Source organism: Xenopus laevis, chromosome 5L (assembly GCF_017654675.1).
Source record: "Xenopus laevis strain J_2021 chromosome 5L, Xenopus_laevis_v10.1, whole genome shotgun sequence".
In the NCBI taxonomy this organism is placed as follows: Eukaryota; Metazoa; Chordata; class Amphibia; order Anura; family Pipidae; genus Xenopus; species Xenopus laevis.
Window position 1 is genome coordinate 36,535,729 of NC_054379.1, and position 72,089 is coordinate 36,607,817.

Consider the following 72,089-nt stretch of genomic DNA (forward strand, 5'->3'; position numbering starts at 1 on the left):
TTTTTCGCGATTCCCCATAGACGCCAGCGCAAAAGTTTCCCCAGCGATTGCGGCTTAAAAGTCGCGGCGAAAAGTCGCCGCGAGTCAAATCGCGGCGCTATCGCCTAGTGTGGCCTTAGCCTAAACCAGGGGTCCCCAATCTTTTTTACCCATGAGCCACATTAAAATGTAAAAAGCGGTGGGGAACAACTCAAGCATGACAAAAGTTCATAGGGATGCCAAATAAGGGCTCTGATTGACTATTTAGTAGCCCCTATGTGGACTTTCCTACAGGAGACTCTGTTTGGCAGTACACCTGGTTTTATGCAATCAAACCCTGTTAAAGGAACAGTAACATCATAATGGTGTTATCCGCTATTCACTATTTAACCTGTGCCATGTAGCCTTTTTCCATTTCCACCATTGTTACACACCAGCTTGTTTATATGAACTATAGTAGTGTTTCTGAAGCAGACAGATCAGTTTTACCAGTGCAGGGCAACAGTACATGATATTTTTAATTACTTTAAACACTTTAATTTTTTGGTGTTACTGTTCCTTCATGGAGTTAATTGGGCTGGATAGTTTTGTATTATCTGCAAACACTGATACATTACTTACAATACCCTCCCCTAAGTCATTAATGAACAAGTTAAATAAAAGTGGACCCAATACCGAGCCCTGGGGGATCCCACTAAGAACCTTACTCCAAGTAGAGAATGTCCCATTAACAACCACCCTCTGTACCCGATCCTGTAGCCAGTTTCCTATCCACGTGCAAACGATTTCATTAAGCCCAACAGACCTTACTTTAGAAAGCAGTCGTTTGTGGGGCACAGTATCAAACGCTTTGGCAAAATCCAAATAGATCACATCTACTGCCCCCCACTGTCCAGCATCTTACTTACCTCATCATAAAAAGCAATCACATTTGTCTGACATGACCTATCCTTCATAAAGCCATGCTGATCATAATGTCATTAACTAGGACAACATTTTGAATGTGATCCCTTAGCAAGCCTTCATATAATTTGCCCACCACAGATGTCAAGCTTACTGGCCTATAATTGCCAGGCTGTACATGAATAATTGTCAGAATTGTTAGGCCACCATACATGTAAGAGATATTGTACGTTCTATTAACAGGGATGTATAGTTTATTTCTCTTGGTACATACACCAGTGTGGCTTATCTGGATTTGATGCAAAACTCCAAGTTAGAAATATCCCTGTTATCCCCACCAACATGCCTATCCATGCCTATTTTGGTTTTCCAGTGTAAACTCAGGATTTGTGACCTCTAAATGACTGGCAGAAGTTTTATGATGGCTCTGAATAAACAGTTTTCTCAAATATTTTTACAGGCTGCAAATTATTGACGTGTTAGCTAGATTTTAATTTAAATGGCTCTGCAAATTTCCACAAATACAACAGGAAAAAAATTAAAGACAGGGCAATAAGTGAAAAAACTGAGTTGGAACCATTCTTTTTCACACTGATAGCTTCGCATTAATCACAGAGAACCATCCCAGAGATTTCCAAATAAGTTGCTCTTTTTAAATAAGGCTTACAAACACTGCACTGGAATGTTTCCATCTCAGTTCTTCTACCTATTGATCCTTGTATAATGCATATAGTAAAGGTTATTACAGTGCAGTTTAATGAATACAATCCGTGTAGCAAGTGATATTTAATTCAAAGTTGTCTGTGCAGTAGTTTGGATTCAAGCTGCCTCACAGTTACTCTCTGAAAGAGACATCTCATTTCTCCATGACACCACATAAACTTTAAATGTGCAGATCTGAGCCTGTAATAGATAACAAAACAAAAGATTGTTAGTATAATGATTTGTACATACAATGTATAATCATTATAAAATCAAAGTATAATCTTTATAAAATCAGTCTGATTGCGCACACTGATAACGCATATGGAACCCTTGCACTGACTAGGACACAAAACGGCCCTATGGTTCGAATATTATTTCCAGATTTGTAACATGAAAATCAGGTCAGCTAAACTGCATTTAATTTACATTAAAATTATATTGGAAATAAAAATAATAAAGAGAATGAAGTTCAGTAGTTAATGTACAGTTGTACAGAGATTGTGACCGTATGGGTGCTTAATGGGTCGGAAGATAAGTACCCCTTTGTACTGATTTGCTCCGTGCCCTCACTCCATACAACTAAACCCCCTTCCACTTATGTGTAGGTTACTGCAGCGGAGCAGAGGTCGGCTGAAAATGTCTGTTTTTATATTTTTAGACCAACCTCTGCTGCATGTGCCTGCACGCAAGCAGCTTAGGTGAATGGAGCTGGGGCAGAGTGTGACTGCATCGCTCAGCCTGACAAAATACAAAGGCTGAGGGGCAGTACAGCCAACATTCTGGAGGTTAATTTACTAAACTCAGAATTTATCTCATTATTTTGTTTAAAAAACCACGACCAAACTCCCATTCCCGATTTGACATTATTTATTATTTATAAACTCAAGTAAATCTGATTTTTTTTTCCCCCCGAAACACTTGATTTCTTTGGGCTTTTGCTCGAAAAGCCAAATTTTGGGGATTTTCGGGCTAAACATAGTAAACCATGATATCTTCAAATTGAGATTTGTGCCTCTCTCATTGACTTATACAGGACCTTGACAGGTCTGAGATGGCGGATTTTTGGATTCTGGCTTTTTGTAGCATCGGGGTATAATAAATCTCTAAAAATTACAGTTTTTTCCACTAAAAATTACAGTTCTTGCCCCAAAAACAGACCAGATACATTTGAGATTTAGTAAAAACCCCCTCTGTGTTCCCTTGGCCTTAGTGTACAATTGCAATCTCAAAGATCCATATTTATGGTTTACAGTTAACATAGCCAGCACTGTTTTTTTTTGTTTTCTGTAAATGTGTTTCTTTCATTGTGGCAGCAATAATATCACAGTAGTGATTGGCCCTGCTAATTCAATGACAGTAAGGACAAAAGTCCCCCTGCAAACACTGTACATTGTTTTCAGGCACAAACACTTTTTAATTGGAGGACAGTGTTCCTTTATTCCAGCAAAAGAGCCAGCTGAAACTTTTCAGAAAAATAATTGAATTAGATCGCCAGTGTTGTACCTCAGCATCATTGCCTTGTTCCAGCTCACAGGACTCTAGGTTATGTTCAGCATTTTTCCGACAAGATGTTACACCAATTTTCATTTTCAAAAAGTAGTTTACTCCAGCAACAACCTGCAAATGAATTAAAGTAGATGGAGATACTAAATAAAGTATTTAATATAAATATACATAAGTGCCAAATTATTTTATATAATCACAATCAATCCATCTAACGTGTGGTAAATGAATATTTGTATCTTACTGCTGCTTTTCATGTCCATAAAGAGCTTGGATCACAAATATAAAGAGGCAGATTAAGGGCAGAGACACACACGCTCAGATTCAGGGCGACTAATCTCCCTGAACTGCCTCCCGCCAGCTAGAATCGAAATCCCTGATTCTGAGCGTGTGTCTCTCCATACATGGCCAGATATAAGCTGCTGACAGATTAAGTGCCCATGGGGCCCTCCGATAGGCTTCCCTGATCAATATCTGGCAGAAGGTCAGCCGGATGTCGATCAGTCCGGTTTAATAATCCCATCAGATCGAGGACACCATTGTTGATGTGGTCCTCGATAGGGATGGGCGAATAAATTCGCCATGGTTAAATTCGCGGCGAATTTCTGCGTTTCGCCGCGGGCGAATTTTTCGCGAAATTGCGGCAAAAATTCGCCTCCGCGACTCGTTTCGCCGCGCGTCGAAATTTTCGTCGCGCGACGAGCCGCGACGCCGCTAATGCGCGTCAAAACAAAAAGACGCGCGACAAACTAAACATCACCCACAGCAGCCAATAAGATGTGAGCCATCCCTGAGCCAACCCACTGGCTATATAAGGAGCTGCAGAGGCGGCCATTACTCGTGGCGTTTCTGGTAGAGGTAGAGAGAGCAGGATAGTGAGAGATTTGTGTGTGATTTAGCTAGTGGAGATTGTGTAGAGAGCTTTTTTTTTTTCTGAGTCAGTGCAAGTGGAGGTTGTGGATTTCAGTTTACTGTTTTCCCTCTTCTGCTTGCCTGCTCACCACCCAATAGCCCTTTTTAGGGCTAACTGTCTTTGTCTTTGTCTGTGCTGGTGTGTGTACTCCTTGTGGGTGCACACTTCTGCTGAGGGGATTTAGTTGAGGGTTTTATTTTTTTCTCCTTTCCTTCCCCGAAATATCCAAACCCCCCCCTTATATATATATATTTTTTTTTAAGTTTAGTTGCCCAATATGACGGGCCGTGGGAGAGGGGGGATGGGTGGTGGTGGTGGTGGTGGGAAGAAGGGTGGGTTAGGGATGGGTGGTGGTGGTGGTGGTGGGAAGAAGGGTGGCCGAGGAAGAGGCCGTGGTGCTGGCCGTGGGCATCCAACCCCACAACAGCCATGTGCCATGCCCAGTCTGGGCACTGTAAATCAGTCGCAGCACAAGCTGCCATCAAAGCAGCTGCCATCACAGCAGCAGCTGCAACAACAACAGCAGCAGCTGCAACAACAACAGCAGCAGCTGCAACAACAACAGCAGCAGCAGCTGCAACAACAGCAGCAGCAGCTGCAACAACAGCAGCAGCAAATGCCACAGCAGCAGGTGGCTGTGGGTCGCAGCAGCGGGGCAACTGGTCCACGTAGGACTGTGCCCGATTTTTTTGCCACTGCTTCGCGACCCATACGGTCGCAGCAGGCAGAGGCAGTGGTAGACTGGCTGACCCAGGCTACCTCATCTGCAGCAGGCACCAGTGAGCGGCAGGAGGTGGCATCACCTGCTAGCTCAGTGTGGGATGACACCCCATCCCTCTTATTTGATCCTGAGGTGGACTTGGGCCCAGACACCCTGGATCTTTTTGATGATCAGGCAGGAATGGGGGGGGCATTCATGTCTGATGAAGAGGAGGAGGTGGTCATGTCACAGCCCACATCAATAGGGGATATTGGGCAGGGTCCCCTTATGGCAGGGCAGCAAGTTGCTGGTGTGGGGTCAGACACCAGCATGCTGGATGTGGGTATTGATGCCATGTATGATGCAGGGTCTGGTCTGGGGGAGGACGATGACAGGGACAGACCCTGGGAGCCGGCTCCAGAGGATAACAGCAGCAGTTCAGGGGGGAACTGTTTGTTGTTGATGAGGATGAAGAGCCGGCTCCACCGACCACTGCTAGTGGGGGCAGGCAACAGGGCAGCACTGCGCCTAGGTCCAAAGCCTATGTGCGTACGGGTGGGGACCATCCTCAACCCTCCACAGCAGGCAAGGCAGTGGCCCGCACTTCAGCAGTGTGGGCTTTTTTCACGTGCCAGGCAGAGGACCAGGCAATAGCAGTGTGCCAGCTCTGCCGGCAGAAGGTTCGAAGGGGGCAGGCAGGGTCACATATGGGAACATCAGCTTTAAGTTCCCATATGAAACGTCATCACAGGATGACGTGGGAGCAGCACCAAAGTGGCAGGGCACCGGGTGGCAGTGGTGCTTCCTGTCCACCTCCTCCCATTCCTCAGGGAAGAGGTGCTAGCTCCCCAGACCCTGCAGCAGGTGAAGAGGATTCTGGGGCTCACAGTCGGAGGCAGCCACTGTGTAGCTCAGCCTCTTCTGCAGCCTCCTCCTCCTCAATGCGGCCCCTGTCCCGCCAGGTTTCCCTCCCCCAGTTCCTCAGCCGCAAGACGCCTCTCTCCCCCAGCCACCCCCAAGTGCAGAGGCTTAATGGCTGCCTGGCAAAGCTTCTGGCAGTGCAGCTGCTGCCCTATCAGCTAGTCGAAGCAGCCCCCTTCCGACAGCTGATGGCTTGCGCTGCCCCTAACTGGCGGATCCCCAGCCGCCATTATTTTGCCAGGAAGGCCGTCCCTGCCATCCACCAGCATGTGGTTGAGAATGTGTCCCTGTCGCTGGATCATGCTGTTGGCGGCAGGGTGCACTGCACCACTGACACGTGGACCAGCAGGCATGGGCAGGGGAGGTACATAACCTACACTGCGCACTGGGTCACCCTCATGAGTGCTGGGGAGGGTGCAAGCCGGGGCGCTCCCCTCAGGCTACAGGTGCCTCCCCGTGGGGTACAGGGCAAACCCCACATGTCCACCTCCTCCTCCTCCACTATGGATGAGCCACCCCTGAAGCGTCCCCGCAGCTACGCTTCAGTGCAGCACAGGCGATGTCAGGCTGTGCTGCAACTCCTCTCCCTGGGCGAGAGGAGTCATACTGCACCTGAGCTCATGGCTGCCTTCCAGACTCAGGTGCAGCGGTGGTTCACTCCCCGCCAGCTCCAAGCAGGTAATATTGTTTGCGACAACGGTCGCAACCTGCTGGCCGCCATCCGCCTAGGGCACCTGACCCACATGCCTTGCTTTGCACATGTCCTCAACCTTGTGGTGCAGCGCTTCCTCAAGAGCTACCAAGGGTTGGGTGACATGCTGGAGAAGGTACGTAGGGTATGTGCCCATTTTCGCAGGTCCCCCACCGCTAGCGCGTCTTTGGCACGGATGCAGCGGCAGCATAGTCTGCCACCCCACCGGCTCATCTGTGACCTGCCGACGCGCTGGAATTCCACCCTGCACATGGTGGAGCGCCTCGTAGAGCAGCGCTGGGCGGTCAGCAATTACCTGCTGGAGCACAGTGCCAGGGGTACTCAGGGGGCAGATTTGGGGGTACTTTAGTGCAGAGCAGTGGCAGCAAATGAGGCAGCTCTGCCAAGTACTTGCCCCCTTTGAGCAGGCGACACGCTTTGTTAGCAGGGACAATGCGTGTCTTAGCGATGTCATACCCCTGGTGTTCCTCCTCAAGCGCACGTTGGATGGGCTGCTAGAGGAGGGTGACGTGCCTGAGGAGGAGGAGGAGGAGAGTAGGCCCCGTAGGCAGGCAGAGGGGGCTGAGGAGGAGATGGTGCCCGATGAGGAGGATGAGGGAGAGGAGGACTGGGTGCCTGCGCAGCATGGGGAGCAGGGCACATGCCACCCAACCACCCCAGCTATTGTCCGCGGCTGGGAGGGTACAGAGCAGGGGCAGGTCGAGCCAGATGACCTGCTGCATCTGGAGGGCAGTCAAGAAGAGGTTGGTCGGGGGCACCTCTTTTACATGGCTGCCCATATGCAGACTTGCCTCCGAAGCGATCCCCGGGTCTGTTCTATCAAAGACCGGGAGGATTATTGGGTGGCTACTTTGCTTGACCCACGGTACAAGGGAAAGGTGGGGGAGTTCCTTGTACCCAGCCAGAGAGAGAGGAGGATGGGTCAATTGAGGAAGGCTCTGTGCTCAAAATTAGTGGAGGCCTTCCCCCAGTCTGACACTTCTCAGGCCTCCACTACTCCACACACCCAGCAGAGACGGGGGCCTAGCAGCAGCAGCAGCAGCAAGGGCGGAGATCTCATGGGTGTGTGGAAGAGCTTTTTCGAGCCTCAACGGCCAGCAGCAGGCCCAGTCAGCACCCAAAGCCACCACCAGCAGCGGGTGGAGCATATGGTGGCTGACTACATGGGGTCAGTCAGCGTGCAGGATGCCATTCGCCCTGACGATGACCCCATGCATTATTGGGTCTCGAGGCTCGACCAGTGGCCAGAACTGGCACAGTACGCTCTGGAGGTGCTGGCTTGCCCCCCTGCCAGTGTCCTGTCAGAGCGTGTCTTCAGTGCCGCAGGTGGGGTGGTCACTGAGAAGCGGACACGGCTATCCACTGGCAGCGTGGATAAGCTGACATTCATTAAAATGAATGAGGCATGGATAAGCGGGGATATCCAAGTGCCCATTGCAGACAGCAGAGACTAGCCTCCTCTCCTCCTTCTCCTCCATAGATTTATCCTCCTCTCTCCATTGCTGCCCATACTCTCCTCCTCAGTGGTATTGCCCATTCCCCATCTGTCTGCACCTGCTGCCCTTGCTGCTGCTGCTGCTGCTGTAGCCTGCTACTAGCCCTAGTAGTACTGCTGCTGTGCTGCATTGTCTGCAATTTTTTTATGGTGGGGGCCTATCAAAGCTCCTACTGCTATCGTAGATACTACTGCTGCATTGTCGGCAAATTTTTTTAGTAGTTGAGGCCTAACATGGCCTCTAAATATGTTTCTTCGAATACTGCCACATTGTTGGCTAATTTCTTCTGGTTGAGGCCTAACATGGCTTCTAAAAATGTTTCTACGAATACTGCCACATTGTTGGCTAATTTCTTCTGGTTGAGGCCTAACATGGCTTCTAAATATGTTGCTTATAATTTTGCCGCTAAGTTGGCTAATTTCTTCTGGTTGAGGCCTAACATGGCTTCTAAAAATGTTTCTTCGAATACTGCCACATTGTTGGCTAATTTCTTCTGGTTGAGGCCTAACATGGCTTCTAAATATGTTGCTTACAATTTTGCCGCTAAGTTGGCTAATTTCTTCTGGTTGAGGCCTAACATGGCTTCTAAAAATGTTTCTTCGAATACTGCCACATTGTTGGCTAATTTCTTCTGGTTGAGGCCTAACATGGCTTCTAAATATTTTTCTTACAATTTTGCGGCTAATGTCTTCTGTTTGGGGCCTGCCTCATTTAATTCTTCTGGCTCTAATATTGAGTTGATTAAAAGTTACAAGTTACAAAATGACTGTTGCTGCCACTGCTGTTGCTATTAATGCCTCGTTATTTGGCAAAAGTCTTCTCTGTTTGGGGCCTGCCTCATTTAATTCTTCTGGCTCTAATATAGAGTTGATTGAAATTTACAACATGACTGTTGTTGCCGCTGCTGTTGCTACTAATGCCTCATTATTTGGCAAACGTCTTCTGTTTGGGGCCTGCCTCATTTAATTCTTCTGGCTCTAATATAGAGTTGATTGAAATTTACAACATGACTGTTGTTGCCGCTGCTGTTGCTACTAATGCCTCATTATTTGGCAAACGTCTTCTGTTTGGGGCCTGCCTCATTTAATTCTTCTGGCTCTAATATAGAGTTGATTGAAATTTACAACATGACTGTTGTTGCCGCTGCTGTTGCTACTAATGCCTCATTATTTGGCAAACGTCTTCTGTTTGGGGCCTGCCTCATTTAATTCTTCTGGCTCTAATATAGAGTTGATTAAAAGTTACAAGTTACAAAATGACTGTTGCTGCCACTGCTGTTGCTATTAATGCCTCGTTATTTGGCAAAAGTCTTCTCTGTTTGGGGCCTGCCTCATTTAATTCTTCTGGCTCTAATATAGAGTTGATTGAAATTTACAACATGACTGTTGTTGCCGCTGCTGTTGCTATTAATGCCTCGTTATTTGGCAAAAGTCTTCTGTTTGGGGCCTGCCTCATTTAATTCTTCTGGCTCTAATATAGAGTTGATTAAAAGTTACAAGTTACAAAATGACTGTTGCTGCCACTGCTGTTGCTATTAATGCCTCGTTATTTGGCAAAAGTCTTCTCTGTTTGGGGCCTGCCTCATTTAATTCTTCTGGCTCTAATATAGAGTTGATTGAAATTTACAACATGACTGTTGTTGCCGCTGCTGTTGCTATTAATGCCTCGTTATTTGGCAAAAGTCTTCTCTGTTTGGGGCCTGCCTCATTTAATTCTTCTGGCTCTAATATAGAGTTGATTGAAATTTACAACATGACTGTTGTTGCCGCTGCTGTTGCTACTAATGCCTCATTATTTGGCAAAACTCTGGTGGGTGTCTATCAAGGCTCCTACTGCTGTTGCTGACACTACTGCTGCATTGTCGGCAATTTTTTTTGTAGTTGAGGCCTATCATGGCTTCTAAAAATGTTTCTTCGAATACTGCCATATTGTTGGCTAAATTTTTTCTGAGGGTTGAGGCCTATCATGGCTTCTAAAAATGTTTCTTCGAATACTGCCACATTGTTGGCTAATTTCTTCTGGGGGTTGAGGCCTATCATGGCTTCTAAAAATGTTTCTTCGAATACTGCCACATTGTTGGCTAATTTCTTCTGGGGTTGAGGCCTATCATGGCTTCTAAAAATGTTTCTTCGAATACTGCCATATTGTTGGCTAAATTTTTCTGAGGGTTGAGGCCTATCATGGCTTCTAAAAATGTTTTTTCGAATACTGCCATATTGTTGGCTAATTTCTTCTGGGGGTTGAGGCCTATCATGGCTTCTAAAAATGTTTTTTCGAATACTGCCATATTGTTGGCTAATTTCTTCTGGGGGTTGAGGCCTATCATGGCTTCTAAAAATGTTTCTTCGAATACTGCCACATTGTTGGCTAATTTCTTCTGGTGGTTGAGGCCTATCATGGCTTCTAAAAAAGGTTTCTTCGAATACTGCCACATTGTTGGCTAATTTCTTCTGGGGGTTGAGGCCTATCATGGCTTCTAAAAATGTTTCTTCGAATACTGCCACATTGTTGGCTAATTTCTTCTGGGGGTTGAGGCCTATCATGGCTTCTAAAAAAGGTTTCTTCGAATACTGCCACATTGTTGGCTAATTTCTTCTGGGGGTTGAGGCCTAACATGGCTTCTAAAACTGTTTCTTCGAATACTGCCATATTGTTGGCTAATTTTTTCTGGGGGTTGAGGCCTATCATGGCTTCTAAATAGGTTGCTTGTAATTTTGCCGCTAAGTTGGCTAATGTCTTCTGGTGGTTGAGGCCTATCATGGCTTCTAAAAATGTTTCTTCGAATACAGCCCCATTGTTTGGCTAATTTCTTCTGGGGGTTGAGGCCTGCCTCATTTAATTCTTCTGGCTCTAATAAAATTCATTACAACAATGCTTGCTGCTTGGTTGTCAAATGTATTCACACTATTATTACCCCTGAAACGACTGCGGCCAAAAGTCCTTTGCCTCTGTCATTATTCTTTCTTTTGAAATGATAGGAGTGCTCTAAAAAATGTATACAGGGAGGGCATGTGTGTATAGCAGTAACTGAGTGGAACATAGGTGCGAATTGCTCTTCCCATTGATTCCAAAGCAAAACATGGCATATATACATTCATCACTGTGTACAAAAGTAAGGGAAATGTTTTAATGGTAGTCCCAAAGCCATGTCTGGTCTGGGAGTCAAAATAGGCCCTTGCATTCAAATTACACAGAGGCCCAAACAGGCCCCAAACATCAGCCTAGTAAATTTGACTGGAAACCAACCAACCTGGCAACCCTGGCTGACACAAACATAGCCATAAACTCTGCTTAAATTCATGCTGTAAGTAATAATTTAGATTGAATTTGTCCTCTATGAATGCTTTTGTCCTTGAGTTAAATAAACGAGACAACACAGTTTGCTTAATGGAAAGAGGAATTTCATTCCTAGATGATGTCCATCTTACATCCCACTTTCAGCTGCATCTGCTATTTTGCGACTTTCAACTTCACAAGCAGTCTTGTCCCAGTTTGCTGTCCATAACCTTCAAAGAGAACAAACGCCATCCTTTGTTTCCAAACACTTTACACAACGTATTCATAGATCCAGTGCAAAGCCCTTAAAGGGGTGGTTCACCTTTAAGGAAACTTTTAGTATGCAATAGTATGGCAAATTCTAAGCAACTTTTAATTTGGTTTTATTGTTTGCCTTTTTCTTCTAAGTTCTGACTCTTTGCAGCTTTTAAATGTGGGTCAATGAGTTGACCCCAACTAAAAAGCAAATACTATGTCAGGCTACAAACGTATTGTTAGTCATTGCTACTTTTTTACATTTAGGCCTCTCCTATTCATATTCCAGTCTCTTATTTAAATCAATGTATGATTGCTAGGGGAATAATGTTACTTCTAATAGTGCCTAATTGCCAAATATAGTGTGACTTAATATCATAATTTATTTTAAAAAATCAATGTATTTGAGTGTTACAGTAGTCAATTTATCAATTTCGTCGCCGTCGCGACGAGGTTCGTCGCCGCCGCGACGAGGTTCGTCGCCGCCGCGACGAGGTTCGTCGCCGCCGCGACGAGGTTCGTCGCCGCGCGACGAGGTTCGTCGCCGCGCGACGACATTCGGCGCGCGCCATATCAAAACTGTGTTTGCGCATGCGCGCGCGTGCGTCATGTGACGCGCGTCGTGTGCGCGCACGCGTCATGTGACGCGCGTCATGCGCGCGTCAAAAATGGGCGTCGCCACTATAAATAGCCCCGCCCGTGCTTACATTTTTAGGAGTGCAGTTTGAAAATGGCAGGACCTGGCATGATGAACCGGGACCAGCTGCGGTACTTCGTCAGGTACCTGCACCAGGAGGGATACGACAATATCCCTCCTGGAGTGAGAGGAATCCAGGCGCTCCGAAGGAGCATAATGGATCGGCTGAGGCGCAGGCTGCGGAGGGAGTACCACCTGCGCTTAAGTTTGCGGGAGCTCCAGAGGATCTGGAGCGACTTGAAAAGGCGCCACAGCGCATTTGTAGATGAGCTGCGCGTGGAGGTGGAAGGTAGAGTTATTTAAAAAGAAAACATCTTATAATGATTTGCTATTTTACAGCAAAAATGTATTTAAGTGAATGCTGTAATTAGGATTGGAACAGTTGACTTTGACTGACTGACATAATTGCAGACAAGTTAGATAACAAGTAAATGAGCTGTCAAATGGAGATTATTTAAAAAGATTATAATATTTATTTAAATGCAATACATGAGTTTCCCTTCTTAACTACAATAAAGCCACTTGATTCCTATTTATTTTGGTATTTTGGAGCAAATGTGTATTTGTTTAGGCCTGTGACAAGGCTAATAAGAATTTTACTTCACTTAAAGGTAGATTTATTTAAACATAATAAATAGGTTTCCCTTCTTAACTACAATAAAGCCACTTGATCAGGCTCGGATCTGTGGAAAGGTCACCAAGGCCCGGGCCTAGGGCTGGAAGATTTTAGGGTGGCGGCATGCTGCCCAACCACACCCATATTGGTTCAGAAAAACTGGGGATGCACAGGAGATACAATAGTTTCCCATGCAGCAATCCCCATTGCTCCTGTCCAGATGATAAAAATTTGCCCGAATAAAGGGGAGGGGACAGGGGCGACGAATGGCAGTGGGCCTAGGGGTGCCTACTATGTAAATCTTGCCCTGCACTTGATTCCTATTTATTTTGGTATTTTGGAGCAAATGTGTATTTGTTTAGGCCTGTGACAAGGCTAATAAGAATTTTACTTCACATAAAGGTAGATTTATTTAAACGGAAAAAATAGGTTTCCCTTCTTAACTACAATAAAGTTAATTTTCCTGTAGTTACAACATGACACCTTATCCTGTATAATTTATACTGTACAAATGCAATTGCTGTGTTACTCAAACTGAAATTTATTCATTGCCAGCTGAATGGATCCAAGATGATCCTGATGATGGGGAAGTACCACCACCACCACCACCACCACCTGACCAGGCAGCACCGCCTGCACCTGATGAGGCAGCACCGCCTCCACCTGATGAGGCAGCACCGCCTCCACCACCTGTCCAGGCGGCACCACCACCTCACCAGGCGGCACCACCAGCGGACGACCAGGGGCTCAGTGTAGGCACTCAGACAGAGCATGCCTACTATGACCAGACTGAGCTCCTGGTCACAATAGCTCATCAAGTTAATGCCATGCGGCAGGAGCTGGGAGAGCTCAGGGACATGGTTGAGTCCGGGCAGAGGGTAGTTCCTCCTCCTCCTCCTCCTCCACTTTAATTTATTTATTTAATCTTGCAGCACCCGTTGTGCTATGTTGTAAATTAAAATTTTTTTTTATATCTCTATATTTTGAGTTCATTTTTCATTTGACTAAACTAATACTCACATGGTACTTGGAATTGTTTGGATTCTAATAACACAACGATGACTATTCTTAATCGTAGTCATTAAAATTACATTACATAGTATTTCAGAATCATTACAATAACATGATGTAAATATAAGGTTCATTCACATAAACATATGGTTTATTCATTTTTATCTGAGATACAAAGCATCCAGATACTATCTGCTCAGATTTATTAGTTGTACTTGTGTTAGTAATCTACTATTAGATATATGAAGTACAGATGGTACTTTTTGGTTAAACAGTGATATAGAGTAGTAGTAGATACCATTACCAGTTGACCAGAGGTAATGTGAAAAAATCCACAAACGTTAAAAGTTTAAGAAACTTGCAAAATGGGAGCCATTTTTTCAAGATAGGAGTCCTCTAACAATGCAGGGCATGTGTGTAGCAGTATACTAAGTGAAACACGCATGTGTATTGGTCTTCCCATGGAGTCCAATCCAATTCAGCACATTCAGACACAAAGCAAAAGATACCATGTTCATTTATCATCACAGACTACAAAGCTTGAAACTAAGGGGAAAATTTTTATTTGTAGGCCCAAAGATGAAAAAAGGTTATACAAACAAAACACCCATAGAAGATGGGCTTCATCAAATTGCACTGCGCGTCAAAAATAACGTCGCGCGTTAAAACACATACTTGCGTCCGCGACAAAATATTTCGACGCGCGACAAAATCGGGCCGCGCGACTCGTTTCGCGAATTTTTCGCCGTTTCGCGAATTTCGCTGGAAATTCGCGAATTATTCGGCGAAGCGAAACGCGACAGATTCGCCCATCACTAGTCCTCGATTCTACTGCCGGTTTTCTCCTCGTTATGATCGATTGTTGGGCCCTAGGGCTTGAAGGTGGGCATTTCGGGAAGAGATATGCTCGTTTACGACCTCCCCAAATGAGAGGATCTCCATATGTATGGCCAGCTTTAGGCTCTTGCCACACATTAAGTTTTGGGTACCATAGTCCACTTAGCAACAATGATCAGTCTTCCAATTCCTTTGACTTGAATTTAAAATGTGCTCTCTATAGCACATTCTTGTTCCTGTATGCGGTTACTGTTCTGTAACTCTGCTTTTTTTCTGTGATGCCAGTTTACTGGCACAAATGCCATAACAGAGCATTTCATATTGAAATAAATGCAGAGAAGGGAGTGATGGCTGCATCATTCAAAACTCATGTTGTCTTGCTACTGTCTTGAATATTTAATCATAGTAAGTTTAAATTTTCTACCTGTCTAGTAACTCAAAGCAACAAATCAGCGTTTACTGGGTAGCCGTTTGAAAACACGCACCTTACTGGACGCTATGGGTTACTAGAGCAAATATTAGACCTTTTATTGCATTACTCGATATGTAGTGTCATATTAAATGGTTCTCTTGGACTCCAACTTCAACTAAACTATAATGACACAGTATATATTTTTTGTACACCATTTATGAGGTTTTACAACTAGATCATTCAAATGTATGTAACTTTGCTAAAAAGTCATAAATTATAATAATAATTATTAAAAAGCCCAAACTATGGGAAAAAAAGCAAACAATAATGAGAAAAACAAGTAGACTGGGTACGTAGACTAGTTCACTGGTTTCTGTGTTGACAGACGTATGTTATGGTTGTCATGAACTGTCCAATACTGAATGTATTTATTCAATGAGTGAATGCCACTGCCAAGGCGGTCTGCTTTCATCACTTCTTATATCAAGGCGTTAAAGGCTATTGAACATGTGTAATTCCAGCCATTACACCTCTTTAAGCACTAAACCCACCCCTAAAATATCAGTGGCCTTTTGAGGTTCTAGACACAAGAACATTAAGAAATAGGTTATGTTCTGCAATTGCAACATTTAAGCATATTACCTTTCAGTATGTCCGTGTCAATAAACATCATAATTGTTTTTGTGGCCAACACAATGTTTGATTGGACTTATTGAACTCATTGGTCATCCAACTTATATATGATACACTTGCTGGCCTTAATAGTGTCCTATGAGGAGCCACCTTATCTACACAGGGTGTCTCTTTTCTAACACAATGGTCATTGTTACTGTTGTGTTATTATTGATGGGATCCTATATACTATGTGTGGTTCTTTCTGCACTTCCTCCTATATATCTTAGTTTGTGGCCTTATGGATTGCTAAGGATGATTTTCTTTGGAAGCTTATGTGTATAGAAAACGGATCCGCACACACACTGGTTAATGCAGTCGGGGAGTATCCACTTTTATTCAGCCACCAAACATTCAACGTTTCGGGCGTGAACACCCACCCTTCATCAGGAAGGGAAACGCACCACCAGTTGCAGGATTGGTGAACTACAGGTGTGCGGTAGGAGAAATTACATTGTTTCTTTGGAAGCTACCATGCTCAAGCTAATTGTTTGTGCATTGTTTTTCCTTCAACTATAGCACTATAGCCAAACTTCTTAAATTTGATTAAAGTGTGATATAAGCATGGAAATCTTGATATGTCAGATAACATCAAGTTAACTGATGTAGTGCTAGAATGGATTAGAGCAGCCCTGTCCAACTTCTGGGGTGGAGGGCTGAAAATAGAAGCCAATGTTGACCACTCCCCTTTTTAAACCACACCGATATTGTCAAAAAATGTAAAGACCATACCCACATTAATGGTGCTAGCAATAAAAACTCAGTGGTTGGTGTTCACTGCAGGGATATCTCTCATCACTTATATGTAAAAAACTTTATTATATCATATTAATACCCTTAAATCTATTTGCCTCCTCCTACCCTGTAGACAGTACAGCAACTCCAATGCACACGATCAAACACCTTGGGGACCTCCTAACAAGTATATCCAAATGATAAACCACCACCAGATTCTCCTACAGGGAGAGAATGGTACACATAGACAGCATAGGGCAGGCAGAATTCAGCATACACAGGCAAAGAATGGCACACCCAGGCAGAATAGGGCACACACAGAGTAGGACAGGTAGGGTCATATGCACCCCTTAGGCTGCCAGTTGGGACAGTACTGGATTAGAGAATCCTGCTTTAGTGATCTAAAGGGATGCAAAACTGTCTGTTTTAGCTCAGATTTACATCACCATAAGGCTTCAGATGCAATTGAGCAAGTGAATTGGCAGAGTTAGAATCCTGCAAAACGGTGCTGGGATCTGGCTGAACCCCTCGAAAAGTTAGGGAAACTTTTCTAATGGTCACTTTTTAGGAATACGTAAGTCTACATCTTCCAGTAAGCTTTAAGCAATATGTCAGAATGTTGGGAACTGTGGGCCAGCAACAACAGGGTAATGTATTACCTGTTGTAAACAATAAGGATATTATAACTCATCTTGTTGTTCCATGACCATATAAAGACAGAAGGCCAAATTCTTTTATACAACATGGAACTCCTACTTCTAATATCTTTATATTAGAAGATATGAGCACATTATTCTTTATAATGCACAAGTGTCAGTGAAACGTGACACATATCCAATGTATCCCTAAGCACTGTTTATATAGTAAGATATAAGGATATTATAATTTACCGAGGAGACATTACAAGGCCAAACTCCGAGGTGACTTCTAACATCCTCGTATTTTGCAACAGGGGGTACTTTATTTATTATAATACGCAAGTGTCAGTGAGTCATGTGACAGAAATTACATTAAGCTCTAATTATAACTGATGACATTACGAAGCACCATTTATAAGGATATAATTTCCAGGCTACTCATGGCTCTTGTGAATTAGTCTTCAGCTATAATTACACACAACACATATGCTATATACTGTAAAAGTATTACATTTCTAAGGCATCAGCACCATTCTGAAAGACCTATAGATCACTTTCGGCATCTCTGATGAATTACCTGGCTTTCAACTGATATCATTTGTACTAGTTTGTAGAGCCGCACATCATTTGACATCCGATTAAACTTTTCCAGGGCAAAGGTGGTAGCATTCTTAACTTCCTCAGTATTAGGATTAGTAGTTACTGGAGCACCCACCAACATCCCGCTGGGTACCACTGTTGCCAACAATGCAAAAGAGAGTGCAAGGCCAAGGTACAAACTTGAAGCCATGATGCAACCTATATACCAAGAAAAAAAGAGAAAAGTATTAAAGAAGAATATTAATGGAGATGGTGTACTTTTTTGGTTACTTTAAATGTGTCTATTTGTCATTAACCCTAAAAAGTGTTAGTGGTTTGTAGTAATGTATCTCAGGGTACAGGGTACTTAGCGTGCTTAGGTCTGTGATTGCCAAACCGCTTAATTTTTCAGGATTCATTGAGGTCTGGCATGGTGCAGAGAGACTAGCGAATTGCTAGCGAATGCGGCGACGCTATTCAAAAAGGGATCCCGTTCTCAGCCTTAAAACTATATGCTAGTTAGTCTAACGTCAGTGGTAGGAAAGCTTTTCGAAGGGTTAATAAAGGATAAGATACTGGACTTCATAGCAAATCATAATACTATGAGTTTCTACCAACATGGTTTTATGCGTTATAGAACTTGCCAGACTCTTTTTATGAGAAGGTAAGCAGGGACCTCGATTCTGGGATGGCAGTGGATGTGATTTACTTTGCTAAAGCATTTGATTCAGTGACACAGAAGTTGCTGATTCTGTTAATGCCTTTAAGAATGTCTTGGATGATTTATTGGGCAGACATAATATCAAAGGCTATTGTGATACTAAACTCTATAGTTAGTATATGTATGGGTATATATAATTTATATGAAAGTATGGAGGGTTGTGTTTATGGATGCTGGGTTTTCATTTGGAGGGGTTGAACTTGATGGACTTTGTCTTTTTTTCAACCCGATTTAACTATGTAACTATGTAGAACATTGTATATATATGAGAATATAAGAACATTATAGTAACTTGCCTATTTCTGTGTAGCTCTAATCTATCCATGATACTCAAAATTTACATCAATGTGCTTGCTATAGCTGTTCCTTGAGTAAACTCATCCTATAATAAAAGTACTCACCATAAATTGTAATTAAAAAGAATATATATTCATATATATATATATATATATATATATATATATATATATATATATATATATATATATATATATATATATATATATATATATATATATATATATATATATTCATTATAACAGGCTACAGTTGTTCATTAGGAGTCAGCAAAAGAGAAAAAAAAAGAAAACAGGTCACCATTATGGAATGGTATTTTATATACTTTTCAATGAGAATTCAACCATAAAGTTAAAAAACCCCTACCCTACATAAAAAATTTCTCCCAACTGTGCATGCGCCACCACGCCGGTCTCATTCTAAAGATTTCCGAAGAGAAGAAGATATCGCCCATGAACTCTGATGCCTGAATCTGCTACCCCTAGGGGCATTTGCCCGGGGTAACATTTAGGCTGGGGGGAGGAGGGAGAGGGGTCTATGTAGGGTAGGGGGGTAGGGTTTCTTTAACTTTAGGGTTGAATTCTCCTTTAAGGAAAAGGATGCGCCAGGCGTCCCCGCAGCACCACCACTAGACCGCTAAGTATTCTCACAGAAACCCCAAACATATCAACATTCAGGATGTTCTACAGGTAAACATCATATTATGGGATTTAAAGAAATCAGAAAAGTACAGTGCATCTACTGATACAAAAAAAGTCTCAGCTCTCATGAGATTATTCTCTTTAGACAAGGACTGGAAGGCAAATGCAGTAATACCGCCCTTCTTATCTTCCTCCATTAATTGAAAATTGTTTTGTTTTGCCATCCACCATGACTCAAGATACAATTCAGGACAGATACCGTGTGTGAATCACCCTTACGTCAGTCTGCTTGCTTGCAATAAAGGGATTTCATTGTATGTTTTGGAATTTGACACGACTGATCTTAAGAAAGCAGAAGTACACTTCTGGTATCTGATGCTAGAAATAATTGTGTTTTAGGCCTCCAGTGATTATCACATTAACACAGAAGATGTAGGATTCTCACTGGAGGGTGAAACTACTTGCATTAAGTGGGCTGCTCGCCCTAAAAACTTGAGGAAACATTTATTGATTTGGTATTGCTTCTGGAATCCATTCATAGCATGCTTTGCCTTGGTAATGTGTGACTATGCTGGGAGTTGTAGTTCAGGAAAATTTTAGTGGAGCAATACGGTTATGGAAAGTTATGACCTCCTTTTCTTCTAGCCTGGGTTCCATTTTTATCTAAGGGGCAATGTATTCTTCTGTAGCAATTCATGTCGTGTCCCGCAGAAAAAAAATGAACGTTATCTGTATCCTTTCCTATGTATAATATCACACTGGAGGGGACACGTGTTTTAGAGCACTGAAGGTACGCTGGAAGGGTTACTTTTGTGCACACTAGGGTGGAAAATTGAGAGTAAGGACTATCATTCTATAAATAATATTCAAGTCAGGGGGGGGATAGGGACACCAGCATGCCTTCTTTAACTGATCCCTCATGAATACAGAGCTGCTGAATGCAGGCAATGCTGTATTCATGGTGGCACAGGACCTTGTACTTTATTCAAGATCACAAACTCCTGTGCCTGGCCTGTTACCTGTCACTCTTTTTGTTTTTTTCCCCTGGTGATAAATGACTCCATACATGTTTTTTTCCTACAGCAGAAACAGCTGATCCTGACTGTCCAAACTACTATTGACTTTAGGCAGCAACCTGTCACTGTTTGTACAATTGGATTTTGGAACGGAAATGCACATTTAGGCCAAAATCTGCCTGTACCTGTCACGCAGGGGCAATCCTGTTAATTTTGCTGCCTGAGGCAACCTTCCTTTTGCCGCCCCCCACGACACTCACCTCCTCAGCGCCGGAGGGGGTCCGGGGCAGTCCACGTGGTGATGGAGGGGTCAGGGCTGTTCACATTGCTAGTGCAGAGGGCGCAATTACACTCTCTGCACTAGAAGAGCCAAATTTCCGGGTTGAAAATCAGAAATTCGGTAACCAGGGGGGCGCTGCCGTCTGAGGTGAGTGCCTCAACTCGCCTCATTGGTGGAGCGCCCCTATGCCTGTGGTGACAGACAGTAGCTATGAAATTCAGTATTGGGCTGTACAGATACTGTCATTTCTGCATTTCTTTGCCAGCATAAAAAACACAATGGTTTGTAGTTTGAGAATATTGCCTGCCAGTGCCATTACTGCCAAGGCCTGTGTGGTCAGTGGATATCGAGAAGCAACAACAACTATAGCTGCCTCAGAGGATCAAATCTAGAAAGCAAACCTGGTACTTTCATGGACATTCACTGCTCTGCTTCCAGCAAAGGCTGCTCTTTCTCTCCCTCACAAGCTTACGGTCACACACGCTCTGCTAACAGTAGAAGAAAATAAGTAAAATTACCTGGATGAGCTGAATTCCCCCACTTGCTCTAATCAAAACAACGCTCCTTTAACACTTGTGAAAGTTGACTAAACCCGTGTACTGGCTGTACTGGCAATTTCAAGAGCTATAGCAGGAACAGGCATTTCTGGTTATAGCACCGCCCTGGCCACTCCCACTAATAATTTTACCCTTCAGTAACCACCGACAGGAATAAGAATACCGGAACCAGTAGGAAAAGAAGTACAGCTCTGCCTTAAGAAGCACACTTTATTCCACACAGTACAAGACTGACTATCCCTTTAAAGGGAAATGCAGGTATAGGATCCATTATCCAGAAACCCATTATCCAGACATCATTATAGACTCCATTATAATGAAATAATTCACTTTTTTAAAAAAAAATCGTATTTCCTTTTTCTCTATAATAATAAAACCGTAGCTTGAACTTGATACTAACTAAGATAAAATTAACCCTTATTTGAGTCAAAACAATCCTATTGGGGTTATTTAATGTTGGGCTAGCTAGGATCATAGCCACGGCACAGTGTAAGCACAAAATGGAGTCTGACACCACCTTAATGTTGTTAATAAATGCTGTTAATTAATGCTGTTAATACAGCTTGGCCCGGCTTTTATTAGGAACAAAATCAACCGATTAAGCATACTTGCTTCACATAGGATTAGCAGTCCCAATTCAACACCCACATTGGTGTACCCAGTAACACAATACATCCAGCACTTACAGCCTTGGACATCACAAGTCCCAGAATCCTCTGTTAGACTCTCACTTAACACAGTCTCTTAGAAGGGGTTTTCTGTTCCTTTATCCGGTCACTTGGAGCTCGCTCCAGCACTTCAGCTCAGCGGGAAAAACACACAGATTCCTCCCAAGCTGCTCACACACAACTCCCTCCAGCACAAGGAGGTATCTAGGGGGCACTCACGTTCCTCCAGCACAAGGAGGTATCTAGGGGGCACTCACGTTCCTCCAGCACAAGGAGGTATCTAGGGGGCACTCACGTTCCTCCAGCACAAGAAGGTATCCAGGGGGCATGGAGGTGTAGTCCCACACCTCGTTTTAACTGAAGTCCACCTGCAGCCTAATCACATAGGTACCTCTAGCAAGGCAGCTGCAAAACCCTAAATGGAGTAAGGAATGGAAGGCCACCCTGCTCTCCACCATTCACTCCAGGGGGCAGATTTACTAAAGGGCGAAGTGGCTGACACTATCGACCCTTCACCAGCGTTGCCACCCGCAGGGACAATCACTAACAGGCGCAGGCACCAATTCGCTATCGAACGGGACCGTTGCTAGAATTCATTCGCACTCTATCACCAGACGACTTTCCACTGATTTTACTGAACGTTACCTCTTTCGCCAGAGTTGATTTCGTCACCTAAGACCAGGCGAAAGTGTTAAAAAGAAGCTTACTTCATATCCTGTGAGCCGAAAATGCATTAAAGTTCAAAAAAACGCTGGCGACTTTTCCTTTTTTTAAGCGGGATTTGTCATCTGAGATGACAAAATAAATACAGCCACACTTGCTGCAGAAACATATATTTTCCATGGAGTTTAATTGTTTGCCAGTCTACCACTGGTGAAAAATAGACAAAATCACAATCTTTTCCAACACATCTCTTACAATATGTAAATTATTTTTTAGGGGCCTATTTACTAAAACTAAAAAACTTGTTTTTCATAAAACAGTCGACCTGAACTCATTTATCGATAATTTTCCTTGAAAACGTCTGAGCGAAAAAACTTTGTGACAAAATCAAGTGTCAATTTGTATTGTACGATTGAAGCTCCAAAAACACAATTTTATTGATTTGTCTCTGCGAAAACTAGACTTCATCGGATTATCGGATTGAAACCCTGGTTTAATCGGATTATCCAGTGCAGAGCATGATGTCAAGAAACAACTTCAGGGACATCTGACATTAACTTCTACATGACCTCGACAGATTTGAGATGGAGTATTTTTGGATTTGGATTTTTGGCAGCTTTGGGGTATAATAAAATCTCAAAAAATTTAGTTTTTATATCTTTTTATATCTTCGGTTTCCATAAATATAACCAACTGAGCTGTTTGCTGCTTTCAACCTCTTATAATATCTCCCTTAATAAATTAAAATTTTAAAGTTTTAGAGCAATTAAAAAACACATTTTAGAGTCATGTATGTATGTATTGGACAGAGAGCCTTTTTAAATTAGTGTTTGTAATGAGTAGAAAATAGGCATATAAAGTGCGAGGTGGTGGGAAGTCATTTTGCCACTTCGCCGATTTACTAAGGGTCCCTGGTGTAAATTCGCTAGCGAAGGAGATAGACTGTAACGCTACTTTGCACTCTAACGCCAGGCGAATTTTCGATCTGGCGAATGGACGTAACTACGCTAATTCACAAAGATGCGGATTTTTCTGAACGTTACCTCTTGCGCCAGCTCAGACCAGGCGAAATGCAATAGAGTAGATAGGCGTTGGTTCAAAAGTACTAAAAAACGCTGGTGTCTTTTACTTTTTACAGGGTGATAGGCTGAAAAAGATTGTAAATTTATTTTTGGGTTCCCTCCTTCCCCCCTACATTTCCTTACATATGGCACCTAACTATACAGTGGGCACATGTATAGGGTAACATAACAACTCTATTTTATTTTATTAAGGTTCCCTGGCCTTGTGTAGTGTAATGTATTTGCTGCTACATATACGTCCATTGTACTTTAACTTCCCGCTGTATGCTAATTAGGCATCGCTAGCGTAACTTCGAACTGCTTATCGTATTATCGCTAGCGCAACTTCGCTAGCTTTCAGAACCCTGGATGCAACTTCCGATTTTTGTGAACTAGCTTTGTTCTGGCGAATCTACGCCTGGCGAAGTGTTGCGATGTGAGCGAAGCCAGAACAGGTGGATTTTCGGAGGTGAGTGAATTTGCCCCATAGTGTGTACTGCAAGGTAGAGATTTGTTATTTTATTTACATAAGATGAACATATTGTTTCACTCAGAAAGGTAATTTTTTGTACAAAACCATTAGCCTAAAAACATGCTGAACTGTTACGTTTCCTGTAACCCTTGAAAGGGACATAGTACAAAAAAACAAAACTCGTTTGTCCTCTATTTTTCCCCCTGGATTAATTAGATTTCTTATGCGACATTTCTTGCAAGATGACAAGTATATTATATGAAATACGCCCTGTAATTATGGTATTACATAAAAAGCTCACAGTACATTAATTGTTCAGTAGCATAATGTCCTCAACAAATAACTTGTGACTGAAGCTGGATCAACATTTTCATATCAGATTCCAGTGACCTTTTTCCAAGGTATTTTGGTGTCTTGTGCAGTGGCCTGTAGCAGTGGGCTGTAATCTTTGTCGAGTTCAGATACAATTTTCTTGTAATATTCTAGGTAAAGAACACCATATAAACTGTAACATAATGCAAAATGACATCTAGTATTTCATACAACTCTGTGCTCTGTATTATTTTGCAGTAGATTTTCTTCAGTTTCCATAAATATAACCAAATGAGCTGTTTGCTGCTTTCTTGCACATGCAGGATCATTTGCGGAAAGTAATTTGCACCCAAGCAATGGTGCACATACTATTTGTGAAACCACAACAGTTAAAATATATATATATATATATATATATATATATATATATATATATATATATATATATATATATATATATATATATATATATATATATAAATATATATATATATATAAAACAAAAAAAACTTCCGCACACATAGGTCTTGATAAGTGAAAAAAAGCTGGTAGATTTTTTTCTCTTATCAAGACCTATGTGTGCGGAAGTTTTTTTTATTTTATAGATATGAATTTTTGTCCAGCACCTAGGCATTAACATGGCTATCTGAGTGCACCTATCTAGTTATATGTATATATATATATATATATATATATATATATATATATATATATATATATATATATATATATATATATATATATATATATATGTATATGTATATATAAGTTTGTGAGTTTTACTTTGAAAGCAGCAAGTAAGTTGCAGGTAAAACTTAGTCCCTTTGTAAAATGTATAATGAAGCAATAGAATTCTTAATGAATCAAATGAAAATTGAGCATAGGACTGGCCAGATATGGGATGACTTTGACGTAGTTGGCCAGCTTAAATATATTGCAATTTATGGACAAACAATCCCTTTTGTTTAAAGGGTAAGGCATTTTTCAGTAGCAGTATGTACAAAATGTCGCTGTCTTAAATATATTGATAATGGGTTGAGTGCAGAGGACTCTTGTATTTGTCTATATATATGTATATATATACATTTTATTTGTCATCATATCATATTCCCTTATTCAAAACCTGTGCAATGAATTACGTTTGAACATACTTTTTACCTATTGTTTTAATTACAAAACATCTATGTTTATTATTTTTTAGCTACCCAGGGCAAACAGGGAAACTAAAGCTACTTCATATTGCTGAAAAGTTGATAATTAGATTAACTACAGTTAGGCCCATAAATATTTGGACAGAGACAACTTTTTTCTAATTTTGGTTCTGAACCTCAAAGTATCTACCTTACAAGGACCAAACATTAAGCTGCATATTTATCAAGGGTCGAATTTAGAGTTAATGGGAGTTTATAAAAACTCCCATAAACTCGAAATTCGAAAAAAACAACCAATTTAAATTTATTAAAAATTTAACATTTTTAAATTCCAGTGAATAGGATAGACTTTTCACGAAAAAATGTATTATAAAATTATTTTTTTCAAAAGTCCACCAAACTACTCCAAATTGACTGTAGGAGGTCATAGGCTAAAACACCAATTTGGCCGTTTTTAGATGGCGAATAGTCAAATTTGAATTCTTAAAAGGACAGTACATGATACATTTCAAAATTCGAATTTTTTTAAATTCAAATGTAATTTGGACTATTCCCTAGCTGAATTACACAAAAATAAACTCGAAATTTAAATTGTCAATTTGACCCTTGATAAATCTGCCCCTAAGTAGCTCTCCCTTCCTAAACTCTTCATAAAAAAGGCAGAAAGGATACATTAATAAAAAATTGTTAAAATTAGACTTTTGAGAATATTTTTTCTCATTTCAGGCACAATATTTCTTAATGGCCAAATAATGTATAGAAAACTTTTTTTAAAAATAATTTTTAATACAATAATACCATAGGGAAAGGGTTCTTGTACTTTTAAGCCATCCCAGCTAATATCTGATCAAACCTTTATCAGATATTGGTCACTGAAGTCATCATATTAGTTAGGAGTTTGGTAGCAGAACAAACAGTGTTATGCTTCAACATGTCACCTACCTATTCCTATTTTTCCTATTATTACATTTTCCTCCTGTTCTCTCTATATATCTATATAATACACAAAAGCAATGAATATCCTATAAATTATATCCTTATAAACGGTGAGTAGTGATGTCATTTCTGTCACATGACTCACTAAAATTTGTGTATTATAATAAATAAAGTACCCCCAGTTGTAAAATATAAGGATATTAGAAGTTACCTCGGAGTTCCATGACCTGTATAAAAACACTCGGCCTTCGGCCTCGTGTTTTTATATGGTCATGAAACTCCTCGGTAACTAATAATATCCTTATATTTTACAAGAGGGGGTACTTTATTCACTATATAATCTACAGTCTGGTCATTTCCCTATGGGACCAGACTGTAAATTATATCCCTATAAACGGCGCGTTCTGGCGTCAGAACGCGCCGAAGCTTAAAGTGACAGCACTTGCAGCTGCTGCTCTCTCCCTGCAACGTTCTCTCCACTCGTAACCCCCCCCACCTGTCTTCCACACATAACTCTCTTACTTTACAGGCGCGCTGCTTCTGTCCCTCTCAACTATCGTCGCTCTTACTTTACTTTCAGGTCTCTCTCTCCCAGCCCCTCCGTCTCCGGTTTCCTGCTTCGCTCCGCCCACCCATGATGCCTCTCCTACGGAACGCATTTTAGGACATGCTGCGCACAAATACCTTTGCTGCATGCGTTGTCCTATGCCTTTTCTATAGCTCTTTCTCCTCCTCACAGTCTCTCGCTCCCCCTCCCACCATGGCAAAGTCTCTCTCTCCCTCTAAGGTTCAGCGGCCCCTCCCATCCCCCGTGTCCAGTCTCACTCGTGTTGCTTTTCCTCAAGGCAGGTAAAAAGGCAGAGCTGATGATCTCACCCAAGGCAGGTAAAACTAAAAAAAGCTAAACAAAATCAAATGGAATACAAATAAAAGGAACAAACAAAAAGGAAGTACAGGCAAACACAAAAAAACAACATTAAATAAGGTGAACACACACAGGGGAAACAAATAGGGTTAATAGACACAAAACATACTGTAGCATTTATAGACCATACATGAAAGCCAGGATGTAAGACATGCAAAAACTGTAGATTATAATGCATAATGTACCCCCTACTTAAATTTATAAAGATATCAGAAGTCACCTCGGAGTTATGTGACCTGTATAAAAGCACTCGGCTTGCGGCCTCGTGCTTTTATATGGTCACATAACTCCGAGGTGACTTATAATATCTTTATAAACTACAGTAGGGGGTACGTTATCCACTATATAATGGAAGTGCTACTTTTCAGTGCACATTCCCTGCACTGAAAAGTAGCACTTCCATTATACTTAAATATACTTTAACTTAGCCTTTTGAGTGCTCCCACAACCCCCCTTTTTGTAGATTGTATTGTAGCCAGAAGCTGTGGCTGAGCTTCATGTGGTTTGTAGCACCCTGTACCCCCCTTTAAACTAATGGCTGTCTCATGCTTTTAAAAATGGGCGTTGGTTTAGGTAATCTCTCTCTCTTAAAAGCCACATAGTGGCGGGGGAGGATTTAGCCCTCAGACTGAAACCAAGGTTCTGGATACACTAACTACAAGGAATGCTACTATGCAGAGAAGTAAAATACTTTTTATACTATGACCAGAGGTAAATAGTTAGGGACCACCGTATGGGGTTTACCTTGACATGGTATGGTGGCTTATCAACTTTATGATCATAACTTTGTAACTAAAAACCCCTGTTTTGTAAACACATGCACTTGCATTTATACTGAATTACTTATGAGACAGGGGACTAGGGAATGCGCACATCCATTATACTTAATATACTTTTATTTAGCCTTTTTAGTGCTCCCACAACCCCCCTTTTGGCAAATTTGTAATACTGGCCCCTGTCACGCACTGACACCAACTGAAAGGTATTTTTGGATGTTTTGTTGCCTGCACTGGAGGAGATTAAGTGGTGGTGACAAAAAGCTCTGTGTGCCATCCCATCACCATAAAAGAAAGCCTGACTTTGTGCATAATATTTCACAGGCCAGTAATGCACCAAAACTACATTTTTAGTTGGGTTTTACACAAAGGTGTAAACAAGCTTGGGTTTGTGGAAAGATCTATGGCCCAGGTTAATATGCTACAGTAATCTGTCACAGTGATTAGAGATTCTATAAAAATGTTGTTTTCATGATTATACCAGATTTTAGACCAGCTTTTTAGACCTATGGGCAATGATATTTGGCACAATTCCGTGTTTTGATTCACCAGTCCAGCAGCTGGGTGACAGCACATTCAGAATTGCTCCATATTAGCTAGTAGAGTAATCTCCTTGGCAAATAACTTGTGACTGAAGCCATGACACACATTCTCATATCAGATTCCAGTAACCTTGTCCAAGGTATATATGTGTCTCATACAGTGGCCCAAACAATTAGCTGTAATCTTTGCAGGGCTTCCATATGTTTCCTGTAATATTCTAGGAAATATACAGGTAGATATAAGTATATATATACATAACATTATGTTACATTGCATCTACAATTTCATACAATTCCTTGCCCTGTATGATATTAGCAGCAATATTTGATTACGTTTCCATAAACAACCAAATCCACTTGCTGCTTCTTTGGGGATTCAGATTGGATATCAGCTTTAGGAGAATCATTTGTGGAAAAATAATTTGCACCCCAGCAAGATAGGATTTGTGAAACCAGAAGAGTGAAATCTTACTTTTTTAACATGTTGACAACTTCAGCGTAGTTTTGTAGCAAGTTGATACATTCTAATCATTTGTTTCGCCATTTTACCAAAATGAAAGGCTTCAGCCTTTCTTAAAGGGCACTGGTATTCTAATTGTCTAAATCACAAGGACCAAACATACAGTTACTTCAATTTCCCCGTTTGCCTTGTTTAGCAAAAGAGATAATAAAACTTGTGTAATCTCATCAAGAAGAATTTAAAGCCCCATAGAAGTGCTCATAAAATTGCCTGCCTTAATTGTTCATAAGTCTGAAATGATGCAAACGAGATAAAACCGATTTGTTAAAAGGGAAGTCACCCAAAAAAAATTATTAAAAATCCTATTTTATAGCATTAATCAAGCACTTAAAGGAAAACTATACCCCCAAACAATGTAGGTCTCTATTAAAAGATACCGAGTAAAACAGCTCATGTGTAAAACCCTGCTTCATGTAAATGTGTAGACAAAAGAGCAAAAAAAGGACCGCAAACAGCTCACCGCTCTCCCCTCAGGCCAGGTGCTCAGTCAGACAGTGTCCCCACTGTACACACAAAAATCGAAAAGCAGACGGCACTTCTGAAAATGGGGTTTATTGGAGTTCCTGCTGGAAAGACCTAACGCGTTTCGGGAGTTATCCCTTAGTCATAGGTTAGCAGTTCACTAGCAACAGCTGGGTTTTTATACAAAAGGTACTAGTGCCCTCTAGTGGGCTCTCAATAAAACTACACCTTTATTTAAATCCATTAAAAACTGAAACAAAGTGAAACAATTAAAAAGAATTCTTTGAAACAATATTCATTAATTAAAAGCCAAACAAACTGTAGGGACAAATATTGTAGCGAGGATGATTCTGATACGTTCCCCCTCCTAAAGGGGTCGTTTTTAACGGGGAGGCTGAAAAAGTTTCTGCCTAGATATAGCGTGTCACATGCACCCATCTTGACTAGGCTATCTTTCATTCACTTTATTGTTTTGATGAAAGTCAATGTGTTAACATCTCTAATATAAATAGCTAATATCATGTCTGTAGTTTAGACCATTAGGGATCCTAGTATCCAATTTGAGGATCCAGAAAGCCTCTCTGAGGTTTAATCTATACATAATATCACCTCCTCTGATGGGGACCCGTACCTTTTCAATAACTTTCACCCTTAGGTCTTTTAGACCATTGGGTGAGCATGTTTTAAAGTGTCTGCCAACCGGGGTGCTCTCTTCTCTATTGGTAATACTTCTGATGTGCTCCCTTATCCTTTCTTTCAGCATGCGGGATGTACGTCCCATATACTGTTTATTACAGTGGCTGCACTCTAGGAGGTATACAACGTTTCTGGTATTGCAGTTATGGAACCCTGTGTTTTTGAAGACTTGCCCTGACACATTGGATTTAAACTCCGGTCCAATAGAGATGACTTGGCATGTCTTGCAGGTATTGGCCCCACATTTGTATATACCTTTTACCCTTAGCCAATTGTCCGCCAAGTTGGATGGAGCAGATGAGACTAGACTAGGTGCCAGCATTTTACCTAAGGTGGGGGCCTTTCTTGGAACGCATTTGACCTCGGTTTGAGCCAAAATTTCAGACATTTTTATATCACCCTCCAATATAGGTAAATATTTTTTAATGATCTTACAAATTTGATCATATTCCTCACTATATTCCGTGACAAAGAACATTTTTTGTTTTTGTGGCTTGGTGTGATCTGAATGGTCCTGGATTAGCCTTCTTTTTTCTTTCCCCGATACCGGTGCTGTTTTAGCTTTCTCATGTGCACTCCTTATGAGGTGTTTAGGGTATCCTCTATCTTGCAATCTATGCCCTAATTGGTGTGATTGGCGATCAAATATGGCCTCCTGACTGCAGTTTCTCCTGAACCTAACAAACTGACTGTAAGGGATGCTGTTCAGGGTGTGTTTGGGGGTGACAACTATTATATTTTAAAATTGTGTTGCCCGCCGTAGGTTTCCTAAAAATTTCCGTGTCGATTGATTTAATACATGTATTCCCTCTTAGGGTTAGATCTAAAAACGTGATTGTGTCATTGTGATGCTCGAGTGATAATTGGAGATTATATTGATTTGTGTTGAGGTATTGATGAAACTCATCAATTGAACTCAAAGGACCATTCCATATGAATAGCAGGTTGTCGATATACCTGCCATACCAAATGATGTGATCACGAAAGGGGTTAGCACATCCATAGACATGGCACTGCTCCCAGCGGCCCATGTAGAGGTTCGCATACGAAGGGGCAAAGGATGCCCCCATGGCAGTGCCACGTCTCTGGAGTTAGTAACCCCCATCGAAGTGGAAGAAATTGTGTGTTAATAAAAATTCAAGGACCAATAAAATAAAGTGAATGAAATCTGGTGTGTGGGAATGTGATTCCCTCAAAGTGTCTGAAATGACTTGTATACCCATATTATGTGGGATCATGGAGTATAAGGATTTAACATCCATGGAAATCCAGTGATATGTGTCCAACCAAATAAGAGTGGATAATTTTTCAATAAGATGTCCAGTGTCTCTCATGTAAATGAACCATTATCATAATAATATACTTTTTTAGTAGTATGTGCCATTGGGTAATCATAAATAGAAAATTGCCATTTTAAAAAATAAGGGCCACCCCTAAGATCGTACGATTCACTGTGCACACATACAAACCACATGTAAGGTCACATGAGCCAATTAACAGACAGAGTTCTGCCTTTTGCTTCAACACTTCCTCCTGTTACAGTTAGTGTTGTAGTATTTCTGGTCAGGTGATCTCTGAGACAGCACAGATAGAGTCACAAAATGGTGGTTCAAGGCAAGAGATGTAAAAGGGCAATATTTATGTAAATATATATTCCAGTTTGGTAAGATTCTTTAATATGTCATTCAATTTGATATAAACTATCTGTTGCTTAAGTATTCATTTTGGGGGTATAGTTTTCCTTTAATCAAGCAATTAACTTTAATTACATGATTTAAATTATTTGAATCTTGTTTCCTTCAGTCTGGGAACTCATAATTATAGCAAGCAGGCAGTCTATGCCTAAGGCATAGAGGAGGGGCAGACAATATTTCATTGACAGCGGAGATTTTTAAATGAGCTTACAACAGCTATGAATGCTTTAATAAAAAATTTAAATTGGATTTCATGTTTAATTTGAAAAGGACTTTTATTATACAGAATTTTGTGTCTGGGTGACAGGTTCACTTTAATTTAAGAAATTTGAGAATAGTTCAAGAGGGTGAAATAGGAAAAACCCCTAGAATAAAAATGTTCTATTGCTGCTTGGTGGACTATAAAGTGCAGCTTCCAGAGCAGACAACCCTGCTAAACCCTTAAGATGGGCAAAAATATAATTTAGGGATATATTGAGCTATGAAGTGGGTAAATAACCAAGTTTACCCTTCTTCAAACAGAAAAATCTCACACAAGCCAACCTCTGTTTGTTGTAGCGGGAAAGGAATTCTTCAGCCATATGATGGGCTTCATCAAGCAGCACCCTTCCAGTCATACATACTGTATACTTCTCCTGAATGTCGGAATTAATAAAGATCTAGGACTCACAAGGTTCATTATAATATTAAACGAATGAAGAGCAAATGCAAATTGGAAAGTCATATCTGCATTTATGGCTTTATATTAGCACTAATTGTCCTGAAGGCAATTAATCTGATTTAACCTATCATTATTCGGTTTAGTATAGGCTTTGGATCTGACCTTCCAAGTCCAGTGTAAAGATACAGAGTTGCAATAGAAGGGTCTTAAAATATTATAATACACTGCAACATTCATATCATATCTGCCGACAACAATTAGGACACACAATTGTAATAATAAATATCAATTCATTAGAGCAAAACATAGAAATTAAACAACAGGAAAGGTTGTTGGATAGAATTCTCTCCATCCTAAAATAAAAAAGTGAGGCAGCTGCAATTCTCCATGGACTTCAGAATACACCAGAGTACTAACACCAAATAGTACATGGTATATACCTCCATGCTTGCTCTGTATTGTGTTGATAAACGTATTGGTTCAGATGCATCCATTAAAAAGCAGCCTGTAAAAGTTTACCTTAAAGGGATACTGTCATGGGAAAAAAAATATTTTTTCAAAATGAATCAGTTAATAGTGCTGCTGTAGCAGAATTCTGCACTGAAATCCATTTCTCAAAAGAGCAAACAGATTTTTTTATATTAAATTTTGAAATCTGACATGGGGCTAGACATATTGTCAATTTCCCAGCTGCCCCAAGTCATGTGACTTGTGCACTGATAAACTTCAATCACTCTTTACTGCTGTACTGCAAGTTGGAGTGATATCACCCTCCTCCCCCCCCCCAGCAGCCAAACAAAAGAACAATGGGAAGGTAACCAGATGACAGCTCCCTAACACAAGATAACAGCTGCCTGGTAGATCTAAGAACAACACACAATAGTAAAAACCCATGTCCCACTGAGACACATAGGGGCAAATTCACTAAGCGCCGAAGCGCCGAACGCTAGCGTTAATTCGCTAGCGCTTGGCATTTTCGTTACTGCGCAAATTCACTAACGAACGCTGGCGTAGTTTCGCCAGGCGAATTTTCGCTAGCGACATAACTATGCAAATTCACTAACTTGCGCAGTGTACTGAACGCTACCTTTTACGCTAGACTTCCTTCGCCACCTCAGACCTGGCGAAGCGCAATAGAGTAGATAGGGATTGTTTCAAAAAAAGTCAAAATTTTTTCTAAGTCCCAAAAAACGCTTCCCCCCTACATTTCCTGACTCAACTTACCTAGACAGTGGGCACATGTGTAGGGCAAAATAAAAATTTTATTTGATGATTTGAAGGTTTTTTTGGCATTTGTAGTGCTGATATGTATTCCTCCATTGAAATTTGAATTTGGCACCGTATGCAAATTAGCCTTCGCTAGCGTAACTTCGCTTTACATAGCGAATCAACGCTAGCGCAACTTCGCAACCTTACGCTACCCCTGAGCGCAACTTTGGATTTTAGTGAATTTGCGGAGCGCTGGCGAAACTACGCCTGGCGAAGTTGCGCCTGGCGCAACTTCACATCTTAGTGAATTTGCCCCATTCAGTTACATTGTGAAGGAAAAACAGCAGCCTGCCAGAAAGCATTTCTCTCCTAAAGTGCAGGCACAAGTCACATGACGAGGGGCAGCTGGGAAATTGACAAAATGTCTAGCCCCATGTCAGATTTCAAAATTGAATATAAAAAAATCTGTTTGCTCTTTTGAGAAATGGATTTCAGTGCAGAATTCTGCTGGAGTAGCACTATTAAATGATGCGTGACATGTTTTCCAATGACAGGATCCCTTTAAAAAAACAACAGCAACCTATGAAATTTGACTAATAAAACCTTTATTAGTTGAGAATGCAACCACACATCTTATATTGAGACAAAAATTACACACACTGCTCTTATGATCTCAGTGTATTTCATTGACTCTTTTAGTCACTCTTTTTTAGGGTGAAGCAAATAGTGTAAAACTGCGGTGGAGTTTGCAGGTTGTGAAACAAAACAAGCTCATCCTGTATTGTAGAGTTTCCCTGATTTATATACTGGGCAGGGTGTGTGAATGAGGTCACAGGGTATGGATATGGGTGGTGGCCAAAATAATTTCCAGAAAAAATTGACATCTCTGTATTTGATGGGGCAGCTCATAATTAGTATAGGTTGCATCTTTCACATGATAATAGTGGAAAGGTAGAAACAATCAATTTATTTAAGGTTTGAATTATACCTTGATAAACTTTGCTTTTATTACAATGTTTTCTTGTTGTAGTTTCTAGACACCTAAATAGAGAAGACCCCAGAGCTTACTTTATTCTGACATGACATTGTGCTACACAGCAGTCTGGTACAGGAAACTGATTTCTCCCAGAAACTGCATTTTAAAGGAAATAATTTTTAAGAATGATAATAATTTGCTTAACGGGGTAGGTTCCCTTCCAAACACTTTTTTTCAGTTCAGTTGTTTTCAGATTGTTGCCGAGAAATAAAGACTTTTTTCATTTACTTTCCATTATTTATTTTTTACTGTTTTTCTAAAATCTAAGTTTAAAGTAGAATGTCTCTGGTGTTTGAGTCTGGCAGCTTAGTAATTCAGGTGCAGATTCTGAACTGTTACAATTTTGCAACATTTAGTTTTAGCAATTATTGTATCAATTCTGCCAGCTGCCTGTAATGAAACCCAGAGACTGCAGGGATAATGATAAGAAATGTATCAACTAAATATATCAATTTAGAACTGTTTACAGGGTCGGCGACCCCCCCTCCCAGAGCTGCTTTAGAAGGTGAAAAAAGACACTTTACACTTCATTATTAGAAAAATGGTGACAAATAGAAAGTAATTGGAAGAAGTAGTTATTTATGATGATCTATCAGAAAACAACTAGATGTTTCAAGGTGAACAACCCCTTTAAAGGAAAACTATACCCCCATAATGAACACTTAAGCAACAGATAGTTTACATCATATTAAGTGGCATATTGAAGAATCTTACCAAACTGCTATATATATTTAAGTAAATATTGCCCTTTTACATCTCTTGCCGTGAACCACCATTTTGTGATGGTCTGTGTGCTGCCTCAGAGATCACCTGACCAGAAATACTACTATTCTAACTGTAACAGGAATAAGTGTGGAAGCAAAATACGGAACTCTGTCTGTTAATTGGCTCATGTGACCTAACAAGTATGGTTTGTTTAGATTGTTTGTGTGCACCGTGAATCATACGATCGCAGGGGGCGGCCCTTATTTTTTAAAATGGCAGTTTTCTATTTATGATTACCCAATGGTTCATACTACTAAAAAAGTATATCATTATGAAAATGGTTTATTTACATGAAGCAGGGTTTTACATATGAGCTGTTTTATGCAATATCTTTTTATAGAGACCTACATTGTTTGGGGGGTATAGTTTTCCTTTAAAATAAACTCTGTGGATGATGGCCTTTTGCTGTAAAAGATGATGTGCATAAAAAAATGTATTTCCTTTATAGATAAGGGCTGAACCGTTGTTAATGAACAGACTTGCATTCTCCCTCAGAAGTGAGCGTCATGTTGATCCTTGGCCAGTAAGTAATCACTTTACAGTTCTTTCGCCTGACTCCTTCTAATGACACATCACATAAGGCTACTTGCTTTTACAATATCTTTTTTTTCCAATTATTCCCCAGTTCCCAATTTCAATGATGTATTTGTTATAATGTATAATTCCAAGCAGGATATTGCTCCTATTTAGTAGTAGGAACCTACTTGCAGGATTTCGGTTTCTATGTGGTAGAAGAATTGGGGGAGGTGATGTATATTAGGAAGGGTTTAGTCTAGATCAGTCATGTTAATTTTGATAACTGGCCTCTCTAATGTTTTCTCTTCTGAGAACCATATAGCTATCCTACAAATACATCAGCAAAGGCCCTTTGTACAATTTAAGGGGCCTGAATGTAACCATTACACTACTTAAGCCATCAAAGGGAATGTTACTTTTATTATATTCTTGACCACGGTGTTCATAAATATTGGTTGCTTACTATGAAGGTCACTTTACCACTAGAGATCAGGGGCCAGGCTGTCAGTGTGGAGACATTGTCCTTAAAGGAGAACTTAAGCTTAACTAAAGAAGTAGCTAGAAATGTTGTACATTATGTTTTGGGTTTCTGTACCAGCCCTAGGCAACCACAGTCCTTTTGCAGTGAAGATCTGTGTCTCTGATGCCCCAGTAGCTCCCCATCTTGTTTTCTGCAGATTCACTGCACATGCTCTGTGCTGCTGTCACTTACTGAGCTTAGGGACCCACTCACAATATACAGTACACATAGAATAGAAATGTCACAATATAAGGCTGATTAGTAATTAATACAGATAATAACTACATGGCAGCACAGAAACCACCTAGCATCAGATTTTAATAATCAGCCCTGTAGCATCATCTTATATTATAGGCCAACCTCATTTTCTGCTTGATAATTTGCTACAACCCCTAAGCTTAGCTTCTTAACAGCTGCTCAGAGCCCACTGAGCAGACACTTTCCAAGATGGTGACCACCTATGACAAGTTTAAAGTCTTGGATCATTGCTGCTATTGATACAGAACTATAGGTTCCATGCAGGATGCTGCCACTTTGCAAAGTGATCTGTCTAAACTGGAAAACTGGGCAGCAAACTGGAAAATGAGGTTCAATGTTGATAAATGCAAGGTTATGCACTTTGGCAAAAATAATATAAATGCAAGTTATACACTAAATGGCAATGTGTTGGGAGTTTCCTTAAATGAAAAGGATCTAGGGGTCTTTGTAGATAACACGTTGTCTAATTCTGGGCAGTGTCATTCTGTGGCTACTAAAGCAAATAAAGTTCTGTCTTGCATAAAAAAGGGCATTAACTCAAGGGATGAAAACATAATTATGCCTCTTTATAGGTCCCTGGTAAGGCCTCATCTGGAGTATGCAGTTCAGTTTTGGACTCCAGTCCTTAAGAGGGATATAAATGAGCTGGAGAGAGTGCAGAGACGTGCAACTAAATTGGTTAGAGGGACGGAAGACTTAAATTATGAGGGTAGACTGTCAAGGTTGGGGTTGTTTTCTCTGGAAAAAAGGCGCTTGCGAGGGGACATGATTACACTTTACAAGTACATTAGAGGACATTATAGACAAATGGCAGGGGACCTTTTTACCCATAAAGTGGATCACCGTACCAGAGGCCACCCCTTTAGACTAGAAGAAAAGAACTTTCATTTGAAGCAACGTAGAGGGTTCTTCACAGTCAGGACAGTGAGGTTGTGGAATGCACTGCCGGGTGATGTTGTGATGGCTGATTCAGTTAATGCCTTTAAGAATGGCTTGGATGATTTTTTGGACAGACATAATATTAAAGGCTATTGTGATACTAAACTCTATAGTTAATATAGGTATGGGTATATAGAATTTTAATTAAAAGTAGGGAGGGGTGTGTGTAGGGATGCTGGGTTTTCATTTGGAGGGGTTGAACTTGATGGACTTTGTCTTTTTTCAACCCAATTTAACTATGTAACTATGTAACTATGAAACTTTAGGCTGGTACAATAAGTTCAATATATAAAATATGGCATTTATAGCTATATTCATTTTTAGGGTTTAGTTCTCCTTTACTAGGGGGTTTATTTTAGGGTAAAAGAAATTGGTATTTGCCGCACCTTCTAACCAAATGTCGCTCCCTAAGGAAGTCCCTTAACCGAGAGCCGATGAACCACTAGGTATAGATGTGCTGACAACTCCTATAAATGAGAAATTGCTTCAGTGCTCAAAGAGAGAGACAAAAAGAAAGCAGTATATGGCGTTGCATAATCTATTTGCAAATTTGTGTACGTGATTGTGTCTTCAGAAGACGTTGTGATCAACTAATTCATCGTGAATAAATCGAATAAATCGATTGTGTTAATTTGTGAAGATTACTTTTGTAATTAATAAAATAGAATTAATAAAGTGAAAAATCTTGTGAAATTCATTGTGGAATAAAAAACTTTTAAAGTGCGAGGTGCTTATTGTGGACATTGATACATGATTGGACCCACGACACGACCCATGGATGAGAAACCTGATAAAATATAACTTTTATTGAATCCTAAAAATTCATAAATTGTGAGAGGGAATTAATTGATAAAACCACTTAAAAAACAATTAAAAAGAGAGGGTGGAGATTCGATCTAGTATGTAGGTGATTACAGCGTAATTAATTCGTTAGACTGTTTCCTTCGAGATCCTACATCACCCAATTGCCCTATAATGAATTGTTGGTAAGAAAGGGGTACATAGAGAACATTAGTGAGCAATTGTAACAGTGGTATAGTGAGAGGGTAGATGTGGAGTTAATAATTTGGTAAGAGTTGATCTTTAGGTCAGGCCTTTAAATTCTCTCTTGAGGGTGGGTTTAGGAATGAAACTGATCTGTAACAGTCTCCATTGAGCACACGAGTGATCTGAATTGCGCTATGTATAAAATTCAGGACACGTAGCCCTGTATATTGTAATGGTAATATAGTCAACCACTGTACAGTACAGTGTGCAAAATTGTTTTTAACTAACACTGTGTCCTCTCAGAGGCACCTATGTTATATGGCCTATTCCATAGACACTAAAAAAGCAACACCTTGTACTGACAGAGTGGCTATATGTGTGCTCAATTGGATTCCAAACCCCCCACGTGATAACGATTTCCTCCGTTCCACCTCCCTAAGTTTCTCATTCCCGCTATAAAGCTTCCGTTGCGGTTCTCTTTTCCCCTATCATAAACTTCTAAAGAACTAAGCGGCGCAGCTACAGTGCCTGACGCACGTTTCGCCGATTATAGGCTTTTTCAAAGCCCTACCCTAGACAGCTCCATATCTACAGCCCTGTGTTACTGCTTCCATTAGAAGATTGCTCTCTAAAGCTATAACAGCTGAATCCTAGACCCACTTCCCAGTGGAAGCTTTTCTTTTACCCATGGGGAAACATGTAACTTGGAAGCATCGGAAAAGTCCATATAAGCAATCTGGAATTTAATAAAACTATTGTCTTATATGAATTATTTGAAAGGCAAGGTGGCTTAGAATAAAAGAACTACATGCAGTATACTTTACATAACCCCTGTTCCTCTCGGACTAAACTTAGGAATCAGCTTGGTGTGTAGTGTAAATTACATGTTGGTACTGTATACCTCTGGTTGTCCCTTTCATGATGGATTGGCTTTCTAACAATTCACATCTCATTAAAAGTTTGAAAAAAAAAATCATTTTCAGCACCCCAACCTAATACATAAAAAAAGAAGAATCCTCTGATAATAGATGAAAAAAATGAGTTGGCAATCAAAGAAAATCTAATCACAATCACTGAGTTGGCTTGGAAACTTCTCATTCAACGGTACCAAAATCCATACAAATTAATGTAATGTTTCAATTTCATGGTTTTCCAGAAAGTAAAGTTTTTCCATATTGAGTGGCAGTTTCTTAAAAAAAAAGAAAGGGGCCTCATTGTCAGGCACACCTGATAAGCTGCCAAGTTGGTCTGATTGGCCGAATCCCTTGCTTAAATCTGCCCATGTTTTGCCACCTTTAGGGTGGGAACTGTTATTTCCTGTCCTAGATATTCTTGATAGCATTTAAAGGCTCATATAGCCATGTTATATTGTTAAACAGTATCTGTAACCTTGTTATTAGATGGTGCCTGACCAAATATTGAACATGGCTGTGGTCTTGAATCAAAATAGTTAGAAAAACACCGACCTACACCAAGTCTCTCAAACAAAGAAGCGATGAGGATTTTCTTGAGTTTTCTAGGAATTTTGACTGTTTCGTTTGTCACCATGAAGCCTAACTAGATTATATGCAAAGTTCCAAGGTATAAATGTTTGTTATCCCATCAACACCAATGCCAGGTCAATGTCTTGGAAGGGAAACTCCTTCCATGCCTATTTTGGTTTTCCAATGTATGCTCAGGATTTGTGAGCTCTGTCTAACTGAACTGGGCTTCCAATAAATATCAAGTCTCTCAAATATTGATGCGCTAAATGATTTTAATGTAAATGAAAGTGCAGATTTCAAGAAAACAGAAAAGTACAAAGATAGGGCAATATGATTCAAAATTCATTATTATTGCTCTGCATTTATTATAGAGAACGATCCCATTGATTTACAGTGTAATTTAATGAATGTGAATCAAATTCTACAGACAAGCAAGCGATATTTAGTTCATAGCTCTGTAGTTGGTTTCACAAGGTCTTACAGGTACTTTTTGAAAGAGACATCACATTATTCCATGAAACGTAAACTTCAAATGTGCAGTTCTGCAACTGTAACAGCAAAATAGAAATAAAGGACGTTTAGTACGGTACAAATGATTTGTGCATACAATGTATATTTAAGCACTATTGGTGTAATCATAAAACTGAACACCAGAGTCAGTCTGGCTGCTTCTACTGGCATCAACTAATATTTTTTGAATATAATACAGATCAAAAAGTACAGTAACCCCCTTATAGGACTCATACTTTTACCCAGATAAAATCATTGAATATTATTTACAATATAAGTCGGTAAAGTAACTAGTGTGTCTAATACTAACTCACAGTGACCAGTGCATACAAATTAGTGATCACATGACTATTAATGTATATGGGGAAATAAACTCTCATATTACATGTACTTTAATTTCAATATGGGGGAAAAACGCCTAAATCTCCACCAGTGTACTTAAAACAATTAAAGTGACTTGTCCATATCCTGGTTTGCATTAATTTAAAAAAATATTCAGGTTCTGCCATCGGTTCTAAACTGAAAACGTAAGAAAAATAATTGGATGAATTTTTTTCAGGTCTCCAACTTTGTACCTTAGCATTAGCGCCTAGTGTCAATTTACAGGCCTGTAGATTATAGTGAGAATTTTTCTGGCAATTTGTTGCACCGATAATGATCTCCAAAATGTAGTTCCTTCCAGCAACAACCTGCAAATGAATGATATTGCTCAATTGACTGTTTATAGAGAGATACTTTATTAAAAATATTAATTTGGTATATCAGCACCTTTTATGCAGTTTACAAGGATTTATTGTCACATACGTTAAACACAAACCCCCAGGGAAGTGAATGGATTCTTGTTTAGACATGTCTTCTGCCTATAACAACCAACTTTGGCTTTGGACCTGGCCCTCAGCTACTTGGGTGCTGCCAGGACTTATCACACGAGAATCAAATACACACACAGGGGCAGGCAAGGGCACCAAACATATACTCTGGCGAAGAAGCCAGTAAGAAAGGAGCTGGACATAGACAGGCTGGGTCAGAACCAGATCACAGGAGCAGAATCGTGAGTCAAACTCAAGAAGGCCGGGAACAAGCCAGAGTCAGAACCAGGATGTTATACAGGGAACAGGAGCAGAATAAACAGTAATAACATGGAACAGAGCAGGTGGTAAGGACAGGACCCCTTTGCGGACTTCTTCTGCTGCTGCTCCCTAACAAGGGTAACAAGGTCGCTCTGCAGTTAACCGCATGCATGTTTATTTGGCCTTGGAGCACCCATGTGATTTGTAATATCTTTATATCTTACATAGGTATGGTCAAGCAACTGAACGCATATTCTTAGAAAGTTTTAGATCAACTTTGATATCTCTGATATATTACCTGTGTTTTAGCTGATTTCACTGTTAGTAGTTTATAGATGTGTTTATTTGTGGACATAAGATTGAAGCGTTCCAAGGCAAAGTTGGCAGCATTCTTAACCTCTTCGGAACCAGTATTAGCAGCTACTGGAGCACCTGGCATACCGGTGGATGCCAGAGTCACCAAGAGTGACAATGAGAGCACAAGGACTAGATACACACTTGAAGACATGATGTAGCCTATGCGCCAAGAATAAAGACAAACATATTAAAAAAATAAGGTCTAGTTTATTTTGTTACTTTACAATATTTGCCATCCTCAAAAAGTGCTAGTGGTTTGTAGTAATATACATCAGACAAGCATACTTACCTGGACATCTCTGGTAGTTGTCCATTATACTCAAGTGCTTATACGGCTGTTCCCTCAGTAAACCATTTACAAAAGCAAACAAAGGCAGTGCACTATTGTCAGAAAAAATATTTGTACATTCAAAAAAAAAAAATGTGTTATGTATGAAAATGTAAAAGAAAAAAAAATCTGGATCCGCTATGGAAAAGTCAAGGTATAGACATCGAGAAATTATTTGTGCCATCCATAAACCATATGCAGTTCACAATCACTCTACACCAGCTTGCTGATAACTGAATATATTTATTCAGTTATTAGCCAATCAGTTGTTGTAAATACATATACAGTGTCGGACGGGCCAGTCCCCCTCTCCCAAACAGTTTTAAAAAAAATAATAAAAACATTTCGGCGCATCGCAGCGCCATTTGCGCATGCGCGCCGTTTCCGTTTGCGCATGCGCGCCATTTGCGATGTGCCGCCTGGGCGCCGAGCAGGGATTCTCCTAACAAGTAGGTAGCGGGGGCCAGAGGGGGGCCCTGGACACCAGTCCCGGTGGGCCCCGGACCCCCCAGTCTGACCCTGTACATATATACCCAAAGGGTCACTTTAAAATAAGTATATTAGTGCACGGATATAAGTACATACTGTAGGGGCAAATTTACTAATCAGTACATAGTTACAAAGTTACATCTCAGCAGACAAACACTGGCAATTGTCGAAGTTTTGCCAGAGAAAATTAGTCAGCGCAACTTCTGCTAGCGAACTTTCGCTAGCGTTACTTTCTTCCTAGCAAACTTCGTTAACACATTTACGCTCAGCATTTCAAAAAAACATGTGAGGACCTCCAATAATAATGAAACAATCAATTAAAAAATTGAAAAAATGTATTAGGACATAAACGCGTTTCGTGCCTGTTGGGGCACTTATTCATAGGCTCATTTATGCTCAGGTCAATTTCAATTGGGCGGGTACATTTAGGTCATATATATGTCTTGTTGGTGTTGGTGAAATTGCTTGAAGTGGCCACTTGTTAAAAATGTCCAAGGAAGGAAAATAAAGACAAAATAAATTGTCCTAAACATGAGCCCACCCTAAAACAAATGTGGCATGAGCCAGCCCCAAAGCCTCTACAATTTTCTTCAACCAGTTTGTCCAGATCTCTCTACAATTAAAACTACATTATGGATGGAATTAATTGGATTGGCCTGCATTGTTTTGGGTCACACTCAAACACAGATACATTGTTAATTAATGACTTGGAGGAGGGCATTATAAGCAAACTCAGTAAAGCCGAATATAGAACCCTGTGGCACCCCCACTAAGAATTCTTCTAGAGAATATTCCATTGACAAGCATTCTCTGCAAATGATCCTTAATTCAGTTTTCTGGGTAGAATCACTGGAGTGTGGGAAGGTTTATCTGTATGTCTATTACACACAAGGTAATACATAGTAAGGACAGAAGAGGCTCCTTGCAACAGATTATACTATCCACTTTTGTAATATTTGAGTCCTGTATTGTCCTGATGAGCGAATCCGCCCCGTTTTGCTTCGCTGAAAGATTAGCGAAACACATTAAAATCTATGGGCAGTTTTTTTTGTGGCAGCAACTTTTGTAGCAAAATAGCAACATTCATTATAGTCTATGGGCTACTTTTTTTGAGGGCAATCTTTTTTTGTTGTGGCAATTTTTTTGGAGCAAAATATATTAGAATCTATGGGTGTTTTTTTCTCACTCCAAATGCATTGTCAATGGGTGGTTTTTCCCATTCCATATGCATTGAAGTCAATGGGCATTTTTTGTTGCGTTTTTTAACTTTCACATTTTCGCAAAAAAATCTGCCGATGGAGTGATGTGGAATTTCCCTTTGGATCTATGCATGGCGAAAAAAACCTTCACTCATCGATATCCTGTATTACTACAACCTGCCTTTCCGTCCTATCACTCTTTCCCCCTCTTGTACTAGAGTGAGTGTCCAACATGGTGCTCTGAAAGTCTGTTTACTCCATACATGCTAATTCAGGGAGTCCCTCCCCAGCATTTTCACCCAAAATAGCAAACATGCTGGTGTGGACAAGCTTTGGACCAGGCATCCTGCCCTTGCAATCCCTACTTCCCCTTTTATCTATAACAAACCTTACTCCTTCAAATCCATGCCCCATATCACTGGTGCAAACATTACCTGCCACGTAAGCAGTCTATTTTCCACCCAAGTTTGCAGCCCCCTTAGATTCTGCAATCTGCATTCCAAGGGGAAACCAGATAAGCAGTGAGTCACGCCAACAAACCCACAAATACTCATATCACCATTTTTGTTTTAAATATATTTTTGTTTTGTTTAACACTCAAATCGCATGCACGATATAAGTCACATGCGGCACTCGCTTTACAACATTTGATTTAAGAGGTTTCATACAAAGAATGGAAAACCTGGTGAGAAGTTTAATTGATCAACCATTAATTGGTAGATAAAAAGAAAGAAATAAAGGCTATTTTTTCTCAAACAAAACCTGCTTAACAACTGCAGCACTTTCTTTACAGCCTTTTAAAAGCTTTTTAGTAGCCTTAAAGCACCATGTTACAAATTAAAGAAAAATCCCTTATCATGAAAACCCTGGTCCAAACATTCCAGATAATATATCCCATACATATAGGGGCCCATTTACTTAGCTCGAGTGAAGGAATAGAAGAAAAAAAAGTTGAATTTCGAATGTTTTTTTTTGGCTACTTCGACCATCGAATGGGCTACTTCGACCTTCTACTACGAATCGAACGATTCGAACTAAAAATCGTTCGACTATTCGATAGTCAAAGTACTGTCTCTTTAAAAAAAACTTTGACCCCTAGTTCACCACCTAAAAGCTACCAAAGTCAATGTTAGCCTATCGGGAAGGTCCCCATAGGCTAAGGATTTTAATCGTTTGATCGAACGAATTGCGGTAAATCCTTCGACATTGATATTCGGAGTCGAAGGATTTCAATTCGGCAGTCGAATATCGAGGGTTAATTAACCCTCGATATTCGACCTTAAGTAAATTTGCCCCATATTGTATGAACAACCAACAATGAGAACGGTCGAAATGTTGACCAAAATTTCGCTTGTTGATATATGTTCATTTTATATTTTTATGCCACACTTCCACCCCACAAATAGGAAACTATTTTCATCATATTATCAAATCTAAAACCTGGTAACTTGATCAGTTTTTGGACATTAAAATGCATTGCTCCCAGCATTCTCAGAAGTGCTCTCTCCCACCCTTGCTCACAAGTTCTGTTCTCAGGAAGAAGAAAAAATATATTATATAAATATATATATATATATATATATATATATATATATATATATATATATATATATATATATACACATACATACACACACACACATATATATATATGTGTATTTTATTATATATATATAATAAAATTACCTGGAGAAGCACAAATTCTTACACTTTTTCTGGTCAAGTCAATGTTGCTGCAAAACCTGGGAATGCTGACCAAACCTGCAATCCAGCTCAACTGAGAGTTTAAAAAGCAAATGCAATTAAATAGGCATTTTAGATTTTAACACCGCCTACTCCTGCCCTCAAAAGAATTTCCCTTAAAGGGGTGGGTCACCTTTAAATTAACTTTTAGTATGATGTAGACATTCATATTCTAAGACAATACACAATTAGTATTAATTTTTTAAAATTATTTAGCTTTTTGTTCAGCAGCTCTGAACAAGGGTCCAGAAAAGAATAGGAGAAGCCTGAACAAAAAGAGAAAAAGTAACAAAGACAGTCAGAGACCCCGATTTAAGAGCTGAAAATATGTAGAAAAAAAGAGAATATATTCCATATTATTTTTTCGGTCAATAAGCATTTTTACTTTTTTTTCTCAATACATAGGAGTCTATGGGCAATTTTTCATACTGAAACCTGCCAAATAAATTGCTCATTCTATATTATTCCTATGTACAGGTATTGGATCCCTTATCCGGAAACCCGATATCCAGAAAGCTCCGAATTACAGAATGGCTCCCATAGACTCCATTTTATCCAAATAATCCAAATTTGTAAAAATTATTTCCTTTTTCTCTGTAATAATAAAACAGTACCTTGTATTTGATCCTAACTAAGATATAATTGATCCTTATTGGAAGCAAAACCAGCCTATTGGGTTTATTTAATGTTTTAATGGATTTCTAGTAGACTTAAGGCATGAAGACCCAAATTACGGAAAGATCCATTATCCAGAAAACCACAGGTCCCGAGCATTCTGGATAACAGGTCCCATACCTGTACCATTTCATTTTTCCCCTTTTGTCTGTTTGTTTGTGTGTAAAAGAAATTAATAATTGGATGCATAGCAAGGATACAAGTAGATATGGTCTTTGATAAACTGATCATATACACTTATATATGTGTATCAGTCAGAACCTTAATTATGTTTAATCTTTGCACAGTGTACTTTCATTCATCATCCTAAAAACAATACGGAAGGGTGAAATAGGAAAAAGGCCCTACATTTCTTAAAGGGCGCCTATGAAACAAATATTGTTCTTCCACAGGAGGTGCAGGCTAAGGGTAGAACTCCACAGGCAAATTTCAATGCAATACTGTCCGTTCTGATGCACTGAGACTAATCACAGGCGTCATGTGGGATGCGCCAAAAGTAATAGGAATGACGAATGATGCACGACACGACTGTCGGATGCGAATGCTGCATGTTGTGTCTTCATCCGACAGTCGTGTTGTATGCACGCAGCGACAACATCCAACATTCCTATTACTTACCTGAGATCCGGCGCATCTAACATGACGCCTGTGATTAGTCTCATTGCGTCAAAACTGACGATCTTGCATTGAAAGTCGCCCGTGGCGTTCTTCTCTAATAGAACCAGCTTCATTAGAACATAAGTGGCTTCTATCTTTTGCCTACTGTATGTGACTTGCCCCTACAACTATATAAGACCAGCAGGCTCTATAAGGTTTTATATTAAAGGAATCAATGGAAAGTTTTCATTAAAACAGTACCTTGTACCCTAGTACCCAACTAAGATATAATTAATCCTTGTTGGAAGCAAACCAATTCTACTGGGTTTACATAATGTTTAAAGGATTTTTTTAGTAGACTTAAGGTATGGAGATCCAAATTATAGAAAGATTACTTACGTGGAAAACCCCAGGTCCCAAGCATTCTGGATAACAGGTCCCATACATGTATATAGGTAATGTAGGCTTAGTAGAAAACCAGTTATTCAGGAAACATTCTAAGTCACACCGAAAGTCAATTTATCCATGTCAAAGGGGCTCCTGTAACTGGTATTTCAACTGATTGTTTGCTACAGTAACAATCTCATTACAAACATTGGCGCCAGGGCCCCCCTTACAAGTTAAAAAGAAACATTGGGGCAGCAAAGAATATTTTTTTTAAAAAAAATCATTGGTGGCAGGGGCCTATAGAGTATTAAAATAATACATTGGTAGCTAGGGGTTTAATAAAAAAACAAATTAGTGTTCAGTAGAATTGAACTCCTGGCTTCAGGACTTAAACTTGGGGTCTTTTCGCGGCTACAGAACTTCAACTTCAGCTCTTTTTGGTGGCTTTGGGTCTTTTTGTGGCTTTCAGAACTTCTACTTCTGCTCCTTTCGTGGCTTCGGCTCTTTGGGACATCGGCTCTTCGTCGGCTTAGGCATGGCTTCGGCGCTGTCAAGGGGGGCCAGGCTAGTTTGAAATGTGCAGCACAGCCAGGCCCCCCTTTAGTACCCAAAGTGCCCCCCTGATGGCAGTCCTGACTGTATGCAAGAAGTCCTCTTAACAGTCTTTTTATCATTCGTCATCTGGCAATCTTACAATGGTAGCTATGTTGACTGCAGACTGCCACTGATGTACAGAATCTATGAAGGCCAGAAGACTGTTGTTGTTACCCAGTTAGAGTGGAAATGGGTAGTTATTGATCGGAGGCATGACATGAATTTTTTGTTATGCACACTATGACAGTGTCCCCTAATTTTACTGGTACCCTAAGCTCATGGAACGCTTATGTAGATCTGCCTTACATTACAGGGAGAATTTGGCCTTTACAAAACTAAGGGTCCACTCGGGGCAAGGAGGAACCATTATTCCCCCCTAAGCAGAGCCAATGGCCCAAGGCCCTTATAATAGAGCCAATGAAACATGGGACATTTTGTTGCTCAAGAGTCATCGTGGATGACAACACATCTCAAAATGCCTTTTCTTTTCCCACAATTGCCGCAAGTAAATTAGTAAAAGCACATCTTTATGCTAAAATTCACTTTTCTCTCCATTACACGCTTATTTACTTTTAGAGATTTGCATCATTTTTGGGCAATTTTATGTCATTGCACTAAAGGATTAGAACAACTGCTGATTCTGGGTCTGGACAGATGACATTAGAAGCAAAGCTCACAAAACAATATGTTCTCGGTTCAAGCTGCAGAGCTCACTGCCCTTACGAGGCCAATTTATTAAAGGCCGAATTTTAATGGCTTTAGAGTTTTTTGAAACCACAATTAAAGGACATGTAAACCCCCCAGCAAAGATTTAATCAGTGAATAGCTTTTTGGAATTATTTAAATACCTGCCACTCTGGTTTTTAAAAGGTTATAAGTAAAGCTGCAACATCCACTTAAACACTTAGGATTCCTTCTCTTTCTCTAACTCACTCGTCCCCTCCCTCAGGAATTGACTTTGGCTGTTGGCTACTGAGTATGCTCAGTTCTTTTCAGCTCATATGACTTAACATGCCCTTCAGTCCAGCAGCCAATGAAGAGTTGGCATTGCTGGCATCCATAGAAACTCTGCTCTATGTGTTTGATCTTATTTTTTCTCCTAATCTCCTTTCCTGAGCTCAACTTAACCATTACAGGGCTCATTCCTAGCAGAACTGTTTATCAAAGTAAGTTCTGCCTATGTAAGCCTGCATTCTTGATTGCATGAACCCTACGGTACAAATGTGCTATTTGCAGATGTAAATGTCATTGATGATGTTTTAGAGGGAAAATGGCCGCCTGGTGAAAGCTGCTAATTGTTTTAGGAAAATGTGCTGACAATGGCAGATGAAGGGGATATATGCAGTACAAACAATTCCATTTAGGTGGGGAAGAGGTGCCCAACTTATATAGATGGTAGGAAAATGTAGGTTTTAAGTGTTCTTTAAACTCTATTTCTCTAAAACCACAAATGCCATGAAAGTTATTAAAAGATCCGATTATAAAATGTACGAATGGAAAAAAATGCTGAACTATGCCCTATCGCTAAAACCTCTAAGTTTTTCAGATAATTACTAACAGAAAAAAAATCTGAAAACCTCTAAAAGGTCAACAAAAAGTCCAATAGGATCATCACAGCTCCCACTGACTGCTATAGGACCTCAACTGCCTTTACTTGGCTCAGTTTTGTATTAGAGTTTTTTGTGGTTTATACACTTTATAAATCTCAAATTTTTAGAGTTTTAGAAAAACCATTCGTGAAAAAAACAGAAATCCTAATTTTAGTAAATCGACCCCATAGTGTTGCTCTTTAACTCTCTGTTAGTGTAAAAGTTAACATTTACTCTGAATCTGCCTATGGCCCTATGTCTGATACAATTTGAGTAAAGGGAGCATGCAGAGAAGGGTCCAAAAGTTTTGGTGGTCATCTGGGTTCTCTATATAGCAAAAATCTATGTGCAGCAGTGTGATGTGTGTTCCACCCCTTGTGTAAATAAGTTTATGGGGTGGTGGAGGCAAACCTACAATCAGATATGATTCATGGGGTATGCCCAGTAGTACAATATTTGTTCAGAGAAATAATCCCTGAGGTAATAAGAAGTGTCAGATGTACTCATTTTGATAACAAATTGCTTCAAATGGTAAGTACCTTGATGGGAATTTAGCAGGAATTGCACAATTCATACCACCCCAATCCTGGCTTCAAATACAAACCAGTCCCTAAAAAGGTATTTGGCTAAAGGCATGCAAAAGAAAAATAGTCATGTTTAGAGATGATTCCTTTTGCATTGTATACTTTGATATCCACCCACTGCAAAAACATGAGATTCGACATTTTAGTTGCCTCATCACACCATAACATGTCACAATAATTTACATTTTAATAAATGCATTAAAACTTTCCCAATCCTCACGCATTATAGCAAAAAGCTGTTCAAAAGATACTGTTTTATACTAATATAGTATATAGTGCTGAGACTTGTCTTTCACCAATAAACACCCTGGTTAGCCTTATATACCCCATACTCACTCTTTCCATACTGCCATCAATTCTGCCAGCTGGCTCCTCAACTTGTATGATCTTTATACAAAGGTAACACCCTACTTAACCACTGTAGTATATCCATGGGAGATTCTCGCATTAAATGAAATACAATTACTGCCATAAAATGAAACTATTTTTGATAAAAATCTTTTATTTTTGGATGGGGTATCAGAAACCACTGTCATGAACAGACAAATCTTGGGGGGCATACTAACTGTAATTTTCTTAATTTCAGAAATATACTTAACTACATCCCTCCAATAAACCACAATTCCAAACTAAATGGAAAAAAATCTACATTGCATACACTACACCTGGGGAAAGCATCGATCCTGGACAGATACATCTTAGCAAGTGAATGAGACGAATAATAGTAATAACGTATAACTATTAAACTTATTTATCACTAAGAGACAGGGCCGGAACTAGGAGTAGGCACGTGCCTAGGGCGCAAAGGTGGAGGGGCGCCAGGCACGTACTTACTCCTACCCCATGTCTAGTCCCTTCTCTGCCGACCGCTCACTTGTTCCCGTCTGTGCGAGTATGCATGCGTCAATTTGCGCAAAAGCGTGTTTTTCGCACGTGCGCAGAAGCGTCTTTTCACGCATGCGCAGAAGCGCTCAACCAGTCGGCGCAGCTGCCATCAGGCAGCCTAGGGCGCCTGCCCGGCTCTGCTAAGAGAGATTACTCCCTTGTATAAGGAGTTACCAGAAGCCTCACTGGTCTCCTCATATAGCACTGAAATATATAATTGCTCTTTTAAATGGAGGTTCCTGAAATTTTATTTTTGATTTAGAAGCCAATTCGGTCTTGTTTACTTCTATAAATATTTCCTCGAATTCAGCATACTGTACAGTTTTTTTTATTGTATGCCTGAATTGAGCTTGACTTGCATGAAATAGCTGATTATCCCAAAACACATCTAAAGGGGTACGATTAAAAAACTGTCAGTCTCTGGCCTCAACTCACTAGATGTCATACTGCCAGAACTCCCCTTGCAATCCAGTATCTAGAATCAAGTCTATAAAAATGCTTAAGATATGGGTTTCTCCACAATGGTGTATTACCAGAAATATAAGGATGACTAAATGTACCCATTTTTACCCCAAAATGTACCCATTTTTACAGCACTTTGCTGCATATATAGAGGGGACCTTATTGTCATAGGCAGACTCTGTACATCAGACAACCCTGTACCTTCAGAGTCTCTTATGATCCTACCACCTGGGACTGAATATGCAAGACAGCATCCCCCCACCATCACAATGAAGCCAAGAGTATATATGAGATAACTTTGCATATCTGGCAAACCTAGGTCTCCAGCCTCAACTAGGAAGTTCTATAAAAAAAATCTTGGTTGGGAGTCTGCCCAGATAAATCAAGTCACTAATGGACTATGGACACCCTTCTCAAGTGCAAGTATAAGTACAAACAATAACCATGTCACCCTTGTCGTGGTAAAAGCAGTCTCTCAGATGTTACTACAAGATGGTACAGAAATATAATCACTTCACAGTATTTCAGTAGTTACTTCAGTTGAAGTGAGTTAAATAACTCACTTGTGCTTTATTAATATCGATTCACTTTAAGCAAAGTTACAATTCTTAATAAACCTGTCAATTAAAAAAAAATAATGTACCAGACAAATTTCAGGATAAGTAGCAGTCTAAATAAGCGATCACTGATGCAGTTTTTTACAGAGCATTTGTCACGATCGGCACCCAGAATCCAGAACCAATGCTAGGCTCCCTGGTCTCGGCTCTTGCTTCCGCCTTTAATAGCCGCCTTTCACCTCGGGAGGAGCCCTCGGCTAATTGGATGCCGCCAGGTCTTAATAAGGAGCCAAGCTAAGGGTTCTGGACAAGCAGAGGGGCACGATCGTTAAACAAAAAGTCTTTGGTCAGAAGGTCACAATTCAAGGAATAGATGTAAGCGTAGTCAAACAGGCCGGGTCAGTGCGGGCAGAATTCGAGCAAAGTCAGACAGGAAAGGGTCAAAGGTAGTACAATCAGAATGGTCAAGACAGGCACGGTCGGAATACGGATATGAGAATAGTCGGTATACCAGGCAGAGGTCGGGATCACAGAGATTAGGAAAGTCAGGCAGGGTCAAAAACAGGAATCAGAACACAGGATTACTCTGGATAGCACCCAGGAACTCTCACAAGATGAACCTAACAATGGGCAATTAGTTTATATGAAAGGCCCCTTTAAATACCTTTGAATTTGGCACCATTGCGCGCTGACGTCATCACGCCAGCGCCAATAAAAAGGGGAAGTGCGTGCCATAGGAACCGTCACTTAGAAAGAAGAGGAGCAACGTGGCGGGCGGGCGTCCCGCCGGCCCACTAGACCACCAGGGTGAGTGTTCCTCACAGCATTGCTTTTATGACGGAATTTTACCACTGTGCTTTGCGGACACCTAAGTATGGGATCCGGAAACCCGTTATCCCGGAAAGCTCCGAATTATGGGAAGGCCATTTCCCATAGTATCCATTTTCCTCAAGTTATTAAAATGTTTAAAAACTATTCCCTTTTTCTCTGTAATAATAAAACAATACCTTGTACTTGAGCCAAACTAAATTGAATTCATCCTTATTGGAGGCAAAACAATCCTATGGAGTTGAATTAATATATAAAGGAAAAGGAAAGTGCTTTTATGCTTGGGGGTGCCAAAAGTTACCTAACACCAGTGCTCCTATCGGCACAAAACTGGCAGGGTTCTTCCAGCAAGCACCACGGAGTAATCCTCTTCCTGCTTCTTCCTTCAGCTAGTGGGTGCGTATGAGCAGTAGAGTAAAAAGCAGAACTTTATTTCGTTCTACTGTGCATGGGTCTGCCCGGGGAAATTTGAAAAGTGAAGAAGATGATTGCTCCGTGGTGCTCACTGGCAGAACCCCCGGCCGTTGCAGTTTACTGAGCACTGGCCGGTGTCAGGTAAGTAAAAATACATCCACTTGAGGGGGCCTAACTTTTAGCAACCCCAAGTATAAATTACATTATTAAATTAAAATTATTTTTTAGTAGACGTAAGGAATGGGCATCCAAATTACGGAAAGACCCCTTATCCAGAAAACCCCAGGTCCTAAGCATTCTGGATAACAGGTCCCATACCGGTATTAAGTTACACAGTGATGTAACTATAGAGGAAGCACATCCCACAGTCACGGGGGGGTGGCTATAGCCACATGTGCGTGCACACACGTACTCAAGCAAGGGAAGGCCTTGGGAGGCAGTGAGTGTCGGGCCCCTCCAAAGATTTTTTGCATGGAGAAGTCTGGGGCAAAGTTGTTACAGCTTTATGAATACCTAAAATTTGTTTGTGGTGATTGCTGGTTTTCAGGCAGTGATGTATTCATTATCATTCATTATCACTATTCATTATACGTATGTATTCATTTGTATGCTGCTTTTTACACAGCGGAATAAAGTCACTTGCAGCACTCAGAGTGCCATCTTATGGCAGGTTTAAAGGAGAAGGAAACCTAGTCGGCGCAAAAACCCTCCCCCCCTCCCGTTTGTTGCCCACCCTCCCTCCTCCCCCCTGCCCCTAACTTGTTACTTACCCTTTTGCGCAGGTCCAGTCCACGGAGTTCACAGGCACCATCTTCTTCCACGCGATCTTCTTCCTGCTTTGAACGGCGTTTTGGCGCATGCGCAGTAGGAGCATTTCGCCGGTACGGATCTACTGCGCATGCGCCAAAAGTCACGAAGTTTTCCGACGACTTTTGGCGCATGCGCAGTAGATCGTACCGGCGAAATGCTCCTACTGTGCATGCGCCAGTCAAAGCAGGAAGAAGATCGCTTGGAAGAAGATGGCGTCGGTGAACACCTTAGACTGGACCTGCGTAGAAGGGTAAGTAACAAGTTAGGGGCATTTGCCCAGCGGGACGGGTAGGCCAGGGGGGAGGAGGGAGAGTGGGCAACACACGGGAGGGGGGGGGGGTTTTGCGCCGACTAGGTTTCCTTCTCCTTTAAAGCAGAACACTCTGCTGTATATCTTGTAATGAGTTCACCAGCACTTACTGCCCAACGATGCAATGTATAATGAATACAGTATGTAAAATAGCCACAGGGTTTATCTGTTAACTACTTACTGCACAGGCTTCCAATCACCTTTATATTAATTCCGTTTCAATAAGCAATTAGTCAGTAACCTAGCAACCGATCAGTGATTAGCGATCTTCAGCCAACTGTAAGAAGAATAATAAATTAAAATACTAAATGTGATTCATTGCCATGGGTTAGTGCAATAGTGCAAATTCGCCCTCTATCAATAAATGAGCTTCAGAAGTGCATTCAAACACATTTTTTTTAGCGTTGACAATTCTTTTCTTTCTTTTGCTGGAGGTGGCTGGAATAAACTATGAAATGTATGTTGTAGTCACACCATGGAGTGATTCAACATTCAACTCAGGAAATTACAATTGATATGTTTATCATGGACAGAACTGAGAAGCATACATATCTGATTCATGAATGCTAAATAATATCATTTGTTATGGAGAAATTAGAATTGTTCCCAATTATGGTTCAAACGTTTATAAGGTTCCAAAGTTTTCAACATATATATGCAAAAGATTTCCAGCTTCAATAGCCTGCCTTCTAAGTTTATATTTCTCTATAACCTGGAATTTGCCCTTCCTTCATGCTATAAGATTATGTTTTGAAGCTTAGGGTTGCTACTCAACTGGTATTTTTTTTACCAGCCTAGCTGGTAAATCACTGTAAATGTTCTATCACACAATTCACATTTAGGGGCACATTTACTATGGGTCGAATATTGAGGGTTAATTATTATCGAAGGAAAAATCGCTCGATCAAACGATTCGAAGGATTTTAATCCATCAAACAAAGGATTTTCCTTCGATCAGAAATTACTTAGAAAGCCTATGGGGACCTTCCCCATAGGTTAACATTGGTGCTCGGTAGGTTTTAGTTGGCGAAGTAGGTGGTCGAAGTTTTTTTTAAAGAGACAGTACTTTGACTATCGAATGGTTGAAAAGTCGAACGATTTTTAGTTCGAATCGTTCGATTCGAAGTTGAAGTCTTAGTCGAAGGTCGAAGTAGCCAAAAAATTACTTCGAAATTCAAAGTATTTTTCATTCTAATCCTTCACTCGAGCTAAGTAAATGTGCCGCTTAGAGGCCCATTTATCAAATGTCGAATTTCTAATTTTTTTTAATTTGGATATACTCAATATTCGACTGGGAGGTTATCCAAGAATAAATTTGAATGTCTAATATTCGATCTAATGGTTCCGACCCAAAAATTTGAATTGTATTAGATTCATACAAATCAAGTTTTTCTCCCGAAAAAATTGTCAGGATGGCGATTGACATCTCCAAATGGCTCATGGGACTTCTGCCATTGACTTGAATATAAACTCCAGTTTTTAGGTGGCAAATATTCGAATTAGGACTGTTTCAATGGTCAAGGTGTGATAAATCTCACATTTGAATTTACATTCGAATAAAAGTAGAAGTAACCTGAGGAATGATTATTTAAGGGGTCCACCTCCAAAACATTGCTTTTTGCCAAATGAAAGAAAATATAATTTTCTAATGTACATTAACAATGAAAAGGTTCAATTATTTGTACATGTAATAGTGAACTGTATAAGTCACTTTGTTTTTATCTTCTACTTTGCTGCCTCTGACTCTTGAAACAATGTAGCAGAAACAGCTGAATAACAGACCTGAAGGAAAACTGATTTCAGTAAAATTGTTTCAATGGTGAGAACCAGAGAATAGTATTTTAAAACCACTGAAAATGTTTAATGAATGTTATATTGCAACGTTGCTTAGTTTAAACCATGCAAAAAGTAGTGTTTGGGTGGAGATTCTTTAATTTTCATAACAGGTGTCAGAGTCAGTTTGATGAGTGACTGTTGATGACAATATGGCAACCATTACTCTTCATACAGAAATGAAAGACTCAGCAAACATACTAAAGTTTCTATTCAATTGCTTCAGTAGGAACACTGCTCTTAGTTCAATATTTACTGGCGTCAATTGAGACAGCTCAGCAGATCCGTAACACTAGAACAGGATTTTTTTTTCATTATGTTTGGTCACAATAATTCATTTTAGTATAAAGTACTACAGGATTCCAGTTGCTCTTCCTTAGCATGTAGGTTGTATTCTTTGTTATTATGTTATTACGATCTTGAATTCCTTAAAAGGGAATCAGAATGATCAATTCTGTATAGGTTTTATATATTGTAAGTCATTCTCATACTGCTGTACCAAGTTACAAATAAATCGAGTTAAAACTCTCTGCAGACTTGTAATATGCTCATTTATTCGAACAAGAAAAACAAACAATCCAATGGCATAGTTTTACAATCTGTCAGTACCTTGAAAGGTCTAAATGTTCATTTCCCAATGCAGTGCAAACCGCCATACTTTCTACCCACAATGCAGCATTTCTGCTCACAATTCCAGTGTGATTGTGACTGCAGAAAGTTGCCCTATATCACATGCGATATTGCATGATTATTTTGGTGCAAGTCTGCTTCGATTGTTTATAGAACCCACTGTAGGAACCCTACATCTAGGGTTGCCACCTTTTAAAAAAATCTCTACCGGCTGGTGGAGGGGGCGGGAATAAAAGGGCGGGCCCTGGCTGCAAAGGGGATGATCCATGGCATGTGATTGGCTGGGCCAGTCGTGACGTCAAAGGGGGCGTAGATGTAATTCAGTATAGGAGGCATGGCTAGATGGAAGCGCAAGGAGAGTAAAATTGATTGCAAAGTCCAATTTAAACAAAGTGTGCAAAATAATGTCAAGTCTCCCATTTAACTTCTATGGAGCTCCGAACACCAAATTTATGTGAATGTACCCAATATTTATGAACCAGTCAAAACTAATGATACAGGTACAAAAAAACACTAATTTGTGCAACTTTTTCAACATTGCAAAACATAACTGTCCTATAAATATCTCATTATTTACCAGGGCTGTGGAGTCATACAAAAATCTTTCGACTCCGACCCTTCATTTTATGGTACCTCCGACCATGTTTGCTTCAGAAAGACTATAGTTTATATAAAAAAGCTGATGTGTAGCCATTAAAACTGAAAAGAAGGAAAAAAGGCACAGGTTACATAGCACATAACAGAAGCTTTGTCCAATACAATCTGTTATTTAATCAGTTGAAATACACAGCTTTTTTTTTACTAGTGCATGCAAACAGTATATTATATGTTACTTACTTTAAAAATCTTTCATATTTTGGTGTTGGTTGGTTTGTTCCTATAATATATCAATATATTTTCTGTGTTATGTACACATTTTATCACATTTTATCACAACATTTTATCACTGCCAAAGCTCAAAAATATAAACAGCATTCTTTGGTTATGCTAAACCAAAGTCAAATTTAAACTACAACAAAACAATTGGAAAACCTAAAACAACTTATATATTAATTGAACCTGACATATAGCTGTAGAATAGCTGCTAAATACAATCCAAAATTAACGAAAGTATTGTTCTTAGAAACAATTCTTTTTTTTGGCAAAGGGTTGAATTCTCCTTTGAATCTCATTTGATTATTTAGTGCTTGTATTTAAAGTTATTAGGAGTCTGAACATTTTTGGTGACTATTCTGCATTTACACAGGAATATTTATATAAGGAAGGGTTTTGCATATGATATGTTTGAAGAGATTTATTTTTTATAAAAACCTACATATATCAGGGGTACAGTTATTATTTAATATGTTGTAGTATAGCTTAAATATTTTGTGTTAAGACATAGAAAAATTAGAACAGTGTAAAAAGATACTGGTTTATCTTGAATACATGGGGGTCAAAGGTTTAATTCCAACATAGTCATAATTCTTATTCCTCCACAAAAAAAGTCCACTGTAAGGGTGTCCATGAAAAGTCCAAACATTTCCACATGTTGAAAAGCTGGAAAGAGGCAAAATAGTAAGGTCAATAGAAGGGATGCACCGAATCCAGGATTCGCTTCGGGATTCGGCCAGGATTCTGCCTTTTTCAGCAGGATTAGGGACAGGGAGGGAAATCGCGTGACTTTTTTCCCCCCACAAAACAAGGAAGTAAATTTGCATATGCAAATTAGGATTTGGTTCGGTATTCGGCCGAATCTTTCGTGAAGGATTCGAGGGTTCGGCCGAATCTAAAATAGTGGATTCGCTGCATCCCTAGTCAATAATTTAAAAAAAAAAAAATTTAAAATGTAATTTATAGGTGGAAGTTCACTTTTAGGAAAAGGCCTATAAGCTGTGTTGTGTGCTAGTATGCAGAAATGCAGTACAGGTATGGGACCTATTATCCAGAATGCTCGGGACCTGGGGTTTTCCACATAATGGATCTTTATGTAATTTGGGTCTTCATGCCTAAAGTCTACTAGAAATTCATGTAAACATTAAATAAACCCAATCAGGGCCGGAACTAGGGGTAGGCAGAAGAGGCACCTGCCTAGGGTGCAATCTTAAGGGGGCGCTTGGCAGGTACCTATTAAAGGAGAAGAAAAGCTCCAAAACGGATTATTGGCAACAGATTAGCCACAATATTGCAAGATAGAATGCTATATTTATTCTGCAGAATGCTTTACCATACCTGAGTAAACAGCTCTAGACACTGTCTCTGTTTGTTTAGAATAGAAGCTGGTGTGACATCACTTCCTGCCTGAGTCTCTCCCTGCTCACTTACAGCTCTGAGCTCAGATTACAGCAGGGATGGGAGGAGCAAACTGAGCATGCTCAAGCCTGCCCTGGAGGTTTAAGCTGAAAACGGGAAGTCTGATACAGAAGCCCATGTGTACACAATAGAAAGAAAGAAATGCTGGTTTCTTTTGACAGAGGACTCAGAGCAGCATTACTGGTGTATTTATATAGACCTTTCTGATAAAGCTTACTTAATTTTAGCCTTTCCTTCTCCTTTACGCATATTGCCGCCTACCCCTATTCCGTGTTCGCTACGCCTCTGCTCTCCCCTCCCTCCTCCGCTCAGTCACCTCCTCCCGGTCACCTCTCCCTCCTTCTCCCGTCACCCCTTCCTCCTCCCCTTGCCTTTACTCACCTCCCTCCTGCTCTCTCCGTCACGCTCCTCCCTCCCCTCTGCTACTGCGCATGTTCATTTGGACAAGCACGCGTTTGTGCGCGCACGTGCCCTCAGGCACACACACACAGGGGGTAGTGGGCTGGCTGGCCGGGTTGCCTCGGGTGCCCGCTCGGCTTGGCCCGGCCCTGAACCCAGTAGGCTGGTTTTGCTTCCAATAAGGATTAATTATATCTTAGTTGGGATCAAGTACAAGCTACTGTTTTATTATTACAGAGAAAAAGGAAATCATTTTTAAAAATTTGGATTATTTGGATAAAATTGAGTCTATGGGAGACAGCTATTCCGTAATTCTAAACTTTCTGGAATATCGGGTTTCCAGATAAGGGATCCTATACCTGTACTTGCTTTGGTTTTCTGTTTATATTAAATAGGAGATCATTGCCTTGGGTTGGTATTCCTGCTACACAGTGCTGCATATCCCTAACTAATAATACCCTTTGGGTGCACTGTACAGTAAAGATCAGATTTAAACTTTAAAGTGACAAACTTTAATCAAGGACAGAGCAGAGGATTTCTGGGACAGTGGAGCGACACGGCAGGAGCAACCCGGGTTGTTTCAGTGGACACAATCACCAGCTTGGGGTATCTAACACATTGCCCCCCCCCCAGTTAAGTTCACTCCACTTATCCTTTTACTTGTATAAGCCAGTTACTTGGAAACAAATATATGGTATAGATCTTCAGGGGCCTGCATAATTTATAAAGGACAGCACAGCTGGGCCCCGTTTTGCCAGGTACAAATGTACCTCCTGCATAAGGCTCCGACTAGCAATCTGTGAGGGCTTGCTGTAAGATGCCATAGACAGTCACTATTCAGTGGGCTGGTGGGGGGGTCTGGTTGGGCCACTGTGTACTTGAAATGCCAGGGCCTGTTTTGACTCCCAATCCAGACCTGCCCCTGATGGTGGCCCTGCATGCAAGTATCACTTTAAAGCATGAAAAAGCTGGAAATCCCAACCTTCCTGGATGATAGGTCCCAAGATAACTGCAGGATTTTCAGTATCTAGTTACCGCCTGAGCAGTACACTGTATGGGGCAAATTTACTAAAGGGCGAAGTGACTAAAGCTGGTGAATTTGCGATCTGGCGAATGGACGTAACTACGCAAATTCACTATGATGCGGATTTTACTGAACGTAACGTTACCTCTTGCAACAGACTTGCCTTCGTCAACGCAGACCAGATAGAGTGCAATAGAGTAAATAGGAGTTCCAAAAAACACTAGCGTCTTTTCCTTTTTCAGGGTGATAGTTTTTTTGGGGGTTACCGGCTTCCCCCCTACATTTCCTAACATATGGCACATAAACTATACACTGGGCTCATGTGTAGGGCAATATAACACCTCTATTTTATTTTATTAAGGTGTCCTGTACTTGTGTAGTGTAATGTATTTGCTGCAACATATACATTCATTGAACTTTAACTTCCCACCGTACGCAAATTAGCCTACGCTAGAGCAACTGCGCTTGGTACAGTAACGCTAGTGCAACTTTGCCAGCGTTCGGTGCCCTGGATGCAACTTCGGATTTTAGTGAATTATCGTTGTCCTGGTGAATCTACGCCTGGAGAAGTGTTGCCCTGTGAGCGAAGCCGTCGCTGGCGAACTTTCGGAGGTTAGTGAATTTGCCCCTATAACTCTAAGAACCCATACTTCTGTGTTCTTCCCAGGGACAGGGACCAGCGTTTTCTCTAAACCTCCCAGCAATTAAAACGAAATAACTAATCACAGTAAATCTGTCTTTTTTTCACTTTTTTTTTGCTGGCTACCACGTGTTTCCCTCGCTCCCCCCTCCCCGCGTTGCTTCTTCCTTTCAGCAGATGCGATGATCACTCTGTGAACTTGTATGCCAGACTGAACACAGCTGATCGTGTCTGCTATTAGCAGGCAGCCGAAGTCTGCTTGTCAGAAGGCGAGAGCGCGGTTCCTTAGCTCAGTCACAATGAGCATGGGGGAGGGGACTTTCTCTGAGGGAAGTTATCATGGCAAGCGGGGGGGGGGAGCGAGGGATGCACTGAGCAGGCTAATAAAAATGACACGTTTACTGCAGAGTTATTTTATATATTAAAAAAAAGAGTTAATACAATAAAGAAATCGTCATTTATTTTTGGATTATAAATTGCAACGCCACAAATTTTGGAAACGCCTATGAGTGACATCGTGGAGGGAAGAAGTGGAGAATTGAAACAGCCTATCAGTGGTCTGGAAAAGTGCGCCAGGATGTGACGTACTAGCAGGGTTGGGCTGGTTGTAGTCAGTGTAGTTGTGGGCAGCTACTGCAGAAGCTCTGCTCATGAACACTTACACTGAGGCGAAATATCAGAGAGACTTTAGTGTAGAAGGGGCTCAGGAGTGTAAAGATTATTGGAGTGACAAGGGAGAAGTGTGAAGGGGGTTAAGAAGTTTGAAGACAAGGGTCATTGGTGTGGAAAGGGAGAAAGGTGGATGGAGGTGGTTGTATTTTGGATAAAGATAAAGACTTCTATACTTTTTCTATTATTGGATGTGGTCAGAATTTTGCTGCATCTTTAGAAGGGGAAACTAATCTATATTTTTTCTAATCACTGGTTGCGGTCAGAATTTTGCTGTATATTTAGAAGGAGGAAAAGTCTATTAACTGTATTCAATCAGAATATTGCTGTTTCTTCAGAAGGAGGAATAATTTAGTTTATTTAATGGATGTGGTCAGAATATTGCTGCATCTTTAGAGGGGGAAAGTATCTTCTATTTTTTTTATTACTAACTGCAATCAGAATATTGCTGTATCTTTTAGAAGGAAAATCTGTTTATTAATTACCTGCGGTCAAAATATTGCTGCATCTTTAGAAGGGTAAAATAATCATCTATATTTTTCCATATTACTGGCTGTATATTTAGAAGGAGAAAATAATCTTCTACATTTATGGGCTGTAATCAAAATATTGCTGTATCTTTAGAAGGGAATCTTTAACGGGCTGCGGTCAGAATATTGCTGCATCTTTAGAAGGGGAGAAGAATCGTCTATATTTTTCCTTATTACTGGCTGCAGTCAGAATATTGCTGTATCTTTAGAAGGGGGGGGGAAATCTATTTTTAACTGGCAGCGTCAGAATATTGCTGAATCTTTAGAAGGGGAAAATTATCTATGTTTTTCCTTATTACTGGCTATGGTCAGAATTTTGCTTTATATTTAGAAGGGGAAAAGAATCTTCTATATTTTTACTTATTACTGCCTGCGGTCAGAATATTGCTGTCTAATAGAGGTATGAAGGCAGTTTACCAAAGTTCAGTTAAAGTCCAGGCACAGATCAAGGCAGGCAAAGCTCAGAAAGCAGGTCAGAAAATGGGCAAAAGTTGCAACAGCAATCCAGGAACAATAGTATATACTGTATATAAGAATAAGATCAGGTGAGCCTAAAATCAGTGGGATCTATGAATAATGAAGTTTCATGCTAAATGGAGTACTGACATGTTCCCCCTGGATTGGTAATGATGTATGCACTTTGATGATGTTAGTAACTTTTTGCTGATGGGTGTAGAGACTTTACTGCTTGTGCTGGAAGCCCTAGCTGGGCACCTCCTTACATAGCATGTCTTTTTTTAGTTACTTGACAAGACACAACAAATATTTTTCAGTATCCTGGAGAAAACTATTTTCTATAAACTTTCCTGTCAAACAAAACCTAATTTACTAGATGAACATAATTTATTTCCGTGGATGAATAAGCTGCAATAAGCAGTTATCCTCTAGTAATCAATGTGACAACCATCAACTGTCCAAAAACCAGTTGGAATAAGGGAAAAAAAACAATATTCCCATTATAACACATAAAGGCCCATGGATCAACATTCTGATTTTAGTGGTTTTAGAGAGTTTAGAAACCATGAATAACTCATTTTCTCTAAACTCATGAATGGTGGCGTAATCTTTGGTAGCAACAAAACTTTTTCAGTAAGAAGTTTTATTACATACACTGCACACTAGCGCATTCTTCCACTGTCAGAAGTGGTCGCTGAACATTTACCAGGTTTGCCAAAGATATAATAAATTTGCGAAAATGATTATTTGGTCACACAAAAGCATATATTTTCTCATTACAATTCGGTTTTCCATTACTGACTATTATTACATTCCCCCAACTGGCTTTTACAATAACTCGACAGCTTTTATTATTTTTTGTGTGTTTTTAACACTTATATTGTGACTATTTTGTGATTTAGAGAACAGATTTAGAGTAGATTCAGTAAAATCCTTGACTTTTAGCACTAAAAAAAATGAAAGTGAAATACAAATGTTAGTAAATGGGCCCCATAGAGTGTAATAGACATTAAACAGGCTCTCGATGATTATAATACAAGCCTCATGATCCCAAACATGTGTTTGCAACATGCTGCCATGTGATAATAATCTCTCAATGCTTTATTTACCAGTACAGTAGGTTTTTCCAGCTGACTCAAGGTCATCCATTCCGATTAGAAGAAAGGAGATTCCAGCTAAATATTCCCAAGGGCTTTTTTACAGTATGAGCTGTGAAGATGTGGAATTCTCTCCCTGGGTTGGATGGCTTTTTAGCAAGTGAGGGAATACAGGGTTATGGAAGATAGTTTATAGTACAAGTTGATCCAGGGACTACTCCGCCATTTTGAAGTCAGGGAGGAATTCCCCCCCCCCCCTCTGAGGCAAATTGGAGAGGCTTGAAAAAATTTTTTTTTTGCCTTCCTCTGGATCAATTAGCAGTTAGGCAGGCTAAAATAGAGTTAAAAAGGTTGAACTTGATGGACGTGTGTCTTTTTTCAACCTAATTTACTATGTTACTATCAGTTGTGATTGCCCCAAGCACCATTGACTTCTTGAACAAAGCCCTTCCTTGTTTTAGTCAGCTCCACCACAAGATATATATTAAGGCACATATTCAATTTTTGTACATTTCCATTGGCCTTTGTCCTTATCACAGATTATAAAAAGTCTGGTTGTATCATTTATCCACATTGACATTTCAGAAAAGGAAGCCACTGATCAATAACCAGCTAACGATTCACAATGTGAACAAATCGTTAAATAGTCGATTCTTCCTTCCAACAGGTATATGATTTATTGCTCCCTAATATACAGCTCAGCAATGGGACTAGGCAACAAACTGGGTATTAATAAAATATGATTTAAATTGCCTTGGAAAGTTCTTTTGTCTAATTCATCTGTTCGAAGGATACACTACATCAGCTTTAATAGAAATGTCATGCCATATTTAATAAAGCTATTCTGATACTTTCTGTGCAGTTTTCTTTTAGCTCTGCTATAACTAAATTCTTTTCAACAGAAAAACACTAGTAAAAGACCAGCCGGGAGTATTGTTCTTTGTGATCATTTGTGCTGGTTCACTTTTCTACTAACAGTGATTTAACTACAATTTATGATCTTGATTGCTTTCAGTTTACAAGTGACAGAATAATCTCATTAGGAACAGAAATAATGTCACAAGGCCTTTGCCCATCCTTACACTGCTCTACGATATTTTGATTTCAGATTTTAAGTAACAACAGTGCATCACCTTTTAACACAAACCCTCAGCACAAATAAATATCAGTGAATTAATATGAAGTTCTGAAAAAGTTTGTCCCCGGGCAATAAAATCAAGCTGCGTGTTACTCAATCCTTTTTCCTTTTATGTCTGTAAGAAATATGGCCCCATTTCTCTCTAAGATGCCACTGTCAAGGTGAACCCTGGTTCTGTCTAAAATTTCTGAACAGGCGATGATTTAGATTTTTAGGTAACACGTATTAACTGTAAATGAACTGGGCACTCTATTCAATAGATCTAATATTATGTGACATAAAGTGAAAGACTAAGATATATAGTAAGTGACCAGACAATGGCCTGAACTTAGTTATGTTGAATTCTAATTAAACTTTCAAACCGCAGCGGAGCGCTGATCAAGAATTACTCGATTACCAATGTAATCTTCGTATGCGTCTGAATAAAGCTGAAAATTGATGTTAGCAGTGTCAGACTGACCGGCGTATCAGGAGAGCTGCGATCAAGCAGGAGGATACACAACTCCGGGTGAGCTCCGCCATTACCGCATCAGCAGTTGATGTTTGAATTCTAATTAGCCTGAGGTCTCTGAGGCCTATATAACCTCTGAACTCTGGTTCATTTCCATGCCATTTCCTATTGCTAAAGCATATATTTTTTGTCACAGTAATCAAGCTATGTGCAATGAAAGCGGAACCTAATGGCCAACACCTAGCTAGCTGTTATTATGAAATTGCTTTTTATCTGGAAAATAAACAATTGTTTCAAGGATAAAGTTTGTGCCCATATAAGAATAATGGATTTTTCTTTCTATAAGTATGAATAGGAACGAAAAGCAGTAGGCCTAAGAAGTCAGGTCAAGCTGAAAATATTTTATTGCTTGCAGCTTGGATATTTTGCTTATGTATGCAGAAAGAAAAATGATTGCCTTGGTACATAATGAGTCTCAAGGCTAGCTGTTAGATAAGGTGGAAGATGTGTTACGATACAACCTTGGGCTTCAAGGTTACTTGGAATAAAAACTAAAAATTATTTTGAAAAAAGGTAATCACGCCTTTATGCAGATGTATTTTAACCAATCATGTATGGCTAATATTTTCTCTGCTGGTGTGATATTATAAAGATATGTGTGTAGCAGTGAGTTTGGGTAGAGAATTCTCCGGAGCTACAGAATGCTTTTGTATTCTGTGCTTGAATAAACTTGCTTCTCTGATTGAAACTTTGAAAGGGCATTGGACTCTATCATTGGAAAAGGTCCAGACCCAACAGTTATAATATTTCATAAATGTCAATTCATTTAGAACCAAGTGCCTGTTTGAACCTGGATACCAGCAATTGATTTGGGTTCAAAAATTGCAACTTTTTATCAAGCTCAACCCTTGTCAATGATGTAGTAGATGGATAGGTAGATATTTGATTGATTGATTGATAGACACAATTAAGCTGTAAAGGGAACTTTTCAAGGTGACCACAACCAGCACAGCATCCACAACCTCATGGTAAGGAATAATTTGTGCAGCTTTAGCTAAAAATTCAGTTTATCAAGTCTTTATTTCTTTAGAAAAAAATATGCCTGTGATTAAGGTGGCAACACTCATAAAGGCCCTGGCCTTGTTATTTCCTTTAGCAAAGATAAATAAATCTTCTTGATGGTAATGAAGGATGGTGTTGCTGACCATTATTCTGTTTATAATATCCCCTAATGTACTTCTAAAGAGTAATCATGTCCCCTTTCAATTGCCTTTTCTCCAGATAAAACAACCCCAACATTTATAGTCTTTCCTCAGTTCAATTCTTCCATCCCCTCAACCAGTTAAGTTGCACGTCTCTGCACTCTCTCTAGCTCATTAATATCCTTCTGAAGGACTGGAACCCAGAACTGCACTGTACACTTAATCACTCATTTTGCAGGACCAAATTAAGGTACAGGTATAAGGTCTACTACTGCTTACCACTTGGGGGGCATGTGTCAAGTCTGCCCATGTGTGCCATCCACTGATTTGTGCATCAGCTTATACACACACACCAATGCATGCATCAGCACACACCATCACAACACAATTACGTCTTTATACTCCCTGCATGTTTGGTGCCAACATCTTGCATTTATTATGATCCTGAAGGATATTCTCAATGCTTAGTTATACAGTAAGTAGCTACTAATCCTGCATTGATACATGTATGGACTTGCCTATTTACTGGACTGAAGTTGAGTCCACATCAGCTTCAACTGCATATCCTTGTGCATACATAGGGGCACAATTACTAAGGGTCGAATTTCGAAGTGAAAAAACTTCGACCATCGAATTGCAGTAGTACGATATTCGAAGTCAACGTTTTTTTTGATAGAATATGGCCATATGCGATCGAAGTAAAATCAATTATAGTTTATACAGGAGCAGTGACCAGCTCCATGTTGTAGCTCCCACCCTTCCCAGCTATTGTCAGGTGATTCCAGTGGTGACCAATAAAAGGGCAACCATGTTTGGGAGTTTTAACCTTAAAAGCAGCAAGTAAGTAGCAGGTAAAGCTTTGTCCCTGTGGAAAATGTACAATGAAGCCATTGAATTGACTTGAATTGAATTGTCATGTTTCACAACATATTTAGGACTCAGGGAGGAATATATTTATGAATGAAAATAAAATGCGTTTGGGGACAGAGTTTGGGGCTATGTGCGATGAAATGGTAATTACTGGCTAGAGGCCTTATAATTTCTGTTAAAATTGATCAAAATCTGATTTTTTCTGAATATTTAAATACAAAAAGTCAGACAAAACTAGAATCCATGATTGGACCTTATTTATTATTAAAAAAGCTTGATTTAATTAGAACAGGGACAAACTTAATAAAATTGTGCGTAAACCCCATCAGACAGTTGTGTCACGTCGAATCAACGCTGCAACACCATCCGACATTTGTATTTCTTACCTTCTGTCACATCCGATTTGATGCCTGCGTTTTTGCGTGTCGGTTCGCACAGAAAATGCCTGTGTAGTCCTTATACTCACAATGCAGAGTTTCCCTCAAAATTCTGGAGTAATTGCAGGCTCATGCTTTGTTGCACTCATTGTAGCTTGAACGTGATGCACCAGTATGGATACAAGTTAGCTTCCAAGGTAGTAAATTGTGCGCAAGTTTGAACAAATTTCCCCCCCTCACATTCACATTGAAATAACATTAATAACGGCATTAGCACATGATCCACTTAGTGAAAGTCAGTTGCTACTATTGACACAAACCAATAAGGGCTAAACTCCACAGGAGATTATGTAGGATCGAGAGATTGCATCCTACAAGTTGGATGTAGTAGCATGAGTCAAAATATAATGGGACTGATACAAAAATCTGATGGGTAAACTACATGCAAGATCTTCCATCCAACACAACATTACTGTTTAGGGTAGGACTTCATGGGCGATTTGCTCGCGATCCGACTCGCTGCGCAAAAATGCAGGCGTCACGTCGGATGCGACAGAAATAAGCAGCGTGTAGCGTCTGCATCCGACAGTCGTGTTGGATCAACACTGCGACACCATCCGACAATGCTATTACTTACCTTATTTATGTCACATCAGACGTGACTCCTGTGTTTTTGCACAGCGCGACGGATCAGCACAAGTCGTCCGTGAAGTCCTACCCTTAGATGTGAACACTGCATGATGCATCTTCAGTCGATGAGATAAAATCTGATGGTGTCTGACTGTTTTTTTTTTCCAATTGAAATATATTGACTGTTGGATGCATGAATTCTGCAATTTGCCTTAACATTCTAGCTGTAGGGGAATCTTTGTAGGATACTACATATCTTGTGGCATTACACTCTGTTGCATAGTATTGCGTGGCAAGATCAGATAAAATCTGACCCACAAAATCTGATCAAAATCTCCCATGTAGTTACTACTAGGTCCAGGCTAACTATAATGCCATAATCCCTTGCATTAATGCCTGCACCTGGGCATAATTCATTTGAGTAGGCAGGAGTAATGCATTAGTGCAGTTGCAATAATGCAGCTTTAGGGGCTGTCATTTTGCCAACGGAAGACTACTTTAGAGGTATTCGTGTCTAAAGCACATCTGCATAGTTGCACTCAGTGCTGTTACTTCCACTAGATCTCATCAGAACACCACAATGGTGGGGCTAGGGATCCCGCAGGGGCTTTCTTCAATTCTTGCAGTGAACTTGTGGCTAAAGATTTCATTTTGATACTGTACCGAAAATGACAATATCCAAACACCAAAGTGCAATTGCGCCGAATTTGCCTCAAGGTTCACAAGCAACAATCACAATTAACCTGGAATTGTGGGTAAGAAAACATGGCAGCGTACTTTGCACACTGCACTTACACATGTGAATGAGCCGTTTTGTGTTGGAGTGGTGTGAATTATGTTGCAAATATTTATGCCTGAATGCCCAGTTTTTGTAATGTAGATTGTTAAAATAAGGATGTAAGTAGTTATTTATAATAGAAGAACCATGAATAATCTGTAAAATATATCTTTCTAAATGGTTGTTTTGCATTCTGTGCTTTGTGTCATGACAAAAAAGAAATTAGAAACTTTGGGCTGATAGCATTAAATGAAACCAAAGACAAGCCATGCACCGAGTCTCCTTTTTACACTATGGTAATTGGTTTGCCACGTCTAACTTTCTAGGGGCACCAAGAAACTCTTCTGAAATATCATCTTTTTACGTTTATGTATCTCTGTGTCTATCTCTGTGCCCAGGAGGAATGCTGGAATTGGCACAGCAATGACAGTTGTCTTTAGAAAAATCATGCCCTTATACAGGGTGTATTATTTTTAGCAAATCTAAGCAAGGAGGTATTTTTACTCTTCCAGTTTCTGTTGTTGTAACTTTGCAGCCCTTTAAATTCCTCTCTGACGTTTCTGTTTTTCCCCTTTTTTTCTCTTGGCTGGTTTCCTAACAAGTCATTCCACAGAAGAGCTTTGCAAGTTGCTCAACTTCCACTCCTTATATTCTCCAGTCGCTGGCTCAGTTTTGCATTCCGAGAGGAGAGACCCAGCACGGCACAATTTAACTGAAGAAAGCAAAGGAAAAGCAACAGGAATGTCTTCCAGCAGAAAAATGGTCACTACAGTTATTTTGACTGTCTTTGCTCTGGGGTTTGTTTCTGGACAAAATAAATACAACTCAAATAAAGATCAGCTGTTGGGCGGCTGGAGGGATGCAAAGGAGGATGATAAGTCGGTGCTGGAGGCTTTGCAGTTTGCAACTGCTGAATACAACAGAGGGAATAATGGCGACTACATAACTAAGGTCCATAGGATTATCAGATTTAGGAAGCAGGTCAGTATAAATGTAATGAAAGTACAAAAAGTGGGGTTTAAGCTGTACTGTTGGAATGAGACTGCCCCCTCTTACTGCTGGAAGTTGGTTTAGTCACTAAAGATCTGATATTTGACCAAACACTAAACTGCAATTCCACCAGTCAGATGTTGTGTGACGTTGATGGCACAGATCAAGGGAGTTGAAGGGCAGATATCTACTGGAACAATGTTATTGTATGCAACACCTTCAAAAGTGCTGTCATATTGGCCATGCCAATGGGAATGGATTTCAAGTATATCCCTTTAGCAGATACATGTAGAACACTCGTGCACTAAAGGATGCCTGCGTTGTTGAACCTAAGCTAAAAACTTCAGAATAACTTGCCCAAGTTACTTGGATTTAAGAGCAGAGATAGTAATAGGTTAGAGGATCTATTCCAACACTAAAGCCAAAACACATTTTGAAAATATTTATCTACAATATAAATAGATGCATAAATATATCCATGCAGTGAACATATCTCAAAGAATGATTCCAGATGTCTATTGGTCATTTTGCTTTGCAGTAAGTAAACGCTGAGACTGTACAGGAGATTAGGAATGTCATTTTGCCATCACACAAGGCTTTTGAATCAACTGATCATCACTTGATCACACAGGGGCATTGCTTTAGGCGGCACTTTACCAGGGGTGACATAATGTCGGCATAAATGCAAGAGCTTTTCATTATGTAACCAGAAATGTTAGTGCAGAGAGCGCAGGAGCAGTAATGGGGAATGATGTGGCAGGGAGGACAAGAGTGCCCGTGTGCTCACAGAGAAGGACAACACTTTCATCATGGTTTTCTCCCTCTGTGGCTGTGCTATGTGGGAAGCACAGATTAGCTGCAATTGATGTGAGTGGAATGTTTGTTCTGCACTTTCATTAAGTAAAACTTGCCTGCATGAGGCTGATGAGCACATAATCTAACTGTTCCTAATGTAATTATTAGCTGTTATTCCGTGGGCAATAGTATGGGATCTGATATGTTTGGAAACCCATTATCCAGAAAGCTCTGAATTACAGCAAAGCCATCTCCTGTAGACTCCATTTAAACCAAATTATCCAAATGTTTAAAAATGATTTCCCTTGTCTCTGTAACAATAATACCGTACATAAGAGGTTCATCTTAAAGGAAAAATATACCCCCAAAATGAACACTTAAGCAACAGATAGTTCATATCATATTAAATGGCATATAAAAGAATCTTACCAAACTGGAATATATATTTAAGTAAATATTGCCCTTTTACATCTCTTGCCTTGAGCCACGATTTTGTGATGGTCTCTGTGCTGCCTCAGAGATCACCTGACCAGAAATACTACAACTCTATCTGTAACAGGAAGAAGAGTGGAAGC

The 72,089-nt window shown here is 40.1% G+C and overlaps 3 protein-coding genes across 7 annotated transcripts in view; 1 reads left to right on the plus strand and 2 right to left on the minus strand.

The window, feature by feature from the left end:
* Positions 1-1,353: 1,353 nt before the first annotated feature.
* On the minus strand, positions 1,354-26,984 carry LOC108716610 (cystatin). 4 transcript variants are annotated; one of them, XM_018262864.2, is made up of 4 exons: positions 26,905-26,984; positions 17,559-17,779; positions 3,091-3,204; positions 1,354-1,785 (listed from the first exon to the last, which is right to left on the minus strand). In XM_018262864.2, exons 2-4 carry the CDS (start codon positions 17,769-17,771, stop codon positions 1,702-1,704), a joined length of 411 nt encoding a protein of 136 aa, XP_018118353.1. In that variant the 5' UTR covers positions 17,772-17,779; positions 26,905-26,984; the 3' UTR covers positions 1,354-1,701. The 4 variants fall into 4 exon arrangements, with proteins under 4 accessions (XP_018118353.1, XP_018118352.1, XP_018118351.1 ...); XM_018262863.2 differs by having other exon boundaries at positions 26,858-26,946; XM_018262862.2 differs by lacking the exon at positions 26,905-26,984 and adding an exon at positions 21,759-21,989.
* A 13,670-nt stretch (positions 26,985-40,654) lies between these two features.
* LOC108716611 (cystatin) lies at positions 40,655-46,065 on the minus strand. Of its 2 annotated transcripts, none has more exons than XM_018262865.2 (4): positions 45,965-46,065; positions 42,204-42,421; positions 41,411-41,524; positions 40,655-40,873 (listed from the first exon to the last, which is right to left on the minus strand). In XM_018262865.2, exons 2-4 carry the CDS (start codon positions 42,411-42,413, stop codon positions 40,793-40,795), a joined length of 405 nt encoding a protein of 134 aa, XP_018118354.1. In that variant the 5' UTR covers positions 42,414-42,421; positions 45,965-46,065; the 3' UTR covers positions 40,655-40,792. The 2 variants fall into 2 exon arrangements, with proteins under 2 accessions (XP_018118354.1, XP_041418288.1); XM_041562354.1 differs by having other exon boundaries at positions 45,987-46,050.
* A 24,282-nt stretch (positions 46,066-70,347) lies between these two features.
* The window catches only part of LOC108716612 (cystatin-C), a 6,905-nt gene continuing 5,163 nt past the window's right edge, over positions 70,348-72,089 (plus strand). Inside the window, exon 1 of the mRNA XM_018262866.2 lies at positions 70,348-70,710. Within this exon, the coding sequence (XP_018118355.1) occupies positions 70,471-70,710 (240 nt within the window). The 5' untranslated portion in view covers positions 70,348-70,470. The remainder of the gene's footprint in view (positions 70,711-72,089) is intronic.

Bases quoted from the DNA above. Each gene is read 5' to 3' on its own strand.
- LOC108716610 (XM_018262864.2), bottom strand. From the start codon at position 17,771: ATGGCTTCAAGTTTGTACCTTGGCCTTGCACTCTCTTTTGCATTGTTG. The intron at 3,205-17,558 runs GTAATTCATCAG...ATTCATTTGCAG, and splicing joins TGATATCAGTTGAAAGCCAG to GTTGTTGCTGGAGTAAACTA. The intron at 1,786-3,090 runs GTACAACACTGG...TATCTATTACAG, and splicing joins AACAAGGCAATGATGCTGAG to GCTCAGATCTGCACATTTAA.
- LOC108716611 (XM_018262865.2), bottom strand. From the start codon at position 42,413: ATGTCTTCAAGTGTGTATCTAGTCCTTGTGCTCTCATTGTCACTCTTG. The intron at 41,525-42,203 runs GTAATATATCAG...ATTCATTTGCAG, and splicing joins TGAAATCAGCTAAAACACAG to GTTGTTGCTGGAAGGAACTA. The intron at 40,874-41,410 runs GTACAAAGTTGG...TTGCTGTTACAG, and splicing joins CACTAGGCGCTAATGCTAAG to TTGCAGAACTGCACATTTGA.